This window comes from Ochotona princeps, chromosome 2, assembly GCF_030435755.1.
Source record: "Ochotona princeps isolate mOchPri1 chromosome 2, mOchPri1.hap1, whole genome shotgun sequence".
In the NCBI taxonomy this organism is placed as follows: domain Eukaryota; kingdom Metazoa; phylum Chordata; class Mammalia; order Lagomorpha; family Ochotonidae; genus Ochotona; species Ochotona princeps.
In genome coordinates, this window is record NC_080833.1 from 22046943 (window position 1) to 22119031 (window position 72089).

A 72089-nucleotide genomic window follows, 5' to 3' on the forward strand; every position below is an offset into this window, starting at 1 on the left:
GGATGAAGAGGAGGTGGGGTTGAAACAAGATGCAAGGAGATAACAGGTGTGGGAGGAAAGGATGGAGGAGAATGAAGGGGGAGAGACAAAAGATGGAAAAAGGATGGAGTAGAAAGAAGAGGGGGAGGAAGAGAATGATGAAGGAGAGGATGGGGATGTAAATGAGGAAGAGGACCACATGGTGGTGATGGCGGGCAGGATGGGATGCCAGGTGACAGGACAGCACACACCCAGCTTGGTGTGCCTCACACACCTGCTATCTCAACACATGACAATCTGTGCAAAGAAAGTTTTCTTAATCTGATCTTGCACAGCAGGAAACTGAGGTGCACCTAAGCTAAGTGTACCAGAAGGCGTTGTTGTCAACCACTGAGGCAAGTTCCTGCCAAGGGAACTCAAGAGAGTCCATGCCCTACCCAGCCCAGACAGCACCCTGTCCTCACAGGTTACCAGATGTAGTCTCTGCCTTGTAGCTGGGCAGGGAGCAATGGTCCAAATGAATCTTCCACTCTGCAATTTTGGTGGCTGGCTACTCAGAGCTCATTTTCCTCTTGGCCTCAAATGTCTTCTTTGTCAGGCTGGGTTGTCAAGTTTATCACATCTGGCTGAACATCAAGGACACTCCAGATCCTAGCCAGCCCTCCTGGTGCCGTGTCACAAATATGAATCCACATCTGGGACCTGCTGTAGCTGTAGGCAGAGGCCATAGGACTGAGAAAGCAGCTGCCCATACAGCCTCAGCCCTAGGAATGGACACTGACTCCCAGCTGATGCTGGAGGGGCTCGGTCCCCACCTCAGTTTGCTCAGCATGAGGCCTGGGAGGTGAGACAAGAACCAGCAAGCCCAGGGCTACACCCAGCACTGACCACCAGGACAGACGGACGCTGAGGGCCCAGGCTGGAAGGATCTGGATACACCTATGTCCTTTCTTCCCAGTAACCTGAGCAATCTACTCCAGGACCAGTGCCCAGCACACCTGTCTAAAACCAGCAAACAGGAGCTTCTTCTGGTCTCCTACATGGTTGCGGGAGCCCAACAAGCACTTGGACCGTCCACTGCTTTCCCAGGCACAGCTGGGACTTGAACTGGCAACCGTAGAGGATGCCAGCACCATAGGTTGTGGTGACTGTACCTGATGCAAATAGTTATGTACATGTTTCTGTTAAGACAAAGTCAACAATGAAAACAAGCAGGGAGGGCTTTTCCTCTTGTTTCCAGAGACAAACCCTGTATTGCCAAGGGACAGCTCAAGATGCGCTTGCTCAGTACCTCCCCCACTCAGCTCCAGCATCCAAAGCAGCTCTTGGATGTGCCTCCTTTGGCTGCCCCTGCCCCCAGCCCACCCAGCTCCGCACACTTCCCCAACTCCAGTGTAAGCCTTGGGCCTCGCTTGGCCACTCCTGTCCTTTGTTCCCCACGCCTCATCCTTCAGTCAGTTCTGCACCCCACCCTGGCTTCCTGTCTGGCTTGCCCAGTGAGTACTGCCACCTCCCTATTTGACCTCTGCCTCCCCTACTACCTGACTCTGAGTAGGTCACATGGCTCTCAGGTCACATGGCTCCTCTGCTCTAAGTTCATTTATCGCAGTCCAATAAACTCACATGGACCTGGGGCTCCTCCCCTCCACCCTGCCCCTTGTTCCCCAGCCTGGGGATTCCCTGTGCCAGCAGCTCCCTGCCTGTGCCTTCTTCCTCTGCCCATGCCCTGCTCAATCTCCCAGCTCCCCTCCACGCCACCTGAGCATCAGGCTACTTCCCACATGCTGCTCTCCTCAAGGGACAACCTGACAGGCCACAAAGTGGGGCTTCTGCACCCTCCTACCCTTGAGGAAGTACAGTAGACCAGGGAGTCAAGAGAGGGCGGTGGGGTCCTTATCACCCAGAGATGACGCCTGTGCAGACCTCCAGCTAGCTCTGTGTCCAGACCTGCTAGTTTTGTCTCCTGACAGTGCCTCCACTTGGTCAAACCACACAGCCCCTGAGCCACTGGGCTCCAGGGCTCCTGTTCTCAGCTCGTGGCCCTAGAACAATGACAGAAGTCAGGCTTTCACACTGCCCCTGCCATGTCAGCAGGCCCTGCCCACAGTTTCACTCTCTCCTCAAACATCCTGATTTCACTGCACCATCTCCTCAGTCCCCTGTTGGATCCCCGACTCCTGCATTGCCCATCCTCCTTATGTCCCTCTCCTCCCAGTCTCTCACCCTGCCAAACTACTGCCCCTTTATCCTGAGTTCCCCCCTCATTCACCCACAAATCAGCTCAGCTGGAAACCCTGGGAGTTATGATATCAGATGTTGGAGAAATGGACCGAACACGTGCTCAGACCCTGTGACTCTGTGCCCAGCTCAGCCCACAAAAAGTTCATCTCCGTTTAATCACACTGACTTTTAAATGTCTCGTTGCAGCATTTCCCAAACTGGGAGTAGGCCATACTCGTGTGGGAGTTGTTAAGCTGGCAACCTTATTCCGACAGACAGTTCCAGCCCAATCGCCCTTTCCCTTAAGTGTCTGTGGATTCCGATCTGCCCAGCAGCCCAGTAGGATCCAGAAACCCTCTCACCCTAGCCCCTCTACTCCAGGGAGGACTGTCTTCCATGCACTTGGTTTTCCTGCTCTCCCCACAAGCCTCACCTCCTCTCTAGCCACCCTTCCCTGGCTCTCCTACTCTTGGAATTCTAGCCTCGCCAGCCTCAGGCTAGGCTCCCCCTGGCTGAAGCCTCAGCTGTGAGGCAAGCGTTGGAGTACTTTTCCCTGCTCCGTCACCAACTCCCTTTGTGGCTTTAGGCCACTCTGTGTGTTGGTTTTCCCAACTGCCCTGTTGTTCCTCTCCCCGAATCCCCTTCCTGTGTGCAGGTAGGATCAGAGCACCGCTAGTGCTCCCCCACTGTGTTGCTGTGAGACCTTGCCACATGTTGGCACAGTCGCCATGAAAACTCCTGCCTCTTGGTGAGGACAAAGATCAGTTTGGAATCAACATAGGATGACGAGGATCAGAAGGCAAGACCCAGCCTCACATAAGACCCTGTTGCCCGGGAAGAGGATGCTTCCATTTGTAGGCCCCGGTCTCCCAAGGGTTAACTCCACAGCTTAGCTTGTTTCTAAAGGGTAACAGGATGGGCAATCTTGGCCTAATACATTTTAGCCCCTGGCTTGACTGCAAGTTCCTCTTCCCTGCTTCCTCTTTGTTAAGATGCCCCCAGGGGAGCTTAGGAGTTGCTTGAGCATCAGGATAATACTGGGAGGGACTAGGCAGACTATAAAAGATGCAGGCTGACCCCAAATAAACTTGGCATTCTGTTTACAAGAGTGACCCACTGCGTGTTGTCTTGTGTTGTCTTATGTGTTGTCTGTAACCCTAGTCCCTCCACTCGGCTCGGGGTACACGGCAACGCGGGCGTTGCCGACATCCATCCCCAGTATGACTGCATCCCACCCTGCTGAGCAAGAAGACGCCCCAAGCTGCTCCTCTAAGGTGGGGGGGTCATCCCGAAAATCATGGAAATATGCATCCTAGAAAGCATACACATGGTTAATAAGCACTTTCTACACCAAAATAAACTTATCTTTTGGGGCCAGCATAATGGCCGAACTGGTTAATCCTCCACTTCCAAGTACCAGGATCCCATATGGTGACCGGTTCATGTCTCAGCTGTTCCACTTCCCATTCCGTGTTTGTGGCATGGGAAACCAGGACGAAGGTATCCGAAAGCCTTGGGACCCTGCACTCACTCACATGGAAGACCTAGAAGAAACTCCTGGTTCTTGGTTTTGGATCAGCTCAGCTCCGATCAGTCATATGGCCACAGTGAGGGAAACCAGGATGGAGGGAAGTGTGGGAGCAGTGAAGGCTGAGAAGGCTGTGAGTCCCTAGGTCTCTAGGGACATAGACAGCTAGAGGAGGGCCACGTGGGTGAGACTCTCACTCCATCACTGGCCTTGGAGTTCCCATGCACCTGCCCACAGGACATGGCCTGGTACGTGGTGCAGGGGTACAATGGAGAGGAGGAATGGCTCAGTCTCTCCACAGGCAGAGAGATGCATTTGAGTTGGACCAGGAAGCAAATAGAGTCTAAGGTCTGCAGGGGCTGGCCCAGAAACTGTGACCATCAGGAATCTTTTATCCTATAACGAAGGAAAGATGAGTCTGGGGTCTCAGGCACAAATGCTCCCAGGTAGGCTTCAAGCCCCAAAGGAGTTTGGGGAAAGGATGTGTGTGACTATTGTTCCAAGGCAGCACCAAGGCCTCCTGGGACCTGGACAGCTGTCAGGTTCACCCTGCCACCACCCCTGAGAGCTGCAGGCTTTGCTGGCCTCCCATCCCCATTAGGAGGCCATCCCCAGTAGAGGGCTTCCTGCTGGGCCTCCCAAGGCTCCTGCCCTGGGTTTTCACATTCACGTTCCTGGGGCAGGAACTTGAACAAGCTCAGTATTGGTGATAGCAAGTGTAGCAGCACTCCCAGCTCTACAGGGCCAGCATCTCCCTGCCCACCCTGAAGTTCAGGGCAGCGAAACCACTCGCCCAAGGTCCTCAGCAGCACCACAGTGGCAAGACTGGTGATGACCTACAGGGGTAAGGGGTGGGGAGGAGCCACTGTGAGCAAACAGCTCCACCCTTCATCCAATGATAACCATCATAGCGCCAGGCAGCCTGCAAGTGATAGCACAAGCAACTCACTGTGTGTCTGTTACTGATGCCAAGACCTTGATGCCCACAAGCTTGCTGCTGCTTTGCAAGAACACTAGTAAGGTGTATGGGTCAAGACCATGCCATGTGACAACTATAAAACAGTGCTTTCAGACAATTCAGTGTGTGTCAGCAGGGATCTGACCCTGAGCTGGGCTTGTTTGTGTCATTATGGTCAGCCTGGGGTGGGATGGGTGTGCTGGCCACAGCTCAGCTCTGCTGCTGTCAGCTGAATCAGCTCAGCTCCATTCAATTTCTCACCCCCCACAAGTACAAAGCCAATGGAAACCAAGAAAGTTCACTGAAGTCCATGGCCTCCAGGAATCTAGGCTCTGTACTTTCTTTCCAGCACATTCCTTTGGCCCAAATGGGTCACAGGACCAGTACAGATGTGGAAGATGGAGATAGAGATTTCACTTCTTGATGGGTTACGATAAAATTTTACATTGCCATGGGCATGGATGTAGGAAGGACTGGAGACTTGGGATTCCTTAGCAATCAACCTAAAGCCAGGCTCATCACATCCCACTGAGGTACTGCAAGGCACTGTGACTTGCTCAAAGTCACGTGGCTGCTAAAGGACACTGGCAAGGTTCAAGACCAAGCTGTGCCCTTCCCTGCCTCCCAGATGCCTCTGCAAAGCTGTGAGCAAACCACGTGCAGGGAACCCAAGAGCCTGCCTGGAGCTGTGAGCACAGTGGAGTCTGCTTGCAGCAGGCCTGACGCTTGGTGCAAGGGACTTGATGAAGACTGACCATGGTCAAGTCCCCATGTTCAAAAGGGAGCTATGTCCCCATGGAGTTAGGGCTGCTAAATGCAAGCTCTGAATTAGAGTCACTGGCTCATGCTTTCATTCATGCTTCACTCCACAAATGCTCTGCCCTGGCATTTGTCTGTGAAGACTCAGCTTAGATGCTTTTGCCTCCAGGAAGTCCCCGACCACCTCCCCATCCAATCCTTGGGACCATGACCTTTGGGCTTTGCTTCTGTGAGCCTCAGGAATGTCCTTGTGTTGATTATTGGGTTGGCCTCTTAGCCACCACCTCCCCAAGGGCCACAGGGGGCAGCAAATGTCACATTTTCACTTGAATCTTCTTTTGACTTCCTTAGACAGGAAGTCTTGGGCCAAGGCCTTGGCCAAGCTGAGAACAGAAGCTCACAGACACAGGCTAGGAGGAAGAAGGCAAGAGGTAGGGGATGGGCAGGGCTCTGGGCCTTGCTTCTGAGACACGAAGCACCACCGGAGGCAGAGAAGGCAATTGGCAATTCGTGGGTTGTGGGAAAGTGGACAGAGAAGTGATTCAATATTAAAAACGACCACATGGTGGCCCATGACATTTTGCTTAATCAGAAACAAATTGCTCTGCCCCTGAGTAGACCTGAAAGCGCCCAGTGTTCGATCCTCACATGGCCACTCCGTGCTGAGCTGAGTGTGTTCCAAGCAGCAGAAGCAGCTGGGGAGGAGGGAGGAAAGACCCCAGCCTCTGGGTCCCGGGACTGGGACTTGTCCAAGCATCTGCCTGCTGGCTGTGGTCTGAATGTGTCCACATGGGACATGGGTAGACACCTACTCCCCAGGACAAGACCTCAGCCACATATTTGAGGTGATTAGGCCACCTATGGAGAAGAGATTGGTTGATGCAACTCCTACGGGCATGGGTGGCGGTCAGGGGGACTCCTGATGACACGATGAGTCAGACCTGTGTGTCCCCGATCTGGCTCTCACTCCCTCTTTCACATGGTTGTGCCCTTCCTCTCTTGGTCATGGGATCTCAGCAGATGCTCACCCCTCAGTGCTGGGCTGCCAGCATCCAGAGCTGCATGTCCTGCATCTCTGTTCTGTAGCAATCAGAATCAAGGAACTAAGACTCCCTGCTCTCAGCAGAGGTGCAAACAAGGACCCTCAGGGCCCACTCAGCTCCTCCAACAGTGTCATCTCCTCCAACATCAGGTGCCCCTGAGGCCAGGAAGTCTCCAGAACTGCCCTACCTCTTTACAGGGCTTAGTGTGTAGGATGAGAGTCCTGCATGGAGCTGGACGAGCTGAATTCTGTACTCTGGTTCTCCTGATTCGGGAGGCGGGGGTGGTGTTTGGCCAGGGGCATCACCTCCCAGAAATGCAGAAGGCCATGCCCACTCCAGACCTGACTCTGAATCAGTGCCTGGAATACTGTCCTAGGTGATGCCTTCGTGGGGACCCAAGACAATCAGAACACGTCTCTAAGAGAGGAAGGGAGACTTTGACCTTGAGACAGACCTTGAACTCCTGGTTCAAAGACTTGACTTGCTTGTCTGTGAAATGGAAATCTTTCTTTCACTCTTCAAATGTCTACTTGGTGCCAGGAATGTGCCAGCCACTGTCTCCAATGACGGGGGAGGGGGGGTAGGGCCCCCTGTGGAGCCGGAACACAGGCCTGTATCTCATTGGAGGCAGAGCTTGGTCTCCAGGTAGAGATGCTGGCTCGTCTCTCCCCAGCTGCCAGCCCAGGAAGGCTCAGAGAGAGCAGGTGCACTATCCCAAAGCATGTGAGACGCTCTGGGACCCAAGCCAGCTGCCCACACTCCATCTCCTCTCTGGGCATTTTGGAGGAGACGGGAGTGCGCTCCTTTAAACTCTCATGGGACCCAAGGGGGTCCCCTCTGCCCCACCCAGCCACTTCCCTTCCTCCTCTCCCCCTCTCCCCCTCTCCCCCTCTCCTTGCCAGTCTTTGTGAATTTTTGCTCAGCCTGGACTTGCCCAGATGACTTCCAGGAGCAGTTTGCTCTCTCCCAGGATAGCAAAGACCCCCCCAGGTCTGCCTTTTCTGTGGCTGTATCCCAGGCCTCGCATAGAGCCTGACGCACAGCAGGTGCTCACTGACTGTATTGAGGGCAGTATAGGATTCTCGCTGGTGACTGGTGGTGTCTGGTGACATCTGGGGACGCCTGCCTTCTTGCTTCGATACAGCAGGTGACCTGATCCCACTAGGGTAAGCGCTGAATCCTGCCCACACCTGTGGCCCCATGCAGAACCTGGGCACATAGCAGATGCCGAACAAAGCTCTGCTGCATGAGATTCAGGTTTCTTTCCCATGATGAGAGAATAGTATTGGTCCCCCATGCAGCAGCTAGGACGATGCAGTGAAATGACCCATGTATAATCCTTGTTCAGAGCATGGAGTGTGGAACTGTTCACTCCTGGGAGCCTTCAGCAGCCGTGGAAGAGGGTCCTCTGCTTCCCCAGAGATGATTGCTACAAACCCTGCTCGCCATCAAAGCATCGTGGCATGGACCACACAACCCCCCACCCCCGGAGCAGCCCCCAGGAAGGGGAATTCTGCAAAGCCTGGTCTGATTCCCCTCCCTTCCACTCTCTACCAGGAATCTCTGTGTTGGGGCTCAAAGAGAAGTGAAGGGCCAAGGCAATGGCCAAGTTAACCTATCCTTGGCCAGGTCCCTTACGACTGGTGGAAATCAAATCTATGCTGTCATATGGTATATTCCCAGTTTTAAAACATTAATTACAAAATAGGATTACTAAGTGAGGTGTTGACGAAATAATAAGTGAACTGTAGTTATTGGGGAAAAGTTGGTCTTTTACTTTTTTGAGGGGTGGGGGTGAAATGAGGAGGATGCCCTTGCCCTCAATATACTCCTAATAAGATTCCCAGGGCATCCCTGTCTAAGGTTAGTGTCCTTGTTTGTAAAAGGGGTTGTTGAGCTATTTGGGCTCTAGTATTGGTTCTCTTATTTACCAAGGGACCCGAAGCCTTGTCTTCCAGCAATATGAAGCAGCAATATGAAACAGTTGCAGGAATTTTACTGAATTCACAGTCTTTTACATTATTCTTATGCTATAGTAGGATCCTTCTAAAATGCAAGTTAATTTCTAAATTTTTGAAACTGACCTTTATATTTTCCTGGGAAAAACTAAGAGATTTGCCTTTTTAAAGTCTGATAAAATCATATTCGTTCAAATGAGTCGTAATTCTAGGCACTTTGGCAGTCTCCAAAGCAGGGGGAGGGATGGACAGGGAATGTGTTGCTAAACCTTTCAATGATGGAAACATGACAGGAAGTGCCAATATCTACCCCAGTGAAATGAGCAAATAGTTTTTAATTCCTTAGTCATCATCAGCATATCTCCACTTCTGGTCTCTTTCTGAGTTATGTGTACGCAGCTGAACTTTCAACAACATTTCAGGGGGCAGGTGCTGCAGAGCAGCAAGGGAAGCCACGACTCGGGATGCCTGCATCCCATATGCCAGAGCCTGGGATCAAATTCTGCTTCTGCTTCCCATTTATCTTCCTGCTAATGAGCCTAGGAGGCAGCAGATGGCAGATCAAGCACTGAGTCCCTGCACCCAAGTGGGAGATCATGATGGAGTTCCTGGCTCCTGGCTTTGGGCTGCCCTAATCCCCACTGTTGTAGGCATTTGGGGAGTGAACCAATGACACGAATCAGTAAAACAGATGAGAAAGACAAGGCCAACCATGAACTCTGCAAAAGTGCCAGTTTAGGCGAGGCTCTTGAAATGTTGAGCACCTCTGGCCTACGTAAAGCTATCGTCTGTTTAAGGGCATGCTGACCTTGGTAACTTTCACCTTGCTTGCTTGAGATGTTATTGTTCCTAGAATTAATAAGGGACCATCAACGACCACCCTGCTGTTTTGCATATCCTAAGGTTTTTGTGTATTTGTTTTGAATTAGGAAAAAACCTGTCTTGCATTTCTCTTGGCAGGCCCTCCTATGAGGTCGTGGCTGTCTGCTCCATTATAAACGTTCATTTTCCTTGAAAGATTGAAGACTTTGCGTTCTGATTTAAAACAAATCAGTGCATAGAAGAACTCTCTTAAACTCTCCCTTCTTCCCTTCCTCCATTCCTCCCTTATCTCTCCTCCATTGCCTTTCATAAGTTTTTTTAATTAATAAATAAGCCTTTAATAACAGAATGATTTAATGAACCATTTTTGTGTGCTAGGAACTAAACTGGACACTTCACATAGATAATGTCTTTAACACTTAGGATGACACAATAATTCTATAATCAGTCTCATTTTACAGGATGGGAACTAAGTTAGAATTCAATCCCAGAAAATTGTACTCCACAGCCTCCTTTTCCACAGCTAGCCAATGAGTCTCTTCCATAAAAACCTGTTTAAAAAGTCCACCTCAGGGCAGATTCTGGCCTACCTGTTAAAACAGCCTGGATTGCCCAGCATGGACAACCAACTCTGGTTTCCTGACAATGCACAACTAGGAGGTGGTGGGTGACTCAAGTCATTGATCCTACCGCCATTCAAGTAGGAGATCCAGACTGAGTTCCCAGTGCCTGGTTTCCCGGGCATTTGAGGAAGGATCTGGTCATTGAGAGGATGCTCTGTCACATGCACTGTCTGTGGATGGGCTGGTGCTGAGAACCAAGGGGCCAGAGCCTGCACATTCCAACTGCTGGTCTTTCTCTCAGGCACCACCTCTGACTGGCTCACCTCTGCTGTAAGTTAATGCACCCAGACAGCCCTACACCAGATGCTGGTGCCTAGACTTCCAGGTGGGTGAGAAATCAATTGCTTGTCTGTCTCAACTACCCAGCCTGCAGTATTCTGCTGTAGCAACACAAAGCTGACCCAGACATTCGGTAACACTGGTTTCATAAGTAAATGGAAGGTTGACTTCCTACCTGATTTGTGACCCCCTTCTAAGGCAGCTACAGATGGAAGCATTCATTCATCGATCCTTCCACTCATGTCTTCATCTGACTGATGGATGTCTTGCACCTGTCTTGTGTCAAGCTTGGACCTGGGCACTTAGAACATGACCACGAAAAACACAGGCCAGGATCTCTCCCTGTTGAGGCAGAGAACAAAACAAGCAGCAAAAGTAGGCAGGGCTCAACAGCAATGATATTTCTGAAGGACATAAAGGCAGTGTGTAGGATAAGGGCCTGGACTGTGGCAGGGTGAGGAGAAGGAACATTAAGTACAACAGAGGAAGTGATATAACATCTTAGGAGCAGTTGCTTGGTGGCAAAGAGGTACCTTGTTGAAATTTGGGGCATAGAGTTCTTTTTTTTATTATTATTATATTTTTATTACAAAGTCAGATACACTGAGAGGAGGAGAGACAGAGAGGAAGTGGAGCTGCCGGGATTAGAACCAGCAGCCATATGGGATCAAGGCGAGGACCTTAGCCACTAGGCCACGCCGCCGAGCCCGGCATAGAGTTCTAAACAGGGGAGCAGCAGGCACAAGAGTATAGAGGTAGTTTGTTTATTTGAGAGAGAAAAAGAATGATCTGCTCTCTGCTACTTTATCCCCCAGAAGTCCCCAAATGGCCCCAAATGGCTGGAGTTGGACCAGGCTAAAGCCAGAACCCAGATATTTTATCCAGGTCTTCCATATGGGTTTAAGGTCCAAACACTTGGGCCGTCTTCCATTGCTTTTCCCAGGAGCATTAGCAGGGAGTTGAATCAGAACTGTCACCAAGTGGCAACTTGCTACGCCACAATGCTGGTCTCTATTTCTCCATTTTACATATGAGAAAACAGTTGCAGAGAAGTGAAGCCATTTGCCTACGGTTTGTATGATTAGCAGACAGGAGACAAGGTTTGAACCTAGGTACACAGGCAGGTGTGCATCCAAAGCCTTTGGTTTGATGGATTGTCTAGAAAATTCTACTAAGAAGAAGACAACGCATCCAAAATGCATGATACTGTGTTTATAAAACAGTCCTGCTGTGATGTTTTTCTATTAATTCATAGATGTGTGTTCCGAGTCGTCTCATGTGTGGGTGTCGCAGCTGTATACTGCCTCTTACCTTGACCTGGAGCATTTCAAAATACTAAGAATCCTCTCTGCTGGAATCCAAGCTGAAGATCTGTCCCCAGGAACCTAGAGCCATGAGATCTGATCCTCAGCATCAGGAAGACATGAAGAGGTCCTGTGCACCTGCAGGGTGGTTGGTCAGAGGGAGAGGAAAAGCAGCTTGCTCAGTTGTCATCATGATTCACCACTCATCCCATTTGCGTTCCTCACCAGTGGTGGAAAATCAAGATGCATAATACTCTAAGAGTGGAGCCAGGAGGCATGGGTCTTCAGCCTGCATGGTCTGTATTGCAGGCAGGTGATGGGCATCAAAGGCACAACCAAGCAGTGTTGTAAGAGCAAAACAACTTGGAAGGAACATGGCTCAGATATGAGCTGGGGGACACCAGGGAGTAGGAGGATACAAGGGCCTACTCCCTCTTCCACCCTGGAACAAGAACGAACAGCTGTCGGCAACGCATTACAACACATGGGAACCTCTCCCAGCTGGAGGGCAGGATGCTGGTCTTGCCTCTCTCTTCTCCTGTCCTTGTTTTGCAAGGCACCAACGCTGCTCACATGAATCCCCTTAAATGTCTCCATCTTATGGCTGCTGCTGAATATGATCAGTCTTTTGTATTTGTTCTTCCCCTCCCCCTTTCTGCAATCTTAAATGTCAAGTGTCTCTTTTCTAGAAGCACTGAACTGAGATAAGAGGATTAGGAGATATTTTTATCCCATTTAACGATAACCTGGAGTGAGAAGAGCAAACAGATCCACCAGGAATCCATCCTCTCCTCCTCCTTTTCCCTCCTACTCCTCCTGCCCGCCCCCTTCCCCACTCCTCAAAGGCTGCCCTGACAACTCATGTCATGGGGGCGGGGGCGGGAGGGTTAATGCATCCACAAGGGTCTACCTTGCAGAAATCAGTTCCCACATTAACTCTATTCCAGACCCATTCCTGAGAAAGCCTGTGATTTCCTGGAGGAGAAGGTGTCTGGTGGGGGGACAGTCGAGGCCTCACCTGCCTTGGAGTAAGTAGCATTCCAGCTGCTTTCTTTCTGTGGTGACACCTTGGGGATTGCTGGCAGACCCTTGGGGGCCACCTGAGAAGACTCTGGGCTTCAAATGGGTCAGGATGCTCGAAGCCACAGACAGGAACCAAGCAGTGCTTGCTAACTTCTTATAAATATTAGCACATTTGCAAGTACAGTTCACCACTTGAAAGACTGGATATAAATGCAGGGAGAAGCCACATTGGAGATCTGCATTGCCAGGCTCTTAGCTATTGTGGCATTTTGCAGAAGCCAGGGAAATGAAAAATTATCTATTGTGTATTTATTGAACACCTACTACATGCCAGACACTATTAGATCTATCTATGCTCACGGTGTCTTTTCACCTCCAGAATAACCCTGAGTGGCAGATGATGTTAACCATTTTGTGTATGAGAAAACAGAAACTTGGAGAAGCCAGGTTACCATGTCCAAGGTCGCACAGGAAGCAAATAACAACAATACCAGGACATAAACTCAGGTGTGTGCAACTTTGGTCATGATGGAGTTACAGGCACTGGCACACTCTATAAAAATGAAAACCATGCAAAACCCAGGAGACAGCTCTCCCCGACATCGGCCCTCAGGCCTTGAAGAGCTGTGGTGGCTGAGAGAGGGGTGCAGTGAGGTGAGTCCCCTTCAGTATGAGAGCAGTCAGCCTGCTAACCCTTCCCAGATCACTGAGCTGAGGAAGCAGACCTGCCTCTGGGGAGACCAAGCAGTTTATTCTGCAGAGAAGTCACACAAGCAGAGAGATAGCTCCATGGGCCAAGAATTCCAGAGATCTGCCAGGGGGAGGAGATTTGCCCGAAGATGCCCCGGGCTCTGTTACTGCCTAAGAGACTACAGAGGTACAGGATGCAAGTCCATGAGACTAGGCAAGGAATAACAGAAGAGTAGAACTCAGAGAGCACCAGGGCAGGGCCACACTCCGATCTTGCCCACCTGGAAGGGAGAGACCTCCCTGAGCTCTGCTGGGGGGAGTTTAAGGATCTTGCCTGAGAGTGAATTCCTGGTTCATGTTCAGGCCACACTATACCCATCATAGGAAATAATAATAATAAAATAATAATAATAAAATAAAAATAAAAAATAATAATAAAAATCAAGCTGATCAATATGTTTGAAAGGAAAAAAAAATAAAATCCAAAATCTCAAAAGCAAAATATTTAAAATGTTCAGCATAACAACTGCTAAATGACCAGGTATAAAAATGGGACCCTACACCAAGAGGAGATATGATAGTTAACATATGCCAACCAAGAAATGATAAACAAGGTAGAATAAATAGCCTGGGATTTTAAAATAGCTTATACAGTTTACAGACCTACAATAAAGCATGTACATGATAAGAAACGAAAAATTAAGGAGAAAGGTTTATTAATGGGAATTCACAATAAAATGCCAAAGGCAGATTTAATAAGCAAAAGAATATGGCATTGGACACTGTTCAAACTGAAACACTCAGAGAACACTTAAAAGAAAAATAGAGTATCAACAGCCTATGAGACAATATCAAATAGTCTAACACACAAAACTGGAATCTCTAAAAGGGGCAAGAGATATAGAAAGACCATTTGATTGGCTGAATTTGGCCCAAATTTCACAAAAATTAAAAATACACAGATTGAAGGATCTCAACAAATCCCAAACAGCATAATTTTTAACTGTGTTAAGCATGCTGCCAATAAGTTCCTAGAAGAAAATTAATTTAAAACAACAACAAAAAAATTAACTTCAAGCAGTCAGAGCAAGATGACACTCGCTGCAGCTCAGCATGATAGCTCAGTGAGTAAATCTTCGCCTTGCATCCACCAGGATTCCAGATGGGCACCAGTTCATGTCCCAGCTGCCCTACCTCCCATCCAGCTCCTGGCTTATGGCCTGGAAAAGCAGTAGAGGGTGACCCAAAGCTTTTGGACCCTGCCCCCACGTGGGCGATCCAGAGGAAGCTCCAGGCTGCTGGCCTCAGATCAGCTCAACTCCAGCCATTGTGGCCACTTGGAGAGTGAACCAGCAAATGAAGGATTTTTCTGTCTCTCCTTCTCTCTATAAATCTGACCTTCTGATAAAAATAAAAATAAATCTTTTTTTTAAAAGAATAAGGAGAAAATACTGTGCGCAAACAGAGGAACAAGAGAAAAATGACTATGGGCTTCAGGTCAGAGACAATGGAAACAAACTTGGAGTTTTGCAGTGCCAGAAAGCAGAAAAGATCAGAGAGCCCATTTAGAATTCAGCCTCCAACACAAACGTCCTTCAAACACAGCAAATAAGGGTGGAATTCAAACTTTGGAGGGGTAAACAGAAAGTTAAACAACTTTCACTGCCTGAAGGAAATGAAATAGATAGAAACTCAGATTTTCCAAGTGTGTAGCAGCACTGCAAAGATAATACACAAATTTATCTGAAAGAAATTTTTCTCATTTTTAGGATTTATTTCAAAGATCTTCATTTAAAGCCAGAATGATAACAGAAATGAAGAACATGGCCTATCACATATACAGAAAATTAGACAAAAAGCAGCAGCACAAAGGGGGTAGCCATTATGGGCAGTGCAGCAAGCCAGCACTTGAGTTACTTGCATTCCATACTGAAACGCCACTTCAAGTCCTGGCAGCTCTGTTTCTGATCCATCCTCCTGCTGGTGCACCTGCAAAGCTCTTACTGTTCTAGTCCTTTGGGGAGTGCACAAGCAGCTGCAAGATCTTCCTCTCACTCTCTCTGCCTTTCAGATAAGTAAGTAAATAAGCAAATTAATCAATTAAAGGCTAGAATGGGGAATATGAAAGTGTAATGTTCTAAAATTGTTACCTTATATGTAATATAAAATATTATTTAAAGATTACCTCACATGTTCAACTTGTACTTTTTACAAAAATAGAGAAACTTCTTAGATATAAATGTAAAATAAATATAGCTAATAGAAAAATATGAATACTAAAAATGTGCACACAAAGCTGACACTGCCACCTCAAATGGCTGCATCCTATATGAGCCCCAGCCCCCTACTAACGCACATGACAAAGCAACAGAAGATGGCCCAAGTTCTTAGGCCCCATCACTGATGTTGGAGACCCAGATGGAGTTCCAGGTGCCTTACTTCATCTCACCTAGCTCAAGCCATTGTAGTTGTTTGGGGAATAAATCAGCAGCCATAAGCTATATCTCAGATATGAAGCCAAAGTGTTGTATGTCTCTATGCATACAGACCAGAGATGGGCTCACGGTGAAAGAATTGAATACATCCTAACAGTAAGATGATGGACTCTGACTCTATCCATCCCTACATTGTTGGGAAACACTTCAACAACACCACGATGGACTGTAGCTGTTCATGAAGGACATCCATTGTAAAACTAGAGGGGAAATCAATGGGGATGGGAGGGACTTTGTGGAAGGGTAAGGGCAACCCCAGAACCTATGAAACTACACAACTCTTCTCTGTAAATCTGTCTTTCAAATAAATACATTAAAAATGTATCTTAATAAAAGATACCAGGAGAAATGAAGAGGTGAACAAAACTAATAGTGCTTAATAGATGCTATTGAATCCTGATTATATTGTTGATTAGGTTCATTACAATTAGTTTAAAAGTAAATTGCAAAGTAGATATTGTCACACTGGATAAAAAAGGAGATGGTGTATGCTGTTTATAAATCACTCATTTCACACACAAAAGACATAGACAAGCTAAAAAGCAAGGAGGAAGCTCTATCACATGAACGTCAATCATAAGAAAACCAGGCAGTTCTATTGTTATCAGCAAAGCAAATCTCAGGATGCAGATGTTAGAACAGACCAAGCAGTACATTTCATTATAAAAGGACCAGTTTGTCTTCAATATGTAACATTTTAATGTGTTTAAGCATCAAATCATCCAACTACAGAGCTTCATAATGCATGAAGCAAGAAAGAAGAAAATCAAATAGAGAAATGTAAAATCCATGACTCCTCACAGCAGCCAAGACGTGGCCTCAACCTAGGCGTGTCCCTGTGGATGACTGCACAAAGACAACGTGGTGTGTGAGCACACAGTGGACTCAAAACAAAATGAGATCCTGACACTTGTAGCAAAACGGACAGACCCGAGTGTCATTATAGTAGATGAAGTAAGCCAGGCACAAACAAATCTCACATACTCTCTCTCATCCTTAGAAAGTTTTCAAAAAGTTGACTTGACATTAGCATAATGATTACCAGAGCATGGGGTGAGTGAGAAGATGGGTCCTGGGGGGAGATGTAACAAAAGGGCTCCAAAACACAGGGAGATATAAGCAATAGGTTCTGGTGTTCCCAGCACAGTGGGGCTACTGCAGTTCAAGGTATAAGGAAAGTATGAAGGATGGAAGGAGTGGAGGCTGGAGGGCTCCAAGCATGGAGGGAGGGGCAGGGAGCCGATCTGAGCAATAGGCACTGCATGCACCTCTTGAAATACTGCATTTTGTTCATGGAGCTGTCCCAGCATTACACGGTAATCACAAAATTCCAAATAAAACAAACAAATATGGGAACACCTGCACACACCATCCTGAGCTCACTGGCACTTACAGAACACTTCACACGCATCAACAGTTGGATCCAGATTCTTTCCTAGGACACATGGAACATACACCAAGACAGACTAGATCTCAAAACAAGTCTGAAATAAAAGATGCCTAAAGAATTAAAACAGTACAATACATGAACTATAGTCACATGGTCCTTAAACAATGAATAAATAAACATTAAATATTCAGAAGCAAAATAACATCCAAATAGGCATCACTTGTAACACCAGCATCCCATACAGGTACCTGTTCGAGTTCCTGTTACTCCACTTCTGATTCAGTTGCCTGCTTCTGTGTCTGCAAAAGCAGCGGAAGGTTGCCCAAGTGCTTGGGCCCCTGCAGCCATGTGGGAGATCAGAAGAAGCTCCAGGCTGCTGGCTTTGACCTGACCTAGTGCCAGCCATTGTGGCCATATGAAGAGTGAACCAGCAGTTCACAATGAATGAGTCATCTTCTAAATAAGATACTGCAAAGTATATAAAACCCACGCCCCTACTCCATCTGCAGAGTACAAAAATACTCCACCCACCCCACCCCACTCTGCCACTGGGTGGTGCCTCTTGGGTCAGGAGGTGTTGGGAGCACTGACAATGCCCTGCCCTAAGATGGCTCCTGGACCCTACTTCCTCTTGGAGCCTTGGAAGTGCCCTGTGATTGGCCCTTTACCGCTTGCCTCAGGCGTGTAAGCTGATTGGATAGGATTGAGAGATAAGCCAGGGGCCTTGGGGGAGGGGAGAGGAGGTCCTCTGCTTAAGGAAATTAACGGAATTAACTAAATTAACTGAAGGCTTCTGGGTAACGGATTTAACGGATAGGATGGATATATAAGCTGGGGGCTTCTGCCCAAGGGGGTGAACTGAAGGTTGGAATAAGAGTGCCTCTGAAATGCTCTCCAGTGTTGGGTGATTTCTTGCGTGGAGGGGAGACACCGATAAAGAGGCATGGGCCAGGATGCGGACAGCTGTCTGCTGTTTGATGACTAGATTCTCACCTCACCTCACCCTATGACCTCCTTCTGGATTGTCTCCAGCACCACTGTGTTCCTCCCAGCATCCAGCATCACACAGGCTCAACAGTGATGCAGACCTGACCGTATTACCTGAGTGAAGCTTTGGATGGGAGTGATCCCCAACAGGTGGGCCTGGACGCTAGTTAAAAATAATGTTTTCATTCTCATTCTCTCTTCTGCCACCTCCCTAGCCACACACTCTGAGCCCAGGACACTGATTCACTCTCACGCAGTTGAACAGGTGCTGGCTTGGTCCTCAAGGTCCAGGGTCTCCCAGCAGGAAACTTAGCCAAAGCTGGGAATGTATTTAACACCCTATTGATGGCTTCTGCCACCTATCTCTCTGTTCCATCACTCTGCACCCAAGTCAAACAAGCCAAGGACATCAACTTCCCAGGACTGAACTGAGGGGCAGGGCAAGAGACAGGGTATGCTGTGCAGCAGACGAGAGGCTGACAGGGACGTCACAGTCCCTGCTCTCTGAGCCATAGATTTGCGTTTCATGGGAATGCTATGGTGGAAGATCAGTGATGCTTCTGGAACCAGTATGGGTGCTCTCTGGGGGCTGCTGTGCTCACTGTGGGACACTGAGCAGCGCCATGCCCTGTGTTGTATTCATGAGGTCCACACCCCATTTCAGTCCTCAAAGCCCCTTCCCAGGGTATGGCTTCCATGTCACAGAGCAGTGAAACCAGTGCTCAGGTGCACCAAGAGGAGGCTTTCCAGGAGGAGTTTCCAGCCCAGGGCTCTCTCTGCATGCCTTCCTCTCATTCACTTCTGACTGCTCTAAATGTGGTTCCTGGACCAGCATCCAGAGCAGCACCTGGAATGTTGTTAGTACTGCAGATGTGATACTAGCTACACCTGGGAGCCAAAAGCTGAAGTTCGGCCACACTCCCTGGAACCTCCTGACCTCTCCTCCTCCTGGGCAGCTTCCTAGTGCAGCCCACCTTCATGTCCAGAGAGGTCCACTCTCTCCCACATCACCTTCACCTGCTCCCCTCCTCCTCCTCTGCACTCACCCAGTCAGGCCTTCTTCACAGGGCTCCTCCTTGCCTCTTCCTGGGCAGCCATCCAGGGGCTGCTCCGTGCCAAGGGTCTCTTTAGTTCCCTGACAGAAATGGTCTATAGTGCTGTCTCCCCAGCAGCCTCTTGTCCTAGCCTCTCCACCATTTAGCTGGAGAAGGTGGGGAGTTTGGTGTTCTTGAGGAGCTCTGCACTTCAAAAAGGAGGGAACCCATCAGCTTAGGGCCAGACAGCCCTGTGTTTCAACCCTAATACTCCCAAGGTCAGAGACCTTGGGAAAGCCATTCAATTGCTCTAAGCCTCCACCCCCTAGTAAGCAGGGCATCCACTCTGACCCACAGTGGACATGTGACATGAGCAAGAAAGGACCTTTTGTTGTCTAAGCCACTTGCATGGTCACCCAGGCAAAGCTTCATCAATGTGCCATGCCCAGCACTGGAAAGCTCCAGGGCCAGTGGCCTTGACACAGCAATAGCTTACAGATAGGGTGGACTACAGTGACAAATGGTAACATTTTGTGATCTTATGATCGGCTCATGGGAAAGCTACAAGACAATGACAAAGATGGTGAAGTGACCCCAAATCATGTCACCAACAAGAAAGAAAAAAGGCAATCCCAGAGGTGGAGTCAGGCACTGTAGTGTAGCTGGTGCAGCCGATTCTAGCTTGAGACTCCAACTGGAGTCCTGGCTGCTCCATTTCCTTTCTTTTTTTTATATTTATTTTTATTATATTTTTTTATAATATTTACATAGTTAATTAGGGTAAAAAAAGGTTCAAGGGCTATAGGGAAGTTGGTAAGACTATTATTTCCATATTGTTTTCTTCATGTTTAAAGGGGGGTATTAAGGGAGATGGCCCATCCAATTTCCCACCCTCCCCAGGTCCCAGATGTAGGGCATGCTCTGAGGTTCTTGCTCAAGTGGTTTTGATGGTTCACCAATTATGAGTCGCTGCCAATCTTGCCACTCCAAACACAATGAGGTCTTTGAAGAATTCACTGATTGACATAGTCCATCATAGAGTCTCCGTTTGCCCCATATTTCACTCCAGCTGCTCCATTTCCAATCCAGCCCTTACCAATGTGCCTGAGAAGGCAGGCGAGGATGGCCCTGTGGATCCTTCTGCCTTTTAAATAATTTTTAATTGCCCCCCCAAGTCCCTCAAAGCAACAATTCCAGGGCACTCCAAAGCACCTGTCCTCACCGACCTGGATGTCCCAGTTGGAGATCCACTTGCTACACATGAGGTTGTTCAACCTCCTAGCCCTCGGACCCATCATGTGCGGAGTGCAGATGACTGGATCAGGCCCACTTCCTGTAGTTGGGAAGGAAATGAAAAGCACTCCAACAGGGCACTGGTGCTGCATGACCCTGAGCATCCTGGGGAATTCGCAGAACGCCTCTGACCCTGGGAGGACCTCATCTCACTGGCTGCTATCAGGAGCAAGTGAGTCCTTGCATGTGGGCTGCCTCATCTGAGACTTGGTTCAGAAATGGAGCCAACAAGATCAGTGGTGACTCAAGGAAGTTGGCAGCAGGATGAATCCAGAGAGGGGATGGGGGCAGTGAGAAGAAATCACAGCCCACCCAACACAGCCAACGCACTGATTGGAGGAGGTGACACACGTTTCAGACACGTGAACTAGGGCCACTGCAATCTGCCTGGAGCTTGCCCGCAGGGACATGAGTCACAGTTAGGTGACCCTGGAAGCTGTGGTGTGTGTTCAATCTCTAGCTGTTAAGAAGGAAGCTAGAAATGAGCCTTAGTTGTATAAGAAGAAGGGAAATGCAGCAGCCTTTTACAGCCTCAGCAGCATACCTGGGAAGCCAAGTATTTCACACTACAAAGTCCTGGCCAAACCCTGTTAACTTCGCAGGTCATCCCAGCCTACCCCCAGGGAAGACAGCCTTGACAAATTTCCTCTGCCCAGGGCCAGATGTGCTAACATTGGGCAATGAAACTGTGTAAGGTTACCTATTCCACAGCCAGCAAACCGTTTGTCCAGGAGAAGAGATGGGAGGCAAAAAAAGTAGAAAGGAAGAACAGAATTCCATTCCCTTATAAACCTTCATATGAATACAGACTGCATGTTCACCGCTCAGCTCTTTTCTGAGCTGCCTGCATAGCCTGTCAGGTGTACTCCCTCTATTAAATTACATCACCTTGCCTACCAGACTCTCTCTCCCTCTGATTTTATCTAGAAAGATGCCCACCCTTTCTGATGGAAGCTCAACCCCACTCAACCTTCTTTGCCCCCTTACCACTGCTCTCTCACATCTGAATTATTTCTTGCACAAAAAGATGAGAATCCTTTCCACCCACCTCTACAAACACAGCCTGGGAGAAATGAAGCTAGCTGTCCAGAAGCATAAGGAAGACAGAGTGATGAATGCCCAGCTGTGTACCAGGGCTTCACTTCCAGGAAGGGGTACCAATCACACAGAAGAGGAGACAGGTTGCATGGAAGGACTGAGCAGACAGGTTGCATGGAAGGACTGAGCAGACAGGTCATGCACGCAATAGAGTGGGCCCTAGTCCGATTCCCTGCAGGGTTCCAACCTTGGGTCAACCTATCGCTTAGCAGTGGAGCCTTGTGGGTCACAGCCTCATACCACATGCCTCAGTTTCCTCCAACTTAAATAGACTTATGAAGCCTTCCTGACTCACAGAAGTCAGCTATGCACAAACTGTTTAGGACTGGGTCGAGGTGAGGTCAGCCCCACCAACACATCTGCGCAGCATTGTCTGTGTCACAGGTGGGGAAGGTGAAGGGAAAAGCAGGAGACTAGAGCAGCAGGCAGGAGTGCCACCAGTGTTGGTGGACTGGTCCACCACTGGACTCGGGGCTGTTGAGGTTGCTGGTAACAGGGACTTCACTATAAACCACCTTGAGAGTAGAAAAAGGCTGCTGATCACCAGTAAAGAAGCTAGAAGCAGAACTTATCATGCATAGCTTCCCTGACCCCAAGCCTCACACCCTCCCCTGCCTCAGCTCTCCCACTAGCCTGGCCACCTGCTTCCCATGGGGAAGTTTCATACCTACCTGATGTTAATGAACCAGCTCAGGCCCAGGGAACCCCACTGAAGTTCGGTATCGAGCAGACCAAAACCTTCTCCGTTGACATGTGGATTCAGTCCTGGGGAGGGTCCCGGACCTGACTAGGGCATCCTTTAGAGCCACCTCTGTACCTTTGGCTAAACCATTGCCATAGTTTGAATTCCAACTACATTTTCAATCATCTGGAGCAGGTGTTTAAGCTAGCAGTTCAGACATTCAAATTTTGTATTGTTAGAGTGTGGATAAAATGTTATTGTTGGGCAGTGTGAGGTTCCTTTGTGTGGAGAAAACTGCTATTTTGCTAGGCCAGGAGGCGCCCAGACTTTGGGAGGATTCCGCTTTAGCAATAAATCTGTTCTTTGCTGCCCTGCAACTTTGTGAACCCAGGTGCAGGAGGGCAAGGGCACAATTCCTCTCTGGTCCCAGGAACCAGGAGGAAGATAAGAGTGTGAGAATGGGATGAGCCATACAGATAATGGGTATGGGAACAGAACAGGCTGCCTGTGCCTGAAGGCCATATATCTAAGGTTACTACTTTTGATGTATTTCCCAGCCCAAAAGGGCCTATATAAGCTTCTGTCTTGGGCTTGTTCTGGGTCCGACCTTGGGCTTGACTGGCCCGTGTGCCCCAAGTGTGGTCTGACCCCAGCTTGCTGGTGCAATAAACTCTGCTGCTTGCATTGCCAGCGAGACTCTGTGGTTCTCTGGGGGTTGACGAGCTTGCACCCTGATGTCTGGGGGCTTTGGCCTGGACTTTAACATTTGGAGGCCCCAGCAAGATTGTCGACCCCCTTTTATTATTAGAAAGCCGGATATACAGAGAAGAGGAGAGACAGAGTGGAAGAAGCATCCGATGATTCACTCCCCAAGTGAGCCTCAACGGCCGGTGCTGCTCCGATCCGAAGCCGGGAACCAGGAACTTCTTCCAGGTTTTCCACACGGGTGCAGGGTCCCAAAGCTTTGGGCCGTCCTCGACTGCTTTCCCAGGCCACAAGCAGGGAGCTGGATGGGAAGTGGAGCTGCCAGGATTAGAACCGGCGCCCATATGAAATCCTGGTGGGTTCAAGGTGAGGACTTTAGCCACTAGGCCACGCTGCCAGGCCCGTCGACCCCCTTTTAGAGTGACCAAACAGTCGACTGGTATCAGAGTTCAGTATTCCTCAAGGGCTTGGGTTAGAGAGGGGGAGCGAGAGGCTGGGGGGGGCGGGGAGAGGGGAAGGTGAGTGAGGCCCAGGACACCGCAGGACTTGATCATTCCGGAGGGGAGCATGGAAGCTCCAGGGACTGCAGTGGGACTTGATCATCCCAGAGAGGAGCAAACGAAGCTCCAGGGAAGCCAGGGAAGCGAGCAAGGCTCCAGTGACCAGGCTTCAGGGGAGCGACAGAGGCTCCAGTAACCGCGGCGGGACTTGGCCATCCTGAGTAAGTAACGTAAGAATGACCTGCAAGGCAGCAGCAGGATTACATCCTAGAGGAAGTTTTTTAGCTCATTGATCACCGGCAGTCCAAGTTGATGCTGTTCAGGGCACTTCTAGCTAAGGATCCGGATCTGGAGAGTGGTGTGTGGAGAAGTACATAAGGTGGACTGGTCCGAGTGAAAACTGGCTTGCTGTGAGAATTTGTGTATTTGTGGGCCTAAATAGGATGTGTACTATGTGTCCTCATTTCGTAGCCCTGGTTTTATTTTAGGCTTGAATTGGATGCCTGGGAAGGCTCCCACTGCTTCTGAGTGTTGCCAGTTGGCCAAGGCGTGGCTTCTAGGCAGCAGAATCCAGGTGGGAGCAAGCTCTTCAGTTAATTTAACTCTTTCTAGCCTGAGAGATCTTCGTCCGTTTTCTGGGGTGGTCTCTGCCGCTGACTAGGAGTGTGGAATCCTATGTGCCTTTTGTGGTGTATTTTACTGATATTGGTGATGGGTTCATGTGCCGTATCAGAGTTTTTGTATTATGGCAAGTGACTTCAGTAATGAACTCTCAGTGTTTTACAATGTTTTCTGCTACTTTTTGGTCTTAAAAGTTAACACTGGTTTTAGTGTTCTAACTCGGATCAGATCTGGCCTACTTGTCAGCATGCTCAGTTCTCCTGACTTTGGGAATTCCATAGGATCCATGGAACCCTCAGCAAAAGAGACAAAATTTGGATAATTTAGTTGCTATTTGAAACAACCTGGGTTATAATCTCACAATGTTATGAAATCACACAAAGTTGGTTGCTTCATATGTTCTATAAAGTGATGAATATTTACATGGTCACAAAGAATGTATATTGTTGTCAAAATGTTTTTAATCACAAAATTTATTCATGTTATAAGTTATTTGTGTTCTTATTTATGAAGAAGTACTGTTTGTAAAATTTTGCCTTACAGGAAAAGGAGTTCTTAAAGAATGTGTGGTAAAGTTGTCTATGTCGTATACAATCTTCTAAGTATTTAACCTTTTTGAAAAAAAAAAAAACAGAGGATAAGAAGATACTCCAGGCCTGTCAGCCCAGAAAAAGAGAGGGGCATGCTTGGAGCCCGGCCTTTGAAGAATTTGGGACTTTAGAACCTTGACCTTGTCTCTGCCTTCATTTAAAAAGGGGGAAGTTCCCAAATCAACTAGAAGGAGGTAACAGCTTCTGGTTCTGAGGCGGGTTTGTGTTTTAAAATGTGTTCATGTGTTGGCTATATATGAAAAATAAGTAAAGATTGCGTAAAGCAATTGTATTTAAAAGTTAAACTGCTTTTGTTTAGAAAATGTTTTAGTTTGGAGTTTTAAAATTAGCAGGTAGAAAACGATTACAAGCATAAAAGTGTATTCTTAGTGAGAAGATTATGAAATAAGAATTATTAAGGAAGATAATTGCTGTGGTGGTAAAATATTTTGTCCTACAAGAATATGGCTAGAAAAACCTGGGACAAAGTAGTTAAAGGTTTAATCATTTGTGAGGGAGTCATAAAATTTGAGAAATAAATCTTGCAAGTTTTATGTGGAACTGATTATAATTTTTAAGATATTGCTACAGTGTTGCTTAAGTATTTACTGACATTTAAATTGACATCTGTTTGCAAAATGCCTTTAAAGTGTACATCTATGAGAGTGCTCCTAAATACCTGACAATGGAAGTCTTAAGTTTTGGGGATTGTTAATGGAAACAAATTGATAACTTTATCGGGCTTGGCGGCGTGGCCTAGTGGCTAAGGTCCTCGCCTTGATCCCATATGGCCGCTGGTTCTGATCCCGGCAGTTCCACTTCCTCTCTGTCTCTCCTCCTCTCAGTATATCTGACTTTGTAATAAAAATAAATAAATCTTTAAAAAAAAAAACAAAACAACAAATTGATAACTTTATCAATTGCCCAGCTTCAATAAGCTCTATTATTGATATTTGTGTGGTCATTTTATCTAATCTGTAACTCTTTCAGTCACCCTGACTCTTTTGATTTTTGGGATTCCTAAATGGGCCCCTAGGAGTCTCAAAATCATAAAAATATTTGTCAAAGATTGCATCTTTTGATTGGCAAAGATAATTGTGTAGAAAAATTTGTTTAAAAACCTTGCAAGTGAAAAGCCAGGATTAGCTGCAATCCAAAAAGGCTCCAGGAATGGTTGATGTAAAAATTTACATGAGAGGAACTCCCTGGTCCTCAGTCTAGATAACAAATCAAGAAAGAAGTGCTTTTCCCCCAGGTAGAGGAACAAAAACTAACAGACTAAGAAAAGACACCTGCTGGATGAACAAACCGATTGTTGGTATGTAAATTCCTCAAACCATCCTTCCTGATCCCTAAGTGACCATCTGGTTGCAGTGTTAGCAGTCGTGATGATTAGGCACTTGGGTCTAAAAAGTACTAGAGTGTGTAAAATCCTACAGGTGATTTTGCAGTACTATTTGAAATACAGGTGTCTCTACTTGCTTAATGTTTGGTAATTCAAAACATGAATACTTTGTTTTCTAGGTTATAACAGACCTATTGTGTCCATTAAAGCTAAAGTTTAATGATAAGCTATAGTTATAGTTTATTCAGATTACTAGGAGCAAGATATAACTCTGAGCAATTAATAACTTTTAAACACCTAAGAAATATTTCAAGAAATGGTTACAAGAAGATGTTGCTGTTTTATAATGTGTGTTACCTGATGTTTACGTGGCAAGCTATGTAGTCATATGGCTATATGTATAAGAGTATTCAGTGATAATTCAGATGTCAGAAAATGTTAAAATGCTCCCACATGGGAAACAGTTTTTACAGCAGACTCATAGACTGACAATCTCGAATAGCACTCAGTGGCCTCAGAATCAACCCAAAAGGCATTTTGGTCTGACAGGAGAGCCAGCAAGAGAGCAAGTGCATCAGGTGTGGAAAACCCAAGACGCTGCTGCAACAGTGTTGCTCTGTGAAGGGCCTCCAGTGGTCCACGCCCCAGTGCAAAGAAGCAGCCATCAAAGACAATTGTGCTCTTCTCTAGATAGAGAGAAGAACTTCCACTTTGTGTGTTGCCTTGTCTAATGCCTCATGGGGTTGTTGTGGATTCAAGAGGCTTCCACAGACTAAGCGTCGTGTGTCAAGAGCCTCAGGTGATCACTGACGTCACACATGAGAGTGCTAATTTATTAAATTCACTAGAGTCACTGTGTACTGACTTCCCATGCAGGACCTGTATATTCAGAGTTATATTAAAAATACATATTATTACTATTCATAGATTGTTCTAAGTAGTGTCTATGGATCTAGAGAGTCTTATTAATAGGAGGAGCTTGGCATACAGTGGCTCCCAGTAGCCTGTAAGTTGGCTGGCATATGACCAGTGCCACAGCTAGGCCTTACTGGAATAAGAAAGTTCTATAAAATCTTGTTAGAATATTGCAAGCTGCTAAGTTATTGTAAATAAAAGCCAGTTAAATATTTTGATGTGACTAGCAAGTCTTGCAACAAGATGTTTTCAGTGCTGTGTTTTATGTTCTAGGCTATATGTGTCATCCTGAAACTCTTAGGGCTTACAACAATTGGTAAAATAAGCTGTCCTTGGCACAGAGGCTGAGACGGGGGTCGCCTCGATCATTATATGGTGAGATGGTGTGGATTTGTGTCCCTCATTGGTGCAATGTTGGTTTCACAACCTGAGATGCCCCATCAGAGTTCTGCCATCCATTCCAGACTTCAACAAAGAAAAGTCTATCAAGTGTCAGGCTACAAATCGAATACCTGATGACTTCTACCTTCTATCAAGAATTGCTAGATGGACCCTCAACTGCTGCTGTTACTCAACACAGCGCCCCCTACCAGCAAGAAGTAGCCAAGAGTAGACGACATCCCTTTCCCTAAAAACAGCTAGGGCCCAGTCCTCTGTTTGAAAATATAAGAGCCATTTTAGGAAGTAGGAACCTACCCCTAGATCTTGCAGAGTATTTCCAACATTTTCTTCCAAAAGTTTGAAGGTTTCTGGATGTAGGTTTAAATCTTTTATCCATTTAGATTTGATCTTGGTGTACGGTGAGAGATGTGGGTCTTTTTGTTTCTACAGGCTATCAACCAGTTGTCCCAACAACATTTATTGAACAGACCTTCCCATTTGCCTGGATTATCGTTTGTCCTTTTGTCAAAGATTATTTGGCTGTATCTGTGTGGGTTCCCGTCTGGTCAAGACCAGAATAAACAAATGGGACCTCATCAAACTAAGAAGCTTCTGTACAGCAAAGGAAACAATCAACAAAGTAAAAAAGCAGCCCACAGAACGGGAGAAGATCTTTGCGCACTACGTAGGTGATAGAGGGCTAATCTCCAGAATATACAAAGAACTACAAAACAGCCAAAACACCAAAACAAACAAGCCACTCAAGAAATGGGCACGGGAAATGGGCAGACACTTCACAAAGGAACAAACCCAAATGGCAAATAAACATATGAAAAAATGCTCAAGTTCCCTGGCAATAAGGGAAATCCAAATTAAAACATCAATGAGGTACCACCTAACGCCAGTAAGACTGGCCCACATGAAAAACACCAACAACACTTGTTGGCAAGGTTGTGGGGAAAAGGGAACCCTACTCCACTGCTGGTGGGGCTGCAGGCTGGTACAGCCTCTATGGAAATCAGTATGGAGAACATTCAAACAACTCAAAATCAACATACCGTATGATCCAGCAATAGCACTCCTAGGAATATATCCAGAACACTTGTTTTATGAGAAACCAACATGCACTCCTATGTTCATAGCCGCACAATCAGTAATTGCAAAAACATGGAAACAACCAAAATGTCCATCAACATCAACAGAGGATTGGATAAGAAAGCTATGGTTCATCTACTCCATGGAATACCACTCAGCTATTAAAAAAAACAAGATGCAGTTCTTTGTGGCCAAATGGGCCAAACTGGAAACCATAATGCTAAGGGAAATGAGCCAATCCCAAAGCGTTAGATACCACATGTTTGCCTTAATTTAAGAAGATATGATGTTATGCATAACATGTTATGTTATGGACATTATGTCATATGTAGTATATAAACTAAAATGGAAATGTGAATGGGGTGGTCACAGAATGGGGTTAAGAACTCGCATTTATTTTTAACATGTTGGCTGCTCAATATTATGTCAATTAATTCCATAACGATGTTAATTGTTGCTGATAATATGTTAGTGCTTTTATTTGATCGGGATGATACTCTGCTGGCTCTGCCCTCAGACCAGAGAGGGTCTCCCCAGTAAGTAGCTGGACTTGACTGGACTATAAGATGTTGGACTCTATACTTGGCATATGCTTGCTAAGAGGGAATCTCAACTGAACTTGAACTATGGTTACACAACAAGGTGGAGGAACCCACCATGGGGGGAGGGTGTGGGGAAGTGTGGGGAGAATCCCAGTTCCTATGAAATTGCAACACAATGTAATTAATGAATAAATTTAATAAATAAAAAAGAAAATATAAGAGCCAAATGAAATGATAGGCAGTTAAGGTTTCCAGTTCCTAGTAAAACTGTCTTATATAAAATTTGTAAAAGACCACACCGTCCAGTTGCTAGTCCTCAGACAACAGTTTCAACAGCTGCCCCACACTAAAAAAGATTCCTCAATATATAACAAAAAAAGGGGGGGAATGTTAGAGTGTGGATAAAATGTTATTGTTGGGCAGTGTGAGGTTCCTTTGTGTGGAGAAAACTGCTATTTTGCTAGGCCAGGAGGCGCCCAGACTTTGGGAGGATTCCGCTTTAGCAATAAATCTGTTCTTTGCTGCCCTGCAACTTTGTGAACCCAGGTGCAGGAGGGCAAGGGCACAATTCCTCTCTGGTCCCAGGAACCAGGAGGAAGATAAGAGTGTGAGAATGGGATGAGCCATACAGATAATGGGTATGGGAACAGAACAGGCTGCCTGTGCCTGAAGGCCATATATCTAAGGTTACTACTTTTGATGTATTTCCCAGCCCAAAAGGGCCTATATAAGCTTCTGTCTTGGGCTTGTTCGGGCTCTGACCGCCTGGCTTGACTGGCCCGTGTGCCCCAAGTGTGGTCTGACCCCAGCTTGCTGGCGCAATAGACTCTGCTGTTTGTATTGCCAGCAAGACTCTTTGTGGTTCTCTGGGGGTTGACTAGCTCGCACCCTGATGTCTGGGGGCTTTGGCCTGGACTCTAACACTGACCATTAACTCCTAATGGTACAACTGGCACCTACCTTGATATCAGGCAAGCCCCACCCCCTCCCCCACCGCCATGGCTCATAGTCCACCCAGAACTGGTCCTTCCAGTTGCTCCCAGGTCTCCCTGGGAACATCAAGTACTGAAAAGCACCTGCACTATGACCTCACAGGCCTGGATTCTAGTCTAGGCACTGGTTCTGGCCAGCAGAGATCTTGGGCTAGGCAGTGACTCTCAGAGCTCTCTACCTCCTGTATGCTGTGATAGTGATGGTAGAGAACTTGTTTTAGAATGTTGCCCACTGGGGAAGGTACTGTGGTGTAGCAGGTAGAGCCACAGCTAGCGACCCTGGCATTCCTAATGGGTTCATGTTAGAAAATGGCCCACATTCTTGGGCCTCTGCCACCTACATGAGTTCCCAGATGAAACTCTTTGCTCCTGGCTTCACCTGACGCAACCCAAGCCATGTAGCCATCTGAGAAACAAACCATAGATGGAAGAGTTCGCTTGCTCTATCGGTCGGTCTCTCCCTCCATCTCTAACATTTTTTAATTGAAAAAAAAAAAACACAATCCTCCCTTAGTGTTCTACCCTGCCTTCTTTGGCCAGCCTCTGTACCTCGTTTACCCCCTTCACTTCCCCCAACACAGAGCCCTCTTGGCAGCAATGGTGTTCCCAGGAGTGGACAGGGCCTATGGAATTTTGCAATCACGTGATTCATGAGGAGAGAATGTGAGGAACAAGCAGCAATGCCAGCTTTTGTGAGCACCAACCACATGGCAGTATGCCGAGCGCCCGCATGTAATGTCTTGTTCAATCTTCATTACAGCCCAGCAGCGTAAATGGCTTTGGTCGTGTTCTTCTCTGCAGTGAGATTGGCACTAATAGAACAAGTACTTTCCCCAAGTCATCCCCTGACATTTAGTGTAACCAGATCTGATAGCACAAAAGGCCAGGGCCAGTGCTGTGGCTGTGCTGCCACTTGAGACATGGGACATCCCATACAGAAGCACCAATCTAAGTCCAAGCTACTTCGCTTTCAATCCAGCTCCCTGCTATTGCACCTGAAAAAGTAGTGAAAAATCATTCAAGTAACTTGGACCCCAGCCACCACATGGGAGAGACCAGGATGAAGTTCTTGGCTCCTGGCTTTGGCTTGGCCCAGCCCTGGTCAGCTGTGGTCATTTGGAGAGTGAATCAGCAGATGAAGATCCCAGTCTGTCTTCCCAACCCACCTCCTCAACTGCCTCTGTTACTGTCAAACAGAGCATATTTGTATATTTTTCCCATGTGTATATAATATGATAAAAGTTTGTGGTTTGAGTATGAACTTAGTGTGAAAATGCCACTGGCTCCTGAGAACTCAGCAACATCCCCACAAACACTCCATTGAAGAACCCCGGTAAACACACGTGTTGTGGACACAGGATCTGTGAACAGCAGTTGAAGTTACAACTTCATGATTTGGAGAGATTGACCATTTTGCTTTGGTATTCCAGGGAGCTGCACAGCTTCACTGCCTCACTGCCCCTGCTGTTGAGATCCGGGGAGCTCTGCCTCCCTCCAAATAAATTACTCACCCCAGATCTTTTAGAACTGCCCCTCCCCCAGCCCCTGCCGCTGAGGGCTTTGCTCATGAGGTCAAACTCCGTGAAAGGAGATGGCTTTGGAATCTCATTTTTCTGAGACATGAAAAAGCACTGCACGAGGTGCCAAGCTCCCGTGGCAGGTTAACAAAGCAAGGCCCCAGAGACCAGTGCCCAGCAAGCAGTGTTTTAAGGTGAGCTGAAATCAATCATCTCCATCTTGAAACCAGGCTACATATCCTAAAGGGTCCCGGGCACTTTGTTGGATGGGAATGCAGGAGAAGGGTGCCCAGCTCCTGCCTTTACAAGGGGACACCCGAAGCAGACTGCTTACACCTGGCCCCTCCAGTCAACGGCAGAATAAAATCCAAAGCACCAGAGAAACAAGTCCAGCCCACCTTGCTCCCTCCCTACCACCTCACCCCACCTCCAGCCCCGCAGTCCATCAGCCCTGAATAAGCAAAGACTCCCCCCCATTCCACTCCCCCATCCCTCTCCCTCCGGGCCCACATAAACACACCCCCAGACTCATCTGGTTAAGGATTGGTTTTTATGGCCTTACAGATCTGGTGGAACACAATGGAAACCACCTGCAGTCTACCTCCCATCCTTCTCTACATCAAGGTGAAAACTAATGTTTTTCTCCAGGTAGAGTTTGGAGAGTCCACATTGCTTCGTGGGAAATGTGGCTGGCTACAAGTTGGACTGCCCTCTGTCCTTGGAGCGCTGTAAGATGTCACATCCATACTCGCCTACGATTCCAGGGTCTTCTGACGCTTCTCCATGTCGCCTGCGGTCAACAAAATACGAAGCGGAATTAGTAAATTTGATGCGGTTCTTGGTCCTCGCCATAGAACTCTGGGCTGCTACCTGTGCTGGGTTGGAGACAGGAAGATGTTTCCAGGCCTGAGCATCTTAACAGTAGAGATGAAGAAGAAGGGCGAGAGACCCCACGAGGAGGCTGACTGTGGATTGCAGGATGTTGGTGGAAGAAGCAGCCGCCTCGCAGCCGTGGTGGCAGCCCCCTGGGCGTTAGTCTGTGCGGGTAGCAACAGTGCCAGAAGCAGCAGCCCCAGCCCGACCAACATGCGTCCTCCCATGGCAGCGCTACGGATGAGCCGTGCGTATGGATCAGCACATGGGGGCACGATGACCTTAGCAAACGAGTGGTTGAGGCGGCGGGGTAGGGCTTTATAGACCGAGGGACGTCACAATGCGGTGACACACGCCCCTGTCAGCGTGTGCAGACACACCCAGCTGTACTCTCCACTCCCCCCCCCACCACCACCACCCGGTGCTGCCCGACCCCGCAGGAGGCTTGCTTTGGGAACAAGATCTTTACAACTTTCAATGTTTACAGTTCTGGGACGCTGTTGCTTCAAAATCTAGGGTTTCCCTACTCTTTTCCCCAAATGACGTCACTTTCTTTCCTGATCTTCAGCTTGTTCTGTGAGGCTTGAGGTATTCAGAGAGAAGGAAAAAAAATACTCATGTGGTCTCTCTGATTCTTACTAGGTCGTGAGATTTGTGTTTTTCCCACCTTTTCTTCCTGGATTATTAGTCTCTGAGTGAGGGAAGAAGTAGTAGTTGGGGGCGGGGGCGGGGAGGAACTCATTTGATGGAATTCAAGTTAGAATTAAAGTAGGGATTGCTTTTGGGGAAGGAGGAGACAATTCAGGGCAATGTGTGGTTTGTGGTTTCCATGAACAACTTTGGTCTGAGTGGGAAGTGAACCTTTTTCAGAGGCTGGACTCTGTCCCCAGTACAAAACCTCGTGTTCACTGCCCTTTATTTTACAAAAGTCAGAGATTCTTAGCCTACAGGAGGCAAAGACCTGCACTCCTGTGCCTTCCCCTGAGTTGGGTCTCCCGTGTGGGAATGCTGAGCCTTAGGGGACTAGCTGGAAAGCTCTGTGGCCCTTCCTAGCCACCTGACAGCTGCTCCCACGCAGAAGAAAGCGTGTTGGTCCTCCTCGAGGTCAAGGACAGTGTGTGACAACCTCGCACACAGCGCTGATCATGAAGTCTGGCCTGTCACAATCGGCAATGTGACTCCATACCTTCAGGGGTGTACAGGTGCCCCCACCACAGGCCACCCAGTGCCCTGGTGCTCCCAATTCATCCACAGTGCCCGAGTTCGCAGGCCATGCCTCCTCTCACTGGCCCAAGTCGCCTCAGCACCGCTGAGGTCGGTCACTATCAGGCACCTGCTTCTCACGGCCTATGCCATGATCTCCCTACTCGCTCACCCTGACCATGCCCACACAGTTAGGCTAGGACACTTTGCTCTGAGCTTTGCTAGGAACCTCTCCTCCCCTCCAAAGCTGACTCAGTTTGAAAATTCTTCTTCAAGCCTGTGATCATGGATGCAACATTTCCCTTGCTCTCTCATTGAGCTCCCTGAGAAAAGGCCACCTGTTGTTAGGCTCTTCAGTGTCAATTTCCAGTCCCACCCAGAATGTCCGTATTCCCTAAATACCTGTGTATGAAATGAGTTCATAAAGCTGTGTTTATTGAGCAGCTATCATGTACCAGGCACTTAGTATGGTTTCTGTAGGGCTTTTTATTAATATTTTTATTGGAAGTGAAAAATCAGATTTACACAGAGAAGAAACAGACTCAGAGAGAAAGATCCTCCATCCACTGGTTCACTTCCCAAATGGCTGCAATAGCCAGAGCTGAGCTGATCCAAAGCCAGGAGCCAGGAGTTTTTTCCGGTCTCCCACATGTGTGCAGGGTCCCAAGGCTTTGGGCTGTCCTCCACTGCTTTCCCAGGCCACAAGCTGGATGGGAAGCAGAGCGGACGGGACATGAACCAATGCCCATGTAGGAGGCTGGCATTTGCAAGGTAAGGATTTAGCCATTAAACCATCGCACTAAGCCCATTAGTATTTTAATGGGTTCCTCCCAATAGCATTATGCTGTGGTCCTAATGTGAAGTGTGCCCTCCTCTATCTTTTTTTTTATTATTATTAATTATTTTGCACTATGTGACAGTTTCATAGGCTCTGGGAATCCCCCCACCCCTCCCCACGCCCCTCCCCCCTGGTGGATTCCTCCACCTTGATGCAGTATTACAGTTCAAATTCAATCAAGATTCTTTCCTTGCAAACGTATACCAAGCATAGAGTCCAGTTTCTTGGGGAGACCATTTCTGGTCCGAAGTTAGAGCTGGTAGAATATCATCCCAGTCAATTAAGAGTCCCAATATAACATCAACAGCAATTTGCAATATTATGGAATTGACATGGTTTTGAGTAACCAGTATGTAAAAAAAAAAAAAAAAGCAAGATCAGCAAAATTATACTTCAACACAACAAATGGCTAAATACTAAAATTAAATAGACACGAGACAGATGAATGGTACCTTATAGGTATATAAGGTATATAGCAGCCGGTCCTGTATATAAACTAAAATTGAAATGTCAATGAGCTAATCATAGGTTGTGGTTAAGCCCTCCTCTATCTTAAGGGATCGAGGGACTCACCCAGGCAACTGGGCTCAGGACCATCTACCCCATTTCCAGGTCTCAGTCACAGATGCTCAGTGGCACCTGCTTGCCTACTTCCTGGCATTGCTGAAGGCCATCTGGAGGGCAGAAGAGTCGCAGCAGCTGCACTGTCCCAAGCCCCCCTAAGCCAGCCCAGCCGCTCTTTAATGAGGAGCCTCCAGAGCATCCACTGTGAGCCTGAATCTTCTCCAATGGCTGCAGGGCCTTTAGCCAGCAGCGCCACACATTGGAACCTCTTGCAGCCCCACTCGGGGTCCACATTCGCATCCAAGTTTTAGAACGGGAATCAGAGTGAGCCAGGGCATGTAGTGGGGGCAGGTAGGGGACAAGGCTGGGGCTGCCCTGGAACTGTGAAGCCATGGATGCCCATTGCCAGGCAGCATCTCACCAGCTGGGCACAGTGTGTCACCCCTTGAGACACACATCTGGGAGAGGAGAAGGGGCAGGAGGGACTATGTTGTCTCAGGTGGTCTGGGAAGGCTTCTGGGAGGAAGTGGCATCTGAACTGAGCCAGGCAAGTGCATCTCAGTATGAGATCCTCCAGCCTGAGGTCGTCACCTGGAACCCCCAGAGGCCCAGTATGCTGCTAGCTCACTAGCTCAGCCTTCAAGCCCGCCAGGTTAAGAACCCGGGTGTGGGCAGGAGGTGTTCATGCAGACAGCCCATTCAGAATAGCCAGACCTCCACTGTCTCAAGAGAAAAGGAGGTCATACAGGTGGGTGCAAAACCCTGATTTTTAACCTCCACCTCCTTCCTTCTCACCCGTATCTTCTCCCAGTACCCTGCAGGACACTCACTCTCAGGGACCTTTCCAGTTCCTTGACACTGACACTTCAGAGCCAGAGCATTTTCCATTCCCCTTTCTTAGCATGTGGCTGCTGGGTGAGACCTCCTTGGGGCCCATGCCCATACCAAGGCAGAGTGCCAGGAGGTAGCCTATGTTGACTCTCTTGGAAACTGTGAGACTGCTGTCCCTGTCTACACATACCCAGTGAATGCACTGAAGCACAGGGAGCCAAAAGTGGGAGATGATGGCAAAGTCAGCCCAAGGCAAATCTATGGTCAGAGAGAGGACATCTGAAAACAATCTCCAAGCCCCTCCGGCGGCTGCAGAGCCAGAAGCACACCTGCCAGCCATGGTGACCATGAGCTGACCGATCCACTGCGGATTCTTGGACTTTGACATTTGCCAGCATCAATCAGGATTCTTCCAAAACAAGATTCTTCCACAACAGGATTCTTCTCCTTGAGGCTCATGCCCTCAGCCCTTGGTTCTCTCTTCAAAGAACTCTCCTTAATTGAATCTCCCAAAGCCCCCAATAAAGCTCTTTTGTGGGTTATGGCTTATACACAGAGAGTCTGTGATCAGCCAGCAAGCTAGTGGTGGAACAAAGAGAGGTCAATGCCCTTTGAAATGCTCATCAAACCCCCTTGGCCCTCCTCCTGCGTGGAGGAAGCCATGGAGGGTTCAGGTTGGGGCTGTGTATGGCCGTGCCTAGGCCTGCAGGTGCCTGTGTGTTTGTACCTCTCTCTCTGGCTCATTCTCCTCACCTCCTGCACATCATCTGCTCCTTCCTTGGTCCTGTGTCCTGGGAATTCTGTTTCCAGATATTCATGGAGGTCCGGAGTCTTGGGATTCTGTTAGGGGACGAGTCCTTCCTTGATGTCAGCTTATGACTTGCTCAGCCTCACTGCAGGACGTAGCAGCCAGCTAGCACACATCCGATATGCACACTTTTTGTTTCACAATCATACCTCAATGGAGCCGCAAAAAGACAACTAGAACACAGCAGCTGCCACTTGTTATTCCCCACCCTTGCCAACTTGGGTCTCAGATTCAGGACTGCCCCGAGCTCAGCTCCATCACCTACCTGCACCAGAAACCACAGTGCTCCCACTGTGGAGCGGACAGGGACTCCCACACTGCACTGCACTGTCCTGTCCTGCTGACCCAGCTTCTGGTAAGGGGACAGAGTGGAAAGGACATACCCACCTCCTAATGACTGTGCCCAGAAGCAATGTGCATGTCCCTTCTCCCATTCAAAGCACTGGTCACATTACTCCATCAGGTTTCAAGGGGCCTAGGAAATGCTGAGTGACCCCTGCCCAGCCCCTCCTGTCCCTCAGCACCCATCATCATCACCATCTCCACAGGAGAAGTAACACCCAGCCATATTTGCCACCAGCACCCCTACTACCCCATGGGGCCTGCAGCAGGGTGCAACAGGTTTCGAGCTTCCTGGCAGAAGCAGTTCTGATCCCTGTTCTGCCACTTAGTGGCTGGGTGCACTGGGCAGGCCCCACCCCCTCCTGGGCTTCAGTGTCTGTACTGTGTAGACAAGGAGTCCTGAGGTTGCACGTCACAGGGCTGCTGACTGGCTCCGCTGTGGCTGTCCTGGATGGCACATGGTGCGAGGTCTGGACCCTAAAGACCCTGCCCACCTGGGAGATGGGCAGGGCAGCAGGAAGGTAGAGAGAAACGGGCACTGGCCCAGGAAGCTGCATTTCCACAGGGTCTTTATTGTTACAGGTTTTGAAATATGTTTCAAAAACTAGAGACAAGTGCATTGAAAAGGAACCATTGTGATGCTGATATAACAACAGAATAGCAACTGCATTATTTCACTAATATATTTAAACTTTTATTTATATATATTTTAAATTATTTTAATCTTTACATAGTTAATTAGGGCACAAAGAATTAAGAGCTATAGGAAAGTGGATAAGACCATCATTTCCACATTTTTTTCTGTATTTGGAGTAAGGGGAGAGATAAAGGGAAAAGCCACATCCAACCTCCCACCCTAGCCCAGGGATCCAAACATGGATCATGCTCTGAGGGCACTGCTCAAGTGGTTTTGATAGTTCAATAGTTTTGAATTGCTGCCAATCTCAGCATTCCAAGCACAATGAAATCTCTCCAGAATCCACTGGCTGACATAGTCCACCTTTAGAGTCTCCATATGTCCAGATTTTCACTGCCTACACACAGCTGGGATGGATGATCCATTTGTCCTGTCCTCCATCCTCTGTTGTGGTACTAGGTGTCCTCTGCAGGTTCCGATGGACTGCCATATCCTCCACGTGCACCTGGATACACTTCCCACTGCAGCTTTGACATTTGCACTCTATGGTCAGACCGTAGAACCTGCACTTCTCTTCATGGTTGGGGTTCTGAGATCAGCAGTTCAGTTGAAGGAATCCCCAAAGCAACTTCATCTGAGGTAATCCCAGACCTGATTCTTGTGGGTACATGCCAGTACATGGTCTTGCACAGTCTGTCACCTCAATCAGTTTATGCACATGCTGGTGGTTACAACTGCTGGGTCAATTCTATCTCCAGCCCCGTCTTCCACATGAACATTGCAGTCTAGCCTGATTCTGCCCAGCACACACTTGGCCCTCACATAAACCACTGGGAGCTGCAGCCTAGTTGAAACGACCCGCAATAACCCCCACCAGGCCCGCCCCCTGCCCTGGTTCTTGTGCTTGCCAGTATATACAGCAGACTAGTCTAATCTGTCCCACATCCCATTCAGCTCTCATACATGGCAATGGGCATTGAAGCCTAGTTCAACCCAACCAGCCTCACTACCCAGCCCACACACATGCTGGTGGACGCCATTCTGTCTAGCCACCCCTGCCCCAGTCCTGGTTTTCATGTTCTCCAGTGGGAGTGGCAACCCAAGAGGGAGGTGCTCACTATTTCCCTAATGGGCTCACTCCCACTCCTGGAACATGCACTCTCCACATGGTCCTGTAGCTTGACAGAATTAGCTCCCAGTGCCAGCCTCTGCCAGCTGATGTTGCGGCAAAGCCCAACCAACCCTCACCCACTCTGATTTTTACTTGTCTCAGTAGGAACAGTTGGCCCAGCTTGGCTTTTCCCTGATCTAGCTAAACTCTCATTTATTTAATTGAAAAGCACAAAGGCAGAGAGAGAGAGGGATTTTTCTATCAACTGGTTTACTTCCTAAATGTCTGCAATAGCCAGGGCTGGGCCAGGAAGAAGCCGGGAACCTCAAACTTCATCTGGATCTCCTCTGTGTGGGTGGCAGGGACCCAAAGACGTGAGTCATCCTCTGCTGCTTCCCAGGATGTACATTACCAAGAAGCTGGATCCTAAAGCAGCCGTGTCCTGCAGTGAGACCGAGCAGGTCACAAGCTGACATCAAGGGAAGACTCGGCTCTTACTGACCCCCGAGACTCAAATGCAGGCACTCCAATATGAGATGTGAGCATCTAGAGAGGCATCTCTTATCTTAAATAATTATTTTTTTATTCTAAAGGTAGAGTTACAAAGAGAAGGGGAGATGAAGAGAGAGAGAGAGATCTTCCATCCCCTGGTCCATTTCCCAAATGGCTACAGTGGCCAAAAAGAAGCCAAGCAGGATCCTGGAACTCCATCTGGGCTTCTCATGTGGGTCCAAGGCCTTGGGTCATCTTCTGCTGCTTTCCCAGGCACATCAGCAGGAGCTGATCAGAAATAGAGCAGCTGGGACACAAACTGGTGCCCACATTGGGACACCAGCACAGCAGGCAGCGGCTTTACCTCCAACATCACAATGCCACCCCTGCCCAATGCATCTTAACACATGGGCCAACCACCTGCTCCTGTGTCTTCTCCTAACACGTTTACTGTCTCTGCTAAAAGAAAATCTCCTGATGCAACCTAAATGCTCAGCAACTGATTGACAAATGAGACCCCTTGCACAGTCACAGGAATCATGATGCCATGACACACAGCACCACAGACAAGGACTGGATGGCACTGTGTGGAGGCACAGGGGCCAGCCAGAGGAGACCAGCATCACGTGGGACTCGGAGAGGGCAGGTAAGTGGGAACCAAAGAGTAGAGGGTAGGGGGCTTGGGGTAGACGGGCAGTGTTTCCTTTGATGGTCATGAAAATGGTCTGGGGTTTTTGTGCTAACAGCTTTATGATTCCATTCTGAAAACCTTTGAATTATTCATTTCAAATGGGCAAATGATATGTGAATTATAGCTCAATAAAGCTGTTAGCAAGAAAAAATCTGCTTAAAAATTAAGCAGCCTCAAGGCTAAGTGGGACAAATGTGAGAGCGCCTCAGCCCCAAGTACAGCAGCCGGGACTGTGGCCACTGTGCCAATGACCTCACTGAGTCCCAGGGACTGCTGTTGAACCCTCACCACCTCTGGCAGCCACGGCATCTACAGCTGCGGTCCCCCGGGGGAGAAGAAGGAAAGACCAGTGCTGGCCCCAGCTGCATGGAAGCAGAGACACTCAGACTTTGAGGACACTGCATGGACCTGGAGGCCACTTGCAGCTTCCCTTTCCCAGGTACTGCTGGGTTCCCTGTGCCCCAGCTGGGCTTTCACCTCTGACTCCGCCCACCAGCCTCCACTTTCCACTGTCTCTCCACAGAGCCTGGCCCCGGGTGTAGGGGGAGGGTCCCCTCTCCCCTCTGTGGAGCCCAGGCCCCAAGTGTGCACAAGCAGCAATCAGCTACTGTGAATTGAGTGGCTTTGGAGGTGGAGTATGCAGAGATCCCAGCTGTGTAGGCATCATCTCCTCCCTCAATTGTGCTTCCCTTCCTGCCAGCAAACCCATGTTGACCCCCTTTTGCAGTTGGGGACACTAAGGCTAGGAGATTGGGAGCAAAGGGGAATTCACCCAGCAGAAGATTGGAGGAGCCAGGACTTGAATCCAGATCTCTTGGCACCAGAGCTAGGCTCTGCTCAGCCTCACACTAGAGCTTCTGTGAGTTCCTGGGAGCTTTAGAGTCCAGCCCAGTGGCTCCTTAGGGAAGTACCTCTGTATGCCCCTGGTGTGGTCGGTCTCAAATCCCAGGCTGAGGAATCCCTGTCCCAGCCTACCCTGGGATACCCTCTAAGGATGCAGGTTCCAGGGCCCCACCCACGCTCCTGCACCAGTATCTTGGGTGGAGAGGGATGGAAATGTAAGAGACTGCCTTCAGCAGCCAGACGGCTCATGTCTAAATTCAAGCTCTTTCGCTGGGCAACGCTGGAAGAACTGCTCAGCCAGCCAAGTCCTCTGTCTCATATCAAGGTGGATATATCAGCAGCAAGGCCTGCTGGGCAATATTGTAAAACATTGGTGCATAGTGCTGTGTCAGGAAGTCGGAGTTAATGAAGTTCTGAATGATGAGTAGAAATTTACCCAATGAAGAAGATAAAGACTATTGCATGTGACCTGTGCTGATGGCCCCAGGGTGGGAGATCAGCATGGGGAGAAGGTTCCAGCCAAAGAAGAAAAGTACTACTGAGAGGATCCACTAGAGACTGAGACAAAACTGGAAAAGGAGCAGGCAGGATCCTTCAGACCACTCTGAGAAGCATATAGGACCAAACACAGAAGACTTCCAAGCTCTCTGAGCATTGACATTAAGGCCCCTCACATCTGTGCCTGGGAGTGGGCTAGAAGATGTTGGGTTTAAGAAAGCAGTCTGTGCCATCAATCACAGATTAAAGAACCAACAATAGTCGGGACTGGTTAAGGCAGCAGCACCCGAATGTGCATCCTGAATAGGGCGTGGGGTGGGCCGGGCTGCAACGTTCACCAGCTCATGCAAGGCCAAAAGGAAGGCCAGACTATGCCGGGCACTGGCCTAAAAGCCAATGGCATGTATGAGAACTGGGTCCAGGAGTAGATCAAGTGGAGGAACTTGGGAAACTTCCCTGGCGAATCATAGCTCCCACTGGTGAACATGTGGTCCAGATCTGGGGGTCGGATAAGCTGGGCAAAGTAGCTCCAACAGCTGGTCAATGTATGAAATGGCAATGGAACAGACATACTGGGCAGAACTGAGCAAACCTTAGCCCATAAGTAAAATTAGAAACCAGAATGGAGCACAAGACATGCCCAGCTAGGTTCTTGCACCTACTCATCTGCATGAGCCAGGGACTCTAAGCCACAGCGTCTAGGGCAGGGGTTGCGACAGGTGAGGGGCTGTGCCAAGCTGAGTCAGAGCAACCACTGGCATGCTGAACACTAGCTGGGAATAGACCCCCAGCTAAGGGGACACCCTGGCTGGGTAGAGGTTCCCACTAAGGGGCACATAAGCTGGAATGGGGGCTGCGTTCTGATCGGGGTACCGTTGTAATCTCCCTTGGCACAGGTGTGGACTGGGACTCGACGCACCGGGCTTTGCCAGACTGCAACACCTTCTGGTGTTCTGGAGGACCAGGGTAGATGTGGGACGGACTAGGCTAGGTCTTAACCCCTACTGAGCCATGTATGAGCTGTATGTGGGTATGGACAATCCGTGGCTGGGCTGAAACATCCAACAGTAAGAACCAGAATGGGTTGAAGGCCAGTTAGGAAAAGCCACTGTTCCTGCTAGGACAGGAGGTAAACTGAATAGTGCTGGCTCATGGACCCACTGGCATGTGTGAAATCTGGCACTGGGAGAGGTTCTGATGGAGGAGCCTGGGCAACTCTTCTGGCAGGACACAGACCCTGCAGGTAAGCGCAAGAAGCACGAAAGGAAACAGCCCAGAACAGGTCATGGAAAGTGTCCCACTGGCATACATTTGGCATGGGTTGGAGGTGGACCAGGCTGAATTAGTTCACATCATCCACTGGCAAATCTGAACACCGGAACAGTGTGGGTCGAGCCAGGTTCGGTCATGACAAAAGCAGTACACAATACGGAATGCCAAGGTGAGGTTGCTGTGCCAGATGTGACTGCAGTGCCCAATAGCGCAGGTAAGAACCAGGAAGGGAGGGGGCTGAGACGGCAGGGGAATAAAGGGTGGTTCTCTTGCTGGATAGCTACTCCCACTGGAGAGCGTGAGCTGGGATGCGGGCAGACCAGGCAAGGCAGGGCTGCAACACCTGTGGACCTCATGAGGACTAGATCAGGGAAAAGCCAGGCTGGGCTGATTGATCCTACTGGTGCAATCTACAATTAGAGTGGCTGAGGGTTGTTTGAGCTTAGCCACAGCATCACCTGGCAGAAGCTGGCACTGGGGTCTAATTCTGTCGAGTTAAACCACAGAACCACGTGGAGAATGCATAATCCGGGAGTGGCCTGGGAGGGCAATAGTGGGCTCCTCCCTCTTGGGTTACCACCCCCACGGAAGGACACAAAAATTAGGACAGGGGCTGAGGTGGCTAGATAGACATCCAGCAACATCCAGGAGGGCTGGATAGCTGAGCTGGTTAGATTGAACAAGGCTTTAATATCCATTGACATGTATGAGCAGAAGGGGTGTGGGACAGACTGGACTAGTCTGCTGCACATACTGGCAAACCCGGGTAGGGAGCAGGCCTGGTGGGGGTTATTGTGGGTCACTCCGACTAGGCTGCACCCCACATTGGTTTGTTTGAGGGCCGAGTATGTGCTGGGCAGGACCAGGCTGGACTGCAGCACCCATTGGTTCCGGTGGAAGACAAGGCTGGAAACAGAACCAACCCAGCAATTACAACCACCAGCTGATTAGGGTGAAGAACGGTGCCGGGCCCTCTGCTTGCTAGTGCATACAAGAATCTGGTCTGGGAACACCTCAGACAAAGTCTCTTTGGGGATCTCCCCAATCGAAATGCTGGACTCGGAACCCTAACCATGAAAAGGCAGAGGACAGAAGTAGTCAATCAAACACCTCAGCTATATGTTGGCAATGAAAAACTGGGCAAATGGAGACTCTATGATGGACTATGTCAATCAGTGGATTCTTCAACGACCTCATCGTGCTTGGAGCAGCGAGATTGGCAGCAATTCATAACTGTTGAACTATCAAGACCACTTGAACAAGACCCTCGGAGCAAGCCCCATATCTGGGACCTGGGGTGGGTGGGAGACTGGGTGCGGTTTCTCCCTTAAAATCCCCTTTTACATCAGATATATGAAGGAAACAATAAAAAATGTTTTGGAAAAAAAAAGAAAGCAGGCTGTCTGAATGTGTCACACTTATTGCAGAAACGGCCAGGGGCACCGAATCCTGTTCTCAGAATCTCACCTTACCCCCAGCTCCCACTGCAGCATGGAGGGAACTCGGTATGGAGATGGAGGGGACTCTCCTGGCCAGCAGAGGACAGCCTGGCCCAGGAGCAATCTGCAAGAGCAAGTGATTGCTAAGGAGCTGACACAGCACTGTGAGATCATTGCAGGGTTCCCCAGGAAGTGATTCCCATCAATTCACTGCTGCTGGGCAGCAGAGGAGTTCAAGGTTCTGCTGGGGCTGTGAGCCTGGGCAGGAAGCTCCCAGGAGGAGGGTCATATGCCCTAGAAACATCACTGTTGGACAATGGCTCCTTTTGCTCAGACCCCTGCCACCGGCACCTTACTTTCCCCAGCAAAGCAAGCCCCAAGGGGCAGAGTGTTGACCCCACAGCCAGTCACCAGCACCTGTTCAGGGTTGTTGCAGACGGCCCTGCTGACCCATTGGAAACTGAGAGCTCTGGAATAACAAAACAGGGACCATAAAGGGTCTACAGATTCAGGGAGACTTGGGGGGACACGTCAGCTAGGCAGACCCCTCTCGTCTATGTGGGATTCAGTTTCCTCTTTGGCACAACTTGATAAGGGCAGCCCCAAACTGCTTCATCATCCAGAAGCTTGATGAGAGAACCCAAGGGCTTCCACCTCTGCAGCTCCTTGCAGGTCGTGAGCTCTCAGTAAAGGTGACCCCCTGTTGTGGGTGCTGCTGCTCCCAGAGTGGCCTTCTGGATGCTGCTGATAACTCCACTTGGCCCACTGAGGAATGACCAAGAAACTTCCAGAACCATGAGAGAGGAGGGAGGTGCATTGCATAAACTCAGCACTATCAGAAACAGAATTCTAAATGCAGAAGGCGCCTTTCCCTGAGGGCTGAACAGCCCCAAGCAGGGAGCCAGGTGGTGGCAAGGAAAGAATCACACCAATGTCAAGGTCATAGAAGCCCAAAGGAGGTCCAGGGAAGAGGCAAAGTACATCAGAGGAAAAGGAGCCAGCCCCTCCCTCCTCCTACCTCCAACCCCAGAACTTCTCTGTATCCCCGACTGGCAGAGCCTCCCTGTCACCCCTCCATATGCTCATCTTTCTTCATGAGGTATGTATTCATCTTGTTTTGCCAACAGAACCTCAAATTCCCTGGCTCCACATGATAGCTGATTGCATTTTCCAGCCTCCCCTGCAGCAAGGTGAGGGCATGGGAATAGGTGCCACAAATAGCTTGTGGGTAGAAGGTGTGTTAACATGCATACATGCACGCACACAGGCATGCACGTGTTATATGTGCATAGGTATATATGTGTGTGTGTGCACAAGTGTGTGGAAGATTTCCCAGTGAGTTCTTAAAGGGAAAGGCTTGCCATGCCCTCGCATCCTCTCTTGCTTCCATCTGGAAGGTGGATGTAGAAGAGAGGCCTAGCCAACCTCCTGGGCAGAAGCAGCACCTCAGGAAGTGCAGCACAGCCAGCCCTTCCTAAGGTGGGATGCAAGGGGGTGGACCAGGAAGGAGCCTGGTCCACCACACAGCAGAGCTCTCACAAGAGCCCAATGGCTGACACCAAGGGCTTACATGAGAACGCAATACACTTATATCATGGTTAAGACACTGATACAGTGCGTCTGGACAACCATGTCTGATAATACATGGATAAGACATGGATCAAGGCAGCTGCACACAGTGGCTCAACCCTTGGGGCCACCTACAGAAAGGTCACATGAGTCAGTTGTTGATTGCTGTTCAATTAACTAACCCAAAACTTTGTGGTGTAGACAAATGACCTTTCATCTGGTTCACATTGCTGCGAATTGGTCACTTATTCTTTTCTACTTTTATTGGAAAGGCAGATTTTTACAGAAAGGAGAGACATTAATTTTTCTATCTGCTGGTTCATTCCTTAAATGGCCACAATGGCCTAGGAATGGCCAGGAACCAGGAGCCTCTTCTGGGCCTCCCACACGGGAACAGGGTCCCAAGGCTTTGGGCCATTCTCCATTGCTTTCCCAGGTCATAAGCAGGGAGCTAGATGGAACGTGGAGCAGCCAGAACACAAACTGGTGCCTATATGGAATGCCAGCCCTTGTAGGTGGAGGATTAGACATTTGAGCCTCCCACCTGCCCAAGTTCACCATTTCAGCTGGGCTCAGCTCAGCACACATCCTGATCTTCACTGAAATCATCCATAAATCCAAGCTCAGTTGCTTCTGAAAGAGAGCTAGTACAACTGGCTGGGACTCTCATGCCCTGGTAGGCTTGGCTGGGCTTGTTCTCAGGCAGGGCTTCAAGACAGGACCCACATGCACAAAGACACACGGGTACTGGCAAGCACTTCATTGTCCCCCCTTGCATCCCACAAGCCACAGCAAGCCACTCAGCAGGTGAGGGAAGACTCTTCCTGCTGCTAGAGAAGTCACACAATCCCCCTAGGCAGCCTCCCATGATGCAATCCAGTTCCTCTGCCCTGAGTTTTACAGCTTCCCCCTCCTGGAATTCCCTGTTTCACTGTTGCTGCTTCTCCAGTCTCTGTCCTCCTTGCTGGACTCTGAGCTACCCAAGGACAGACTCTGGTGTCCCCTCAGTCCTACCAGTATCTCATCCAGAGTCTAACATACTCCAACAGGCACTCGAAGGAGTGAACCAGTAAAGAATGCAACAGCTACTACGGCTTGGCTGCGCCTCCCCTATCGCGCACATAAACAAGCAGCTGTGTGGACCCACCCCCAGGCCCACCCTTCTCCTGCAGTGATTTACAGGGTACCTGCTATGTACCAGACACTCTGTTGAATATTGGGGTGCAAGGATGAGGGAGAAGGCAGGTGCGGTCCTGCCACAGAGTGCATATGGCAGATGAGACTCAGCCTTAATGCAGCATCTACTTAACCAGCCACCACACCAGGAAGTCCACGAAGGATCAGAGGAGAGCCAGCATCCACCCAGCAGGCTCTAGAGGAGGGCCCTGGGAGTTCCTGGATGGCACTGGACACAGGTGTGTACACTCTGGCTAGGACCCCCCAGGAGCCACTTGTGTCCGTGTGACCACTGCCCTGTGCCTGAGTTCCTCAAATGCACAATAGCACTCTCAGGAGCAGCAGGGGAGGGAAGGTGCATGGAGCTGTGGCCATGGCCGGGGTCTGTGCCGGGGAGCACATCCGTGTTCACTTTCATTGGTGTCAGCAAGGACTCTGAGTCCCCACAAGGCCTCATCCAGCCAGGAGTCCTCACTGGGCACTGGGGATCTCCCTTGAAGATGTCCCTTCCAGATAGCACTCCCCCCAGCCCCTCCCAGCTCCCGCAGGTCAGGGCTCTTGCAATCCATGGAGCAGGGAGAGGAAGGAACACTTTGGGGCAGTGGCAGGGGTGACAACTAGGAGCAGCTGCTGCCCAGGAACCTGCCCATCACTGGCACAGAGGATGCCCTCTGGGTGAGCGCTCAGGAGCCATGTGTTGCTGACCTCAGGGTGTGCTCTGGCCCTCATCATCTGGCCTGGGGGAGCTACAAAATAAATCCAATGTTTGGGTAACAGCGGTAGTGAGAACACTTCCCTGAGATTCAGTGGTAATAAAAGAGAAAAATGGTCCGACTTGTGCTAGATAAGCTCAGCCACAGAGTAATCACACAGCTCCCGGGCCGAGCCTGGATGCTGGCAGCAAAGGCATCTGCCCAGGGCTTCCATCAGCCCAGGTTGATGGACGCCACGGAAGCTGCCTTTGCGTGGTCTCCGACCTTATTATTCCAGATACCACTATTGAGATTTGACCAGGACAATTTTTCTCTGCCTTCTCTGATCAGAGAGGTGAGTGCCAGCCCTAGCTGTGCAAAAGAATATTGATTTGCTGCCATTGACCCTGAGAAAAACATTACATTCAGGAGAACCGTTTCCACATGCCTGGAACCCCCTGCCCCCAGGGTCTTGGCTACCTCTGTGGGTCACTGAGCATCTAGTGCTACATCAGGAAAATAAGGACCCAGCTGCACATTCATAGACAATGAGGCTGTGCTGTGTAGAAAGTGCCTCAGTTTTCCTATCTGTGAAATGGGCTCTCAGTCACAGCTTAAGTCTTAAATAAGCATATGTTGTTATATTGGTAAAACAAAGTGCACATATAAATCAGTAAGTGAAGGTGAGATCAGGCTCCACTGAGGGTTACAGAAGGTGGGGCAGTGCCCATGCCACAGAGTCAGGCTGAGACTGAACCAGGCTGAGCATGAAGTGCCTGTGGCTGCCAGGTTGCTCCAACTGTTGTAGCAGATGATGGCTTGGCTGTGGCTGTTGGAAGTCAGGTCTCCTGGCAGTTTTGATTGGACAGGGAAACCACCTTCTCTGATCCTTCTGTAAGTTCAAAGAGCACCGTCCTCAGTGGCTGCACTAAAAGACTTTCATGCCATTTCTAGTCTCTGAAACTCTGTGAGTCCCTGCAGGCCTGGCACCCTTTGATATTAATGAGAAAACAGAGCATGACTCTGTTTAGCCTCTTCATATCCCTGTTGTCCTAGGCCTCGAGTCACCCGTCAGTCACTCATTCATGCATGCACCCAGGAACCTTAGTTGTAGCAATTTGGAAGCCAGGGCCAGGCCCTCTGGACATCTGCACCTGGGAAGTGAGGGCTGCATAAGAGCAGGTGGGCCTAGTGCAGTGACAGGGGCAGGATGTGGGCAACCCTCAGCAGGGCTCATCTGACTCTTCCAGGTGAGATCAGGGGTCCTCCCAGGATAGGGTACACTGAACTCAGCCAAGACAAACAAGTAGCCATTCATCTGGGGTACATGGCGGAGGATACATTCTAGGCAGAGCCTAGAGTGAGTGGAGAACAGGGTTTGGTTAAGGGGTAGAGCAAGAGCTAAGAGATGAGCCTAGAGGTGCGTGTGCAGAGTCCTTCTCCCAGTATCCCCATGAGTGATGCTTGCGGGCTTCTGATCCTGTAGCATTCAAGTCCCAACTGGTCCCATGATCTGCCATGTGACTCTTAACAAGTGGTTTCGCTTGTTAGAGAAGGCCTCAGTTTCCTCTGCATTAAAATGAAGATCAGGTGCACCCGAGAAGTATGTAGCACAAGTAAAAGCCTCAATGGATCAAGCAGGCAGCAAGTGCTTACTTAGTGGCTACTAGATACCCAGCTTTGGGCTAGCCATGGGGCCACAGCAGTGCACAGTCTGAGCTCCTGCAACCAAGTGTTACCTCAGAGTGCCTGGATTCAACTTCAGGTTCTGACTGGAGTTTCCTGCTAATGCGGGAATGTTTGGGTTCCTGCTACCCACCTAAGAGATCTCTTCTCCCCTGTCCCGGCCCCCCATTGCCACACACTGCACCCACCCAATCATTGAAGGCATTTGGGGAGTGAGCCAGCAAATGGGAGTCTCTCTCTGTCTCTCATAAAATAAAAACAGCTGGTTACAATGGCTCATTTTATGTTGAGTATTTTTTGCCACCGTAAAAAAATTCCTCAAAGAAAGCTCCTCCATCAGTGTAACATACCTGACTGCCAAACTACAAAGAAATCATAGCTGCAAAGAGGAGCATGTGACACGATCTAATATCCATTCATAATGGAAACAATGTGTACTGGGACTAGAAGGAAATTTCACTGGAACTTGGAAAAAATGCTGGTTGAAATGAGCAGAATTTGAAACAGAAATTGAACAGGCTTGCGCTGGAGCGTGAAAAGAAAATGTTTGAAAATGAAAATCTAGTCTGTTGGCCCCTGGGGAACATGACACTTCAGGCTTCAGCAATCCTTTAGCCAAGTCCAGTAGCGTGGAATTCCTCTGTGAGTGAACAGCCCTCAGTCACGACAACCATGATCTCACGTATGTGCTCATGAGTGTGTGGAATGTTAGCATGGAAGAGGTAATATGGTATTGTTGCATGAATATTAACTGATGTATAGAGCAACACAGGAAGTTGCTCCTTAATTTCTGCAGTCTCCACCCCCTACAGAGCAGCCACTGTTATATTTGGGTTCTATTTAGTAACTGCTCAGATAAGAAATATCTTACCAGGGTTAACCTTGTGGCATAAGCAGGGAAAGTAGCTGCTGGCAATACCAGCATCCCAGGTGGGTGCCCTTTCAAGTTCTAGCTGCTCCACTTCAATCTACTTCCCTGGTAATAGTCTAGGAAAAGCAGCAGGAGATGCCTCGAATTTTTAAGTCCCTGCCCACCTGTGTGGGAGACCCAGACGGAAGCTCCTGGCTCCTGCCTGCTGGCTCCTAGCTCCTGACTCCTGGCTTCTAGTTTCTAGCTCCTAGCACTTGGCTCCTGGCTGCTGACTCCAGGATCCTGGCTCCTGGATGTTGACTCCTGGCTCTTGGCTGCTGGCTCCTGGCTGCTGGCTTCTGCCTTCTGCCTTGCCCAGTGTTGGCTGTTGTGGCCATCTGGGGAATGATCCAGTAGATAAAAGATCTTTTTCTCTCTTTCTCTCTCTCTCTCTCTGTATAACTCTGCCTTTCAAAATAAATATTTCTAAAAAGAAGTATCTTACCACCTATGGATCAGATAAAATTTTATGGTTTGGGATTGGAATGTGGTGTGGCATTTAAAGATGTTGCTTGGAATACCTGCATCACATATCAGAGTATCTGAATTTGAATCCAGCTTCCACTGCTGAATCCAGCTCCCTGCTAATTTGTACCCTGAGAGGTGGTGGGTGATAACCTAAGTACTTGGGTCTCTACCACCCACGTGGGAAACCTGAGCTAGTTCCCAGCTCCTGGTTTGGACCTGGTTATTGTGGTCATTTTGTGGTTAAACCAGCAGTATCTCCCTCCCTCTCTCTTTACCTTTCAAATAAATCTTTATAAAGTATGACAATTCATCACAAAGCAGAAAACTCAGGGAACAAAGCAGCAAACTCAGGTTCCATCTCTGTCCCTCCATTTCCCAGGAAAGAGCAAAGTACCACAGACCTCCAGCCCGTTAGTAGTAAGGGTTGTTAGCAGTCATCCCGTCCACACGTTTATTTCAGAGTGAGTTCTGGGATCTTTCCTAGGTGCTGGAGGACACTTGGGTGAGTGAGGTCAGCTTGGCCCTATCCCATCAGAGACCCTGGACTTCATGCCATCCACTTTCCAGAGCTGTTTGATTCTGTCTCCATGTTCCAAACTGTGAGTCCCAGGAGAGAGGCTCTGGTTTCCCCCAGTTCAGACAAGTGTCTTCTTGGGCCTGTTAAGCAATGAGAGTGGAGGGCCACACTTGGCAGGCTCACAGGCCAATGAGAGCTGGGCAAGCAGAAAACACTGGGCATGTCCACGTGCGTGGGAGAATCAGCCTGTGTCTGGCAGATGAAAAAATTAACTCTCAAGGAGATCCAGCCACTTGCCATGGGCTTGCAGCTGGCAGGCTGTCCATGTCGTGCTGGACGCAGCCCTCTCTCCACACTTCCCCTGCCCAGGACTCTCCTGTGGTTTCCACCCGTGGGCTCTTCCCTCCTATTCACTACTATGGAGATGACCAGAGCAGCAAAGAGGAAAGCTGGCTTCCTAACAGGAGTGAGCTTGTCCCAGGATATGTTTGGGAGAAGACCTGGGTGCACCCCACTCAGCACCCAGGTGCTGGCCATTTTGTCCCAGAAGGAAGGAGGGCACAGGCTTCCTTCCAGAGACAGGCACGGGCAGCCACTACCCTGTGATCCCATAGCACTGGATGGCAATTTAATGACCATTGCTGTGTACCTCTGTAACAGCTAGTTGGCCATTATGGTGTGAGTCTAGTAGTCCTAGCTGTGAAGTCTCTCAGCCTCCATAAATCATCGTTGTGAGCTAGCTCTCTTGTTACCCACAGTAAACAGACTTCATTGCAGACACAGCCACCAGCATGGGACATGGTTCCTTTGGTGAATAGGCTGTGGGTGCAGGCCAGGGGGTCCAGTGTCCCATTCCAGGAGACAGCCTTTGATACTTCTTCAGAGAGACTGATGCTCACGGGGCATAACAGCCAGCAGGCATTAGGTAAGGGGAAACATTGAAGTGCCAATCTGTGCCTGCAGTTCCAGGAAACTCCATTTCTGCAGAGGGAGAACAGGGACATCTGAGTGTCCCCCTGCTCTCCCCAGAGGGAACCTTCAGGGTTCTTTAGGCTCCTGTGAGTGACTTTAGGACAATGGCTAGTCACTTCATGCTTTGGTTTCCCCACCTGGAACGTGAGGTGGTGAGCCCTGCCAACAGGTAGCTGGGAGGGGGGATTAGGTGCGCAAGTTTGAAGGCCACTGTCAGCACAGGGCCTAGCCCATGGCATTGCTCTTATCAGCCCTTGACTGCTAACTGGAGCTGGGAGCAGAGGATGCGCTAAGCTAGGAAACGGGACCATGTAGCACTTTGGCTGCCAGCCTGCACCTGCCCCACCATTGATGGTCAGGATACCTGGGCAGCAGGAAGGTGGGTGGCATTGAGGCAGATCAGGATTTGAAAAAACAAGGATGTATGAGCAAGGTTGTCCCAGCAACATGGTCAGGAAGGCGCTGGGGCCACCCCCAGCACCAGGGGATAAGAAATTGAACTAGATGTGCCGAATCTGGTGAGCCAGATGTGCTGAATCCGGTGACCTCTAATCAGAGGCCTGAGTGGGGCTTGGTTGCCTCTTTCTGCCATGTGAGGACCCCACTACATCAGGGCAGGATGCAGAAGCCATGGCCACCCCCACGCTATACCCAGGGGAGAACTGAGCTGTGCCAGACTCACACACTGCGTCTAGCAGGAGCTGTGTGATGTCAGTCCAGGAGGAAGGAGCTGGTTCTGAGCCCCTTGCACTCCATGCCTTGTGGCTATGGTGGGTCCCGTGGGAATCCCACCCAAGTGCCCAGGGCATTAACCCTTCCATGCCAAGAAGGGCACTCAGCAAGGACACCTGCCACTGTGGGCTTCCTGTTCCTTCCCATTGGAGCAGGTCCAGAGCCATGATTGAGATAGCAGAGTGAATTCCAGGCACAGGGGACACAGCTGTGATGAGGTGGGGACACAGAGGAAGCCTCACTTCTCCCTACCACCCCCCCAACGACAGAGTTCAGGTTCTGACACTGACAGAGCTGTGCCCAGAGTCAGGAGGTGACCACACTATGGAGGACACAGGGCAAGAGGCAGTCACAGGGATGATGGACATACAAGAGTACAGCACAGGGAGGGGGGTTGGGGGGACAGGGCTTGTGGCACAGGCTGGTCCTGGCACATGTCTGTTGGCTGAGCATCAGGATGAACTGAACATTATCCTTGGACCCTGTGTTGGGAGGTGTGAGCTGGAGATCTCATTGCAACTCTCCCAGCACAGCTGCGTTCCCTGGAGATCAAGGCACCTGCACCTGCCTTTGCCCAGATTCTCCAGATTCCATTCCTTGGCTGTGAATCCCTCCCCACCTTCCCTCTCTGGGCAAAGCCATCAGCTCTCTGGAGCAGGAGAATGGCTCATATATCCCTGGTCCCAGAGAGGCAGAGCTAGGCAAAGACAGCAGCCTGAGACACCACATTACAGTGCTGTCCAGGTAACTAGGTGCAGGAACGGGCTCAGGGCACAACGAGCTCACGCGTGCCACTCTCCCACAGCAGGGATACGCCACAGCCCCTCATTTTCCTTACAGAGCCAGTTTCAAGCACGTTGCTTTGCTCCACTTGATAAAGTGTAATTCATTTAAGGCTCTCAGATGGTTATGACCGTCTCCAAAGCGTATTTTGCAGGAGAAGATCAATCCCAAGAAAACACTCACAGTCTGGGGATGCAGGATCCATTAACGCGTGCTAAGTGGCCAGGGGCTCAGGGAGGGCGCCTCTGAGTAAAACCCAGAAATGATAGAATTCTGCTGGCGCCCAGGAGCGACGTTTACTGCACAGCTTTACCAACTTCATTATTTCTGCCTCCGCTGAAATCAAGCATTTGGTACAATTCCAGAGTGCACAATTGAAGGAGCCGCATCAGAGCGCAGATCCAACACCTGAAGCCATGGAAAAGTTGCTCCAGACTGCCCTCGCCCTAGAAGGGGTCCCTGTTCCTCAAACCTCCTGAAGACATCCAGGAAGGGACTCCGGTTCCCATGGCACCAGCAGCTCCAGAGTTCTCTCATGCACCTGGCAATAGGAAGCAAGGACACCACCATGGCCACTGTCCATCAGACAGAGAGGCTGGGGTTGGGCTTCTGAATCAACAGAGGCCATTGCTACAAGCTGAGTGAGAGAGAGAGAGCTGTGCAGAGGGTGGCTGCTGAAGGGATGGGGAGGAGACAGTCTCCAGGGCTGAGGGGACAGGGGAGCATTGAGGGCAGCCAGGGGAAAGAGAGGATCAGCCCCTGATGTCTGGTATAGGAGTAGAAAGACTGTCCACGGAGGGAACGCCAGAAGCCATAGAATTGATGTCAGAATTGTTGCTGTCAGATTGCCCCATGGACTTGATCTTGCCCTCTGCTCTCGGCCGCAGAGAGGCTTACAGGTTCCCTGCCCTGAGTGGGTATGTTGTGTGCCTTACCTCATTTCAACCTGGCATGGACCCAGTGTTCCAAGTAGCATTATGATCTCTGTTTTACAGAAGAGGGAAGCTGCAGCTCAGAGTTAAATTTACTTGCCCTGAAACACCAAGCCACCAGGCAAAGCTAGGTCTGCAGATTTCATGTCACTGTTAGGTCCACCTCTCACGCCTGCCTACACACCCTCTAGAATGGAGAGCTCAGCACCTCCCGAGACGGCCCATTCCTTCTCTGGACAACTGTGACCATGGGAGAATTTCCTTCAGCCCTTTCTGCTTCCCATACAGGAGTTCTATAACCCCAACCCTGGCTGGTTGACTCTCCCTGGATACAGTGTCCCTTGCTTCAACACATGGCTGAACATAGGTGGCAAATGGACTTGTGACTACTCCACCCTGATGCCCTCATTCTTCTGAGAGTACACACACACACACACACACACACACACACACCCTCAAACACAGAGGAAGCTAGGGGTCTCCGTGGTGAGCTTTGAAACCATTCACGGTAGAAAGCATGGCAAAACTGGCTGCAGTTCTGAATTTTCCCTTCTGTCCATGCCCTTGGAGGTAACACCTATTTCTGCCACTCAATCTGAGTTGCCCCACATCTTGTTGAGGCTGATACAAGATAGCAGAAATGGCCTTGAATGAGAGTTGAACCTCAACAGGCCTTGTGCACTTCTGCCCGACTTTGCCACCTGCCTTCACCATGAGAACAAATCCAGGCTTGTCCCTGGGGGCTGAGACACACGGAGCAGCGGTAACCATTTGACTGAGGCTGTCCTACACATGCTGGCTTCACCAGCCGATACACCAACACCCAAAGTGCTAATATTCCCAGGCACGCCCATTCCAGAGCTGCAGAACTGATAGGGGACCAGGTATCTGGTCAACCTGCAGGTCACAAACCACAAGACCCTGGCGCTATAACTCTATCCATTTGTCTGTCAGACACTGCCTTTCCTAGCATGCTTTCTTATCTTTAAAAAAATGTATTTCTTTGTTCAAAAGACAAAGTTACAGAGTGAGGAAAGAGAGAGAGAGATGCTCCATTTGCTGGTTCTCTCCCCAAATGGCTGCAGTGATCAAGGATGGGCCAGGCTGAATCCCAGAGCCAGGGGTTACTTCCAATCTCTCATGTAGGTGCAGAGGTCCAAACACTTGGGCTATCTTTTGCTGCTTTCCCAGGCACGTTAGCAGGGAGCTGGATTGGACGTGGAGCAGCCAAGACTTGAACCAGCACCTATATAAGATGCAGGCACTGTAGGCATCAGCTTTATCCACCATGCCACAGGGCCAGCCCCAGGATGCTTCATTTCTATCCAGGGACTAGGGAAAGGTCACCATACAAATATATATATATTAGGTTGTATGTGAAATTTTATGCAGATGTCATTAACTTGCCAGATGACCACATCATCTCCTAAGAAGAGGTAGGTGCTTAGAGGCACTTGCTCTCCTGTCTTCATCGGAGACAAGGGTGGGAGGAGGTGCTGAGGGTGTTTCCCCTCTCTGCTTCCCATCCCCCACCTCCTCTGTCTCTGGCACATTGCACTTTAACTATGCCTATGCATTTGTGTGTGCATGTGTGTGTGTGTTTGCTTTCTCACTTTCTAAATAAACTTTATGCCTGTATACATGCTTGTGCTTAACAACACTTTTAAGTAAAAGGCAAGGACTTGAATTAAAATAAGACCCCACTTCTCCCTCATCAGAACCACCCAGCAAACTGCCAGATTCCCATGCTAAAAAAAAAAAAATCCTTATTTTAAGTCCTCAGCTTTGTGATAGCTTGTTACAGAGCAATGACCAACTGACCTACCGCAGCACTCTGGTTCCAAAGTGCTTATACTCAGTCCTCTTTAATGGCTGCATCTAATACCTTGCCTCTTTCCAAAACTGTCTTCACTGTCATCTTCACGCTTCAGTGGAAGTCACAGCAATTTGTTCATGTGCAGAGAGTCCATATGGGGACACTCTAGAACCTGTCCCTCCCCTCAGCCATTCCTGCATTCAATCACTCAGCAAATATTTACCATGAGTTTATAATATAGATGCTCCTCGAGTTGCAACAACCTCATGGGGAGTAGAAAATATTGTAAGTGGAGTGTGCTTCATGCTCTGGACCTCCCACACATCCCAGCACAGGCACACTGTCAGAGCATCCCAGGTTCACCCTAGTCTCCATACAACTGACCAGAGCTGTGTTCCCTTGCCACTGCCCATTAGCCCTGAACAGAACCCGGGGACACATCACCATTCCAGGAAAAAAGATCCAAATCCCAAGTCAAAAGCTGGGTTTGTACTGAATGCATGTCACTTTCACACTGTAATAAAATGGAAAAATCATGTCATCTGTTGCGGGAAATAGCCAGTTGAGGCTGATGCCAAGGACAATGAGAATTTGCCAGCAGCACAGTACAGAGTAGTGAGCAGAGCTAGATATATAAAATCTGTCACCACAGGGCACAGAGGGCAAGCAGGTCAAGCAGGAACTAACTGCTGAAATGGAGGCTGCATTCTGGGAGATGTTGATCTGAGGCTGACTGCCACTTATCTATCACTGGTGATTTCTCCAGGGCTGGAGATTTTTACCACGGCCTGCCTTCTTGCCAGGAGCCCAAGTGCCCTCCACACTAGCCAGGGCTAATCTGTGTGTGCCATCACAGAACATACTGACACCAAAGAAATCATTGAAGAGGCAAAAACCACTGGAAATAAATAGCTTTTCAATCCAAGGGTACACCAAGTCCTTCTCTTGAACAGAATCTGCTGTCTGAGGAACACGGTCAGGAGCTCACACGCAGGAGCCAGGCTGGCTCCTCATGGCAGGACACCATACCCAATCACATGCCCAGTTCTTGGCACCATGGCAGTACATATAGCCACTCAGTAAGACAGGGAAGCCTTGTGGATCCTCATGGATCATACCCTGCGACGGACTGACTCGGCCAGGAACAATCAGTCCGAGGGGAATAGGACCCCGGGAACGGTGGGAAAGGGTTCGGCAAGTGACAGACACGACAACTCAAGGCAGTTGTATCTGAGTGCATTTTGCAAAAGCAAAGCATCAACTTATATACAATAGATTATTGCAAAGGTACATTCTCTTTGGTTATTCATGTGGTTACATTTCTACAAACAATTATTCCAGGGAGGTAAGCGGGGCTGTTGAGAAAAGATTGTTTTCTAATAACCTGATGACAGACTGTGGTTGCTATTTCTTGTGGACGCAGTTTGGCACCAGTTGCAGTTTTAATCAGCAAGCGGTTAGCTCTTATTGTGCCTTGTGCCTTACATTGGTTTTAATATTAACCTGTCTATTTTTCTTAGTTTTTCTTCCTGTATGGATTTTTAAGCTATAGATCTCTAATCTTCTTTTAGGAATCCCCAAAAAATAGTCTCAAGTAGGTTTATTAAAGCCAGTGGCCTGATAGTTTTTATCCTACACAGCTTTCAATCTTTATCCAACTTCCTGTCAGAAGGCTTCATAGAACTAAAAAGGAACATTGAGTCTTTGCTGCACAGAAATAGCATTATTCTAGCCATGAAGATAAGAGCAGAGAGTACAGCCAGGAACACCAAGACCACTAGAGATGTAGCCAAGTCCAAGAGGCATCCTTCCTGGAAGCTTCCACCTTGGCCTGGTGATGTTCTCACACAGGCTTCCCTGGAGGTGGTGTGACAATACCCCAGCCCCCTACACACACACACACACACACACACACACACACACGTGTGTGTGCGTGTGCCCAGCACACATCCTGCTTCGGAGCTGATTCAGAGAAAGAGCTGGCAGCCAGAGGTCTCCAGGGTGAACAACCACCCTCCTGCTGGCGTGAGATCTACCAGGACAATTGAGGAGGTTGTGGCCACTAGAGGCAGCACAGGGATGTGAGCTGAGGCTTGGCCGCTCGTTGGTGGACTGACCCTAGTCAGGCTACTGGACACTAGGGAGCATCCGTCTGTTCAGCCCTGTACACAGGGAGATCATTGCCAGGCCTCAGGTGTCTGGAGCTGAGATCACAAAGGCAAAGGCTACACTTCCTCATGCACATTTCACAAAGCATCCCCTCACCAGTAAACTCTTAGATAACAGAGGGGTTAGGCACCAAGAGAGGCAGAGATGTTAGAGATTATAAAACTCAATTGCTGTTTTCTCTTATCTCAACCACAAGCCAGACATTCAGTTGTCCAGTGCCTTTAAATAGGGTGTTTGTCCACCCAGGAAGTCTCATGGCTCCATGCACCTGCCCAGGCTGCTTACCAGCTTCTTCCCTGTGCTATTTCCAGTGGTTTTACCTTTATGTGCATCTGTTCTCTGCTTATCCTTAGGTCTGGACCCTCCCCCAGCCACCTGTGAAGACTCAGGGATTAAACCATACACACCTGAGACCCACTAGAACCTTGGGGAAGGAATGTGGGTGTAGGATCTGGGGCTGGACTTTGTGAAGGGCAGCTCTGCTTCTCTGTGTCACCTGCCAGGCCGGGGGTCACCACCAAGGATGACATCCCAACTGGATAGAAAAGAAATCTTGCAACCTAGGCATCTACTGTATAGCAGAAGCTTTTTCTTATTCACTCATGAAATCATCACCCCAAACCTGTGGGGTAGGAATAATCCATTTCCATCATGTTGACAGGAAATGGAGGCTCAAGGAAGCGTCTTGGCCAAGGGCTCCTGTCTGATAAATTCTTAAGCCAGACTGTGCTGCCAAGCCAGGCTGGTCTCTAACTGGACATGGTTCCTTCTGCTCCCTCCTGATTTTTGTGTGGTCACATGGAGACTCTTGCCAACTCGATTATTGCCATGGTGTTGAAGGCTCTAAGAGTGTGAGAAAGCTGGGAAGGGATTGGAAGAAAGCCAGTCGACCCAGGAGAGGGTCTTTCCACCCAGAGTCAGATGAATCTAGGTTCCAATCTCAGTTGTTCCACATCCAAAGATGACCTTGAACACCTTGAATGGCTCTGAGGCCCAGTCTTCCGGGATTCAAGAACGCCTGGGATTTCCACCAGGCTTCCATGGGATGACACACATGAACACATGTGACTTGACTTGGCATAGTCTGGCCGAAACTGGGACCAGATGACCAAGTCCAAACTCCTTCAACTCTCAGTTAGGTTGTAGAGTTAAAACGAGCTCTTGGGAACAACAGTGAATAACATTATGCAAGGATCATCCTTGTCTCAGGCACCTGAATTAATTGAAGAGCATCATGCACAGGGATGGCTAAGGCTCCAGCATACATCCCAGGTATTCTGTCTCCTTTTGTCCTCTCTCTTCCCTCTATTTCAGATAGTACAATAGTTCATCACATTTGCAGAGTTCCTGATGGCTGGCCAGGAACCTCTGAGGACTATTGCACATTCGTTATAATGACATTCATTAGTCTGCCTGACATCAATATTGTTCTCGGGTTAATATATTTAGCCTAATGAGGCATTCATTTTCGGTTTGAAAACTATTGGAGAAGCATGTTTCCTCCCCGAGAGCTAAGTTGATGAATAGATTAATCCTAGACTAAGAAAATGAAGTTAACTGGCTCGATTTTATTCTTCAGTTATGGCTGGCCTTGAATTAATTCGTTAACCCGGTTATTTCTTATGGGAATGAGCAAGAAGTTCCCTACTTGGCTCTAAGACTATCCTTCATCCATCTGGCTTTCCACATCTCCTCTTCGGCCAGCTCTGAGGAAATTAAACTAAGACCAACATAAAGTGAGGCTGGGGAAGCACCCAAAAATGAGTAGCAGGAAAGGTCAGAGCAAGACAGTGAGGTTTTCAAGGGGTAACAGTATGCCAAGTGAAGAGTCAGGCTGGCCTGCCTCTGTGGGATTCATTCTTGTGGCCCTGGTGCCAAGCACCTGATGGGCACTGTTAGGTGTTTGCTGGTTAATTGAAATAGATGCTCAATACTCAATCTTTTGTGATTCTGATCTAAGCTTCAGCAGATGCCTGGTGTTCCACATATATTTGTCAGCCATGCACAATGACTCCTCCACCAAGGGCTAGAATGACCCAGGGGCTGATTTTCTTTGATGTCTCAGACAGTTTGATAGTACAGAGGGACTCCGTTCACTCTGCACCCACTCCGCTTATTCAACAACCAAACTCACTCCAATGGCAAGGTCAGCCATGTCCTTGCTGTCTCTGGGTCAGGGAGCGGTGGGCTCATGAACATGGATTTTATATACAGGGACAGTTGGTGTCAAGTCTCAAGTCCATCAATTGCCAGCTTGCAAGTCCCTTCAGCTTTGAAGCTCTCTACCCCACATGTAAAATGGTTGGTGATATTTTCTGTTTTAGGTTGCCAATACAGTTAAATAAATCAAATATATACGTTATCTCATGTAAGAGTGTTCTATGACCATCTAGAATGACATTCCAAGGAGGTGACAGCATTCATCACATCTGGTATTTTACCTTCTGGCTTCTCAAATCCATCTTCCATGGCAGGTCTGCTCTCCTTGATTTCAAGCTGGGAGTCTGATCCATTGGGGTCTCCTGCCCTCCTCATCCTAGATATACTATCTCCCATGCTTGCCATCATGGTCCAGACATCCCAACTAGGATCTTGTGTTTCAAGAACATTACTTTCTGTTAATTTATCCGCATCTTTTTTTTTTTTTGGGGGGGGGGGGTAAATACCATATCTAGTTATTTCTGCCCTCTTGGGAGGTCAATCCTTTTTCCTCTTCAAGGCAAGTTCCTGTGAAGATGTTGTCATATGAGCAAAAGCTTGGCTTGGATGTCCTCAGTCTTGGATGACTTCCAGTGTAAGACGGACACCCTCTTAGACTTCCATTGAAAAAAGTCCATGAACTCTGGCCATGCCTCATTTTGAGAGACGAGAATATATAGATTCTCTGTCTAGTTCTTAAAGCTACAGGAAGATGGGAGTAGAGTAGTCTGGTAGAATGAGTCAAGAGAAGAGATTTTAAGGCCAAAGACATGCTTCTTATTGCTCTTACCATCAGATGCTCTAGGCTATAGCTAGACCTTTCGACTCTTCCAGTGCCTTGGACAGCAGTCAGGCAATGCTGGATTCTGACTTCTCAGATGGTTTTAAGAGTCAGGGTACAGGGCCCGGTGGCATGGCCTAGCGGCTAAAGTCCTCGCCTTGAATGCACCGGGATCCCATATGGGCACCGGTTCTTATCCCGGAAGCTCCACTTCCCATCCAGCTCCCTGCTTGTGGCCTGGGGAAGCAGTCGAGGACGGCCCAAAGCTTTGGGACACTGCACCCGCGTGGGAGACCCGGAAAGAGGTTCCTGGTTCCCGGCATCGGATCGGCGTGCATCGGCCCGTTGCGGCTCACTTGGGGAGTGAATCATCGGACGGAAGATCTTCCTCTGTCTCTCCTCCTCTCTGTATATCCGGCTTTCCAATAACAATAAAATCTTTAAAAAAAAAAAAAAAGAGTCAGGGTACAGTGGACTAACAAAGATGGAAAATCTCAGAGACCATCTCAGCTCAACAGCATGTGAGGAAATCCTGAGAACACTGAATTGACTAGTGACAATACCGGACTTGAAAGCCCAAGCCTGGGTCTGCTGTGTGGCCTTAGACAATATAACTCCCCTTTATGAACCAGAGCACTCCCAACCCTATTATTCCAAGAAGCTATAGATTCAGATACAAGGGGAATATATACAGTGACAACACTAACGCTGTGCCTAAGTTGTAGGAGGGTACAGAAAGTGTTCCAAACAGCTTTGTGGAACTATGAATGACCTAGTGTTATGTTCCAAGCATTCTCACCTTCTGTTCTACACAGCAATTGTGAGGTACATTCACCACCAAACTCACTACAGATTTCCTGAAGAGCTCTTTCATAAGGGCCCTCATGACATATTGGAAAGAACTCCAAGCAAAGAAATCAGCTCCCAGATTCTGAGGCTCTCTCGGCTAGAACACCTGTTTCATCCAACTGCCTTTGTGTTCCAGACTCCGAGAGAGAAGCTCAGGAAGAGGTAAACCCATCAGTAGTCATATCCACTTCCCCCTGCAGGTGGTTAGCAAACTGACCCAAAGTGGTGTGGTCATTTCACTGAACTGAGAACTGATAATTAGCCCCTCCGGAGATGGATACAAATAGCAATGATGCGGCCTGGCGGCGTGGCCTAGCAGCTAACGTCCTCGCCTTGAAAGCCCCGGGATCCCATATGGGCACCGGTTCTAATCCTGGCAGCACCAATTCCCGTCCAGCTCCCTGCTTGTGGCCTGGGAAAGCAGTCGAGGACGGCCCAGTGCATTGGGACCCTGCACCCACGTGGGAGACCCGGAAGAGGTTCCTGGTTCCTGGCTTCGGATCGGCACGCACCGGCCGTTGCAGCTCACTTGGGGAGTGAATCAGCAGATGGAAGATCTTCCTCTCTGTCTCTCCTCCTCTGTGTATATCTGACTTTGTAATAAAATAAATAAATCTTTTAAATAAATAAATAAATAAACAAACAAATAAATAAATAAATAACCAAATAGCAATGATGCTGCCAGTTATTGATCATTTGTCCTATGAATCCTCACAGTAATCAAATCAACCATTTCTAGCTCCAAACTTGGAAGACCAGGAGCCTAAGACTCACTGACTCCTAGATAATTAGGTGGGAAAAATGAACAAAATACCTGGGACTTCCTGGCAGCAAAGCTCATGTTCTCCATCACTCTGTTCTATCCACTCTCAAGGAGTCTGTTTTGCTACATCTGGTTTCACCCTCCCTTCCCCTACAACCACCAGCTTTGTCTGCTTTCCCTGATGGCTTTCCATGCTCATCACTGCAGCTCACACATCCCACAAAAACCTGGTACTTGGAAAAGCCATTCTTGAAGTACTGTAATTCCAGGCCACACCCTGCCCTTCATAAACCCTGCCTGTTGGAGTCCAGGCCTGGACATTTCCCCAGAAAGTGATTCATGACTCAAAGATTAGGAGGGAAAGATTTATACCAAAGTAAATACAAGTGTATCATGGAGTGGCCTGCAAGACCAGCATTCTTTTTTTAAGAGATGGCATTGGTTTTTCTCAGGTTCAGTTCCTAGCGAGAGTCATTTCTGTACAAACACACTTCCACAGGCATTCATTCTGCCTGTAGAAGTGTCCTTACCCAGAGGTTAACTTAAACCTTAGGCTTGGCCTTAGTGTTAACTCAACCCTTAGCTCTGTCCCATCTCAACCCCAGTTTAAAATATCAAGCCTAAGCCTGCCTCCACCTCAGCAAATGAGGTTGAGCCTGATGTTACCCTTGAGATAATCCTAATCTCACTCAGCCAAATCTGTCCCTAGACTCATAATTTTACAACATAGACTTTGATTAAGATCTCGCATTTATTTTTAACATATTGGTTACTCATTACTATGTCAATTAATTCCATAATGATGTAAATTGTTGCTGATGGTATGTTGGAGTTTTTAATTGATCAGGATGATACTCTGCTGGCTCTGTCTTCAAACCAGAGAGGGTATACCTAAGAAGCCATTGAACTTGACTGGACAATAAGATGCTGGACTCTATGTTTGGTATATGCTTGCAATGAGGGAATCTCAATGGAACTTGAACTGTGGTTATGCAACAAGGTGGAAGAATCCACCATGGTGGGAGGGTTTGGGGAGGGGTGGGGAGAATCCCAATACCTATGAAACTGTGTCACATAATACAATGTAATTAATGAATAAAAAAATACATTAAAAACTTTAGCCAAAGATGAAAAAAAACAACATAGACTTTGAAGACAAATATATTTGGATGTCAGGACCCACCTCTTAAAAATAGGTCTAGTTATTGTGAGGATGTATCCAATGGCATCACACACAAAGCAGTTAGGACTGGAAAGGGTACATGGCAAGAAGTTTTCTTCTTTTGGTTTTATATTTACTTTTCATCAGAAAAAAAATCGTACGTATTGTGAGGTATAGTGTTATTTTGATATAAATGGACACCATGGACCAACTAAATAAAGCTAATAAACAGCCACACATAAATTTGTCCTTTCAATTTGTAGGCTGTTTATTTACTCTGTTAATTTTTTTTATTGCTATGCAGAACAACAACAACAAAAAGGCTGGAAACCTCACACTACATGATTTTATAATATACTACAAAGCTATAGTCATCAGAACAGTATGGGACATAGTCCAGAAGGATATTCTTGCATTTACAAGCAACTAAGCAATGAGGAACAGACAGTATCTTCAAGTAAATGGTGTGGGAAAGACCACATGCAGAAATATGAGACTGAATCCATCTATCAGACCATAGAGAAACATTAGCTCAAAAGTCAATACTTCAACAGAAGGCTTTAAAACCCAAAACATTAGAAGGAACCTGTGCTGTGGTATAGCACATGAAACCAATGCCTGCAGTGCCAGCATCCCAAATGGGCACTGGCTCAAGTCCTGGTTTCTTCATTTCTAATACAGCTCCCTGTTAATGTACCTCAGAAGGTACTTTGGCCCCTCCATCTACATGGCAGACCCGGAGGAAGCTCCTAGATACTGACTCCTTACTTCACACCAGCCCAGATTCAGCCATCACAATCATTTGGGGAGAGAACAAGCAATGCAAAATGGGTGTGTGTGTGTGTGTACACAAACATGTATGTATGTGTGTGTGTGTGTGTGTGTGTGTGTGTGTGTGTATATATATATATTTCTCTAGCTCTTCCTTTCAAATAACTAAATAATTTAAAACACACACACAAAATTATACTTATGGAGAAAGTTGCACAACTGCTGTGGTTTGAATCCAGGCCCATGTGTTGGAGTTTAGTTCCCAGGATGGTGGTACTGGGAGTTGGCCTCATAGTGCTGCAAGACAATGATGATAGTACAAATCATCCTGCCGACTGTAACTGCCATCCGAACAGTTGAACCTCTGGAACATAACAAGTGTTTTGAAATTGATTTCCTTCAGAACTGGTGGGACACAGCCAATCCAACTGCCATGAGGTCTCTGCCCTCCCACTTGCAATTGCCCTTTCTTCCTAATGCCAAAGACGTTTTAACTAATGCAAGAGATGTTTTAAATAGGGGACTGCCTCAGTCACCCCTACAATGTCAGGTCATCTGAAATCTGACAACACAAAAAGAGCTCTCCATGTATGCACATGGACTTTAGCCCTGCTGCCCCTCATGGTGGTCTGCAGGCACCAAGGCCTCAGTGCGTCCCCAGAGGTGGCAGGCTCACCCCAGCATGACACCACACCTCCCACCCTCTGCTGTTAACCGTCACTGCTAGGCTCCAGAGCCCAACTTTTTCCATCCTAGAGCTTACAACCAGGCATTTTGTCTTGAAGCTCTGAGGGTCAAAAGAATCCCAGAGTCTCAGGATGCACCCAAGGGAGTTCCTGCTGAAGAGGGTTAATGAGAAGATGAAGTCTGAAGCACACCTCAATTCGCACCTCTCCTGAATTCGAGACATCTCTCTGATGCTTTCTTGCTGCCCGTGGCATCTATACATGCACTGAGGCCCACATGGGGAGGGAGGGAGGTAGAGGCGGACCTAGCACACATTACCCACGCTGGTTCAGGCTTCCCTGCCTGTAGCCTGGGATCTAAAGATTTGTCTGAACAGCACACACCAGGAGCAGTCAGTTTCCTTTGTCAGCAGTCGTCCTGGAACTGAGCTCCTGCTGGTACAAATATATATCACCACTTTGCCCCCTGGATGGGAAAAGGGCTTAATCCTTGGGATCAAAGGAATCCCCATGTCTGAGGATGCATCCAACAGAACTGCCTGTTTCCCTCCCTGATGATATATTGGCCAGAGCTGCACAGACTGGCACTCAGTCCCCATTAGTGGCAGTCATATTATAAAGAGGCTACTACCTGCACAAATGGCCACCATCTATGACCTGGTGGGATTTATAATTGCCAGAGCAGCATTCACTGCATGAGATCAATTTCCATCACCAATGATTATGCTACAACTGGCCTACTACTTGCACAAAACTACATCATCTCTTGGTCCCCTTGCGTGGCAAAAAAATCATTGTTTCACATCTCTTAACCTTGAGTTACGTATTCTCAGGCTCAATATGAAAGTGAGCTTTCACGATAAGAGCCGTAAACAAAGGTGCTTTGAGATAGAGTTTGTAAGAAATTGCTCCAGTCCTGGCTGTTCTTTGGGTTGGTGACAAAGCCAGGTGAAGGGTAACTTATTGCTCCTGGTGCATGCTGTTTAGATAAATCTATAGATCCCAGGCTACAGGCAGGGAAGGCCAGCACAGTAGCCTAGCAGCTAAAGTCCTCCCCTTGCATGTGCCGGGATCCCATATGGGCACCAGTTCTAATCCTGGCAGCCCTGTTTCCCATCCAGCTCCCTGCTTGTGGCCTGGGAAAGCAGTCGAGGATGGCCCAAAGCCTTGGGAGTCTGCACCCACGTGGGAGACCAGGAAGGAGCTCCAGGCTCCTGGCCTTGGATCAGCTCAGCTCTGGCCGTTGCGGCCACTTGGGGAGTGAATCAGCAGACAGAAGATCTTCCTCTCTGTCTCTCCTCCTCTCTGTATATCCGGCTTTCCAATAATAATAAAATCTTACAAAAAAAAAAGATGCTTTTTAAAAGTCAGATATACAGAGAGGAGGAGAGACAGAGAGGAAGATCTTCCGTCCGATGTTTCACTCCCCAAGTGAGCCGCAACGGGCCGGTACTCGCCAATCCGATGCCGGGAACCAGGAACCTCTTCCGGGTCTCCCACGTGGGTGCAGGGTCCCAAAGCTTTGGGCCGTCCTCGACTGCTTTCCCAGGCCACAAGCAGGGAGCTGGACGGGAAGTGGAGCTGCCGGGACCAGAACCGGCGCCCATATGGGATCCCGGGGCTTTCAAGGAGAGGACTTTAGCCGCTAGGCCACCGTGCCAGGCCCTAAAAAAAGCATCTTTTGCAGTACCTGGCTCACAGTGGACCCTCCAATCGGTAGCTATGGTGATCTGCCTGGTCCCACTCTCTGTAGCCCAGCCCCTGCATCATTGCCCAGAGGGGATTAGAACAAGTCCTCAGCTACAGGGATGACACCAGTGAGGGTCTGCTGTGGAGGAAGACAAGAAGGCCAGATTGTATCAGTGCAAAAACTACCATTTCACACCTTCCACACGCCTCAACAAGGCACTTACAGATTATTTCTAAGGGTAAGGTAACCTTTAAAAGTGATTTGCTTTTTCCAGGTATAAAAATTGTGCAGGATGAGATGAATGTGTGTGAAGTGATTTTCCCCATGTAAACCCTTTCTTTCTGTAGCATGCTTTCATCAGGATTTTCACTGGGTATAATTACATCAGTAGCATGCTATTTTCACAGGGCAGAAAGATTGCACTGTTGTGTGGGTTTTTTTTATGTGAAGCTGACATCTTGGATCAGCAAATCCAGCAGGTTGAGGGCAGATGGGACTCTGTGTGTGTGTGTGTGTGTGTGCCATACATGTGCATGCATATATATAAGTATATGTGTATACATGCATATGTGTGAATGTGTGTGCCTGTAGATGTATTGTGTGTAGATGTGTATACCTGTATGTATATATTTATATGTGTGTATGCGTGTGTGTGTGCACATGCATATGTGTAGTTTGAAAAGAAATCAGCCCCCAGAGCAATGTAGCCATTCAAAGGCAGCCATTCAATTTGTTGGGCTTTGTTTTTGATGAAGATATCTGAAGAGGAGGGAAGGGAGCACCACGCTAGGCCATGCCAACTTGGCCCTAGATCCCTCTGGGCCATGTGGTATTGGTAGGCTGCATGCAGATTGCCCAGCAAAGGGGTCTGGGGACACATTGGAATAGGAACCACCGATGGTGTGTCTGACAGATGCAGAATGACTTCCTGGGGCTCCCATGGACTAGGCCACCACTCTCACAGATAAGCAAGGGAACTGAGAAAGGGTAATTCAGAAAGGGAAAACAGAAGCCACGTCTGGGTCAGGTCTAGGTACTCACCCCACATGGGAGACCAGGGCTGGCTAGGTAGCATCACCTGCTAACACAAAGGTTGAGGCTAGGGGTCAGACCTGGCAGAGCTAGGCCACAGTACCTGCCATTGAGTGTCAGGGCAGGAAATAAACATCAGGCTGTACTGTAGCACCTACCAGCACAAAAGACAAATGGGACTGCGGGCAGATTCTGTTGGGGACTGTGGGCTCCCTGCTGTGGGACTGTAGCACCTACTGGGATGGCAAGAGCTGGGACTGCTGGCAGACTGAACCACACAAGACCATGGGACTCACTGACATTTACAAGAGCAGGGCTGGGAGCAGGCTGAGCTGGGCTAGGCTGCAGCACCTGCTGGTGAGTGCTAAGACTAGGGATGGACCATGACAGGCTGACAAAGCACCCAACAGCACAAGATCCAGGGTTGGAAGCAGGCCTGGTAAGGGACCTTTGAGGACCCCTAAGCCAGGCTGCAGTTCCTACTAGTGAGTGAGAGAGTGGGGCTGGGCTAAGCCACAGCACCTACTGGTATGCACAAGAACCAAAATAGGTGCAGGATGGACTGGACTGGGTTACAGCCCCTGACGACACACACAAGATCTGGGACTGGGAGCATGCCTGGTGGGGAACTCTGGGGACTTCCCTACTAGGCTGCATCTCCCGCTTGCAAGATAGCTGGGGCCAGAGGTGGGCCAGGCTGAATTAAGCCACAGTGTCTATCGGTGTGCAAAGAGCCAGACAGGATGTGGGATGGGCCAGGATAGGCCACAGCACCATCTGGCTGCACAAAAATTGGGACTGGGGGCAGGCCTGCTGGGAGTTACTGGGGTTGCCTCGACTAAGCCACAGCACCTGCCAATTCTCATGGGAAATGGGAGTGGGAGTGGAACTGATCAGGTAGCTGCACCCACCCAGTCATATGCATTGACTGGTGCAGATGATGGACCAAACCTGATCCTACAATAGCTGGCACACACAAGAGTCAAATCTCAGGACTATTCAGGTGAGGTTTCTTAGGGGACTCCCAAGCTAAACTGCTGGACTCAAACCCCAGCCTCAGAGAAAATTACAAGATATGTGGTCTGACCTCGGAGTACAAGTATCAGAACTGGGAGTCCTCAGTTGCTGACACCTGTGCAATAGAGAAATATCCAGATGCACACAAAAGACGTTAAAGCCAGCTCATCTAAGCCAGCAGATGATATCAAATACCTCATCAAAAAAATGGAAAGTAGAACAGGTTCAATTCTCCTGCCCAGGCTTTGCAGCGAATGTCTAGATCTGTGGATACACCAAAGTAGACCTAGTCAGCCAATAAACCTTCAATTTTTTCAACCCTGGTGCAATGAAGCCAATAACATTTCAAAACAATCAAGACCACTCAAGTAGCACCCTCAGAACATTTTTCCCCATATTGTGGAACATCAAATGATCATCTCCACCGACAAGTGTTGATACGGTTGGACAAGGTGGAGCAGGTGCCTCTTATCTCTCCCTGCACTGTCCCTACAGATACACAAGGAAAAAAAGAACTGAATCATTTATCTCACCCATCTTTCTCCACACCTCGACGCTCCTCCACCCTAACCAGAGGCCCGCATAGGGATGCATTCCACTCAATTATGTAATCAGTATTAAAAATAGAAATTGTTCTTAAAAAGATAATGTCTGGAGAAAATTCCAAGGCAAAGTCGGAAGACCCACGAGAGTAGAGAAGTGAAGTCCAGTAGAGCAAGGAAACAAGGCAGGGGCTGGGACTCCTGGGGAGGTCTCGGGACTCTGTCCCAACCTGGAAGGGTGTCCCTGAACACATGGTTCCTCTGCTCCAGGCCTTAATCTTCCCAGTGTGCCAAGCAGGGGCAGGACTGTTCCATCTCTAAGCCTCCTTCCCATCAACTTTGAAAATCACAAACGAGGCCAAGGCAAAAGACAATGCGTGGGGAGGGAGCTCAGGGGAAGCAGGAGGGATGACCCTTCAAACCTAGGACTTTGATTCAAAGAGAAAAAGACCCATCCACAAGTGAATGCACAGACGAAGCCAGAATAGACGAGGCAGTGCTCTGGCAGGTACCCTCCCCTCCACCATCTCTGCCCTTTCTGGAGTTCCAGGAAGTGGATGATTCAGCCCACCCCATGCACGTGGCACCTGAGACTGCCAGAGGTGAGGAGATCTGCCCATGCCCACTGCTGGTGACTCACCTAGAACTCAAAACAGAAGACCAAAGAAGAGACCCAAGGCTCACCTGCACCGATCCCCAAATAGCCCAGGGACGAGTGATGCAGTGGGGGCTTGCCGAGAGCGGGCAGCTCTCTCTCAAGGGACCAAACAGGTACTTGGGTGATCAGCTATCTATTTGATGGAGCACTGTGGAAGAAAGCTGTGCCTAAAAGCACATGAGGTGTCTCACTCTTCCCTCCACTCTAGAGGGACTCTAGAGGCTTTCCCTATCCCTCCAGCCCTGGGAGCAGGGTCTCCGAGAGAGGCCTGAACACGCCCATGGAAGAGACACCCTGGTGCATAGACAGTGGAGGGACCAGAAGGCACATCATCTAGCGTCCAGGCCTGTGTTTGTCTCTCCTTCACCCTCCACCTTGAGCTGTGACAGCCTGGCTTTATCATCATAGGCTCAGGGACATCCTCACAGCAAGTACTCAGAGAAAGCTGCAGCAGGAAACTGTTTTGAAGAGATGAAACAAACAAAAACAAAATCATCAAAATCCGTGAGATATAGCTTCTGCTGATCTTTATTAATGAAATGTGTCTCCTGTAGGCAACAAATAGATGGGTTTTGTTTTTTAATCCAGTCTACTAATCTATGACATTTGATTGAGCTTAAGCCATTTACATTCAGGGTTAATATGAATGGGTGGTAATTTGGTCCTGTCATTTTAGGAAAGGGTTATTCGTTGATTTAATCTTCTGTTGTTATTTTACTGGGATGTTCTTCGCATTTGCCTTTGGTTTTGGTGGGCACTATTCCTCTTCTCTGTCAAGAGAACATCTTGAAGCATCATTTGTAGGGCAGGTTTGGAAGAGGCATATTCTTTTAACTTTTGCTTACTTTGGAAGAAATATATTTCATTTTCAAAAACAAAAGAAAGCTTTGCTGGATATGTTATCCTAGGCCGAAAATATTTTTCTTTTAGAATCTGGAATATATCACTCCAATCTCTTCTTGACTGTAGAGTTTCATGTGTCTTGGTGAAGACTGCTTTTGGTCAAGCTTGTTGGCAATTCTGTGCCCCTTCTGGATCTTGTTTCCAAATTCTTTCTCTAGATTACGGAAATGTTCCCTTATTATTTCATTAAATACATTTTTAAACCCAGCTTCTCTTTCTGCACCTACTGGGACTCCCATAACTCTTTTATTTGGCCTCTTAATAGCGTCTTTCAATTCTTGAATACTTTTTTTGGCCTGATCCAGCTCTGCTTCCAGCCTTTTGCTTGTTTCCCCCTGGTGACAGGAATTATCTTCCAATTCTGAGATTCTTTCTTCTGCTTGCTTCATTCTATTTTGGAAACTCTCCACTGTACTTTCAATTTGCTCCACTGTGTTCTTAATTTCTGATATATCAGCCTTGATTTGCTTTATTGCTGCTATTTCTTGTGTAACATATTCCTTAAATTCTTTGAACTCTTGCATGTGTTTCTCATTGTTGATCAGAAACTTTATAATGAGTATTCTGAATTCTGTGTCCCCCATTTTCTCGATGTCTTCCTCAGTGAACTCTGAGGTTGGCATAGGGTTTTGCTCCTTTGCAGGGGAGTTTTCAATAATATTCATTTTGCCTTTGTGTCTTCTTTTGCTCTTGGTCATTGTACTTCTAGTTAGCAGATTCTTCTCCTTGGGACAGATTTCTAAGCTGTGTCACCCACAGGTCTACAATGCGATTTTACTTATTGCAGTTGCTACACAGCTCTTT

At 48.5% G+C, this 72089-nt stretch overlaps 2 long non-coding RNA genes across 2 annotated transcripts; both read right to left on the reverse strand.

Annotated features, from left to right (window-relative positions):
• Positions 1 to 10357: 10357 nt before the first annotated feature.
• Positions 10358 to 18267, reverse strand: LOC131479585 (uncharacterized). The gene is made up of 3 exons (XR_009244991.1): positions 18173 to 18267; positions 11481 to 11611; positions 10358 to 10463 (listed from the first exon to the last, which is right to left on the reverse strand). It is a non-coding gene; the product is annotated as an uncharacterized LOC131479585 (long non-coding RNA).
• A 13634-nt stretch (positions 18268 to 31901) lies between these two features.
• On the reverse strand, positions 31902 to 32371 carry LOC131479558 (uncharacterized). The gene is made up of 2 exons (XR_009244965.1): positions 32239 to 32371; positions 31902 to 32158 (listed from the first exon to the last, which is right to left on the reverse strand). It is a non-coding gene; the product is annotated as an uncharacterized LOC131479558 (long non-coding RNA).
• Positions 32372 to 72089: the final 39718 nt, after the last annotated feature.